Raw genomic sequence first — 72,089 nt, forward strand, 5'->3', positions numbered from 1 at the left:
ATAATTATACAATTAACAAATTGTCTTGCTTTAAATACTTGGAATTCCTCGTGGAACAATCAAACACACGTTTTTTCAGATTTTTCCGCTTTTACTGCTTTTAAGGTTATTTTACAGGGATATCAAAATTAAAGTCAAAGTCTCAACATTCATAACAATGAGATATTAATAATTTTAAGAACGGTACTTATTGTATTTTTCTATACACTTATTAATCGGTTCTGTTTGCGAAAAATATTACTTCTTCAGAATTATAACAGGAAAAGGTTAAACCCCACTTTTAAATACTTAAGTTACTAGTCTAGATAACTGTAATTATTCCCTTTTCGGTTATTTTCATTATTAAAATTAAATTAGTTATAATTGCTTTTAAAGTTAAGATTTTTTAATGAACACCATTTTAGGAGAAAGAAAGTCTTATACTTTTCTATATAAGTGTTCTTTTTAGCAAAGTAATCTGATGTATTGTAAGGTATTAATTAATAATCACGCTATAGAATTTATAATGTAGTTGAGTTCTTGATTAATATCAATATTGTATTTAATAACTAAAACCAAATGCAATTTTATTCTGTTATACTCAACAATTTCAAAATTACGAAAAGTCCACATTATTAAACCCAAACTCCTCGTAATTCGTATGGGGGAAAGTTCAGTCCCACTTCGACCACCACGAGGTACGGCACTGGTTCCAGCGTGTGTCCGTGTTTTGTTTTCCGTCCCGACCAAAGCCAGGTGTCCGGGCCACCCTCCCAGTTTAATTGTCCCCGACATAAAAGGGTCCACCTTATTAGAATCCGCCCTTAATGAATACAAGCTGCTCTTTGTTTTACTCGCCCCACTTCCTACTAACAGTAACCACAGGTAAGAGAATGGCCTCGTCACGGTCACGTCTTAGGGGGCGACTTCCGTGTCACGCCGTTCAAACAAGGATTGGTTATTCAAATTTTCCCTCGTCAAAGGTCGAGGACAGTTTTTGAATCCGACATGCCCTATTTCAAAACCAAACATATAAAGTTATATTTCTGTAATTTAATTTAAATATATAATTCGTATTCGATATTCTACTACATCTTGAAACTGTATTTGAGTAAACTGCCTTTCTAGAAAATGTGATCCAATTAATATTTAAACTAATATTCCTCAATAGGACTCAATTAGATTCCTCCTCTCTGGAAGACGAAAAATAGGGGTGCATAATTTTTTTTATACAGTTATCGGTATTGCTATTGCATATGATTTGGAGATGTGAGAAAGTTAGAAATTATATTTTATTTATAGCAATTAATAACCTGATTTTATTAGGTTTATCGTATTTTCGTTAGTTCTCCCAATTAGTGACGCATTTTGTATATTAACTAAATTAAGGTTTATAATAAAATAATAAATTACAAAATATCATATCAGTGAAATTACTAGTTAGTACTTTCAAGTAACAACTAACGGCATTATTGTTAATGTTATTTTACTCGTATTTTAATGGAATAACTATGTTTAACTAAAGTTTAACGGAGAAAAGAAATTGAATGAAGACAATAATGAAAGATGCAGGATTATTTGTGTTTTGTAATGAATTAATACGCTTGCTTTGTTCGCAACTCTTTTGGTGTATAGTTTGAGATGTATCAGTTACAATTTAAAAATATAACATATAAAATCTACTATGTAATATCCTGTAAATAATAAAAAGTAAGTATCTTAAATTTTAAACGCCCATTTTCGTTCGACGTTAACTTTTCCACTCGTATTCGGACGAATCCCACTGAAAAAAAACTGAACAATAAAGTTTTTTTGGTTTAAAGGATATAATCTATAGGATCAGATTGTCTTTGGCTGGTGTGTGTGTCTCAAACCAGTAGGTTTGAGACACACCTACTCAGTCTGGTAAACTGTTATAGGGCATATCCCTTGTTACTCTAATGGATTGCTTACTAAAATCGATACCATTTTCCCTTTTTTACTCATTTAGTTCTCCCATCCTGCTGAAGAAGGAATACCCATTGTCTGTCTGGAGAAGATTGACTCTTCTTTCCGGTTATTACACAGTATCACCGATAAGATATACTGATATGCCAAACAGGCTTTATGTTGTCCAAAATCTAATATGGATTTGAAGGAGTACAGAACAAGCAGATATGGTGACGTACAATCTCTTAGTTTTTAATCTGCTCAAAACTCTATTTCGCATCCTTCTAAATTATTTTCGTCCTTCTCATTATTTTGTGAGTATTTTGGTGTACTTTCAATCCTTTATACAACAACAGAATGCAAGACGTTTCAATGGCTTTGAAATAATTCACGAACACAGTGCAGACGGCGCTCTAGACAACAAACCAATAGGCCAATCATATTTGTACTGTCCAAAATCTAATATATAAAATTAGATCTGAGAAATAAGTGAACGAACAGCTGTGATAATATCTTTTAAATTTAATGGACTTAAAGTTCTATTACGCATCCTTTTCAATCATTTTCGTCCTTCTCACTGAAATCTTGTGTGCATTTTTATTTAGAAGTATTTTTGAACTTTCAATCCTTTACATAACAACTAAATGCAAGACAGTTGCACTGGCGTTGAAATAATTCACGATAGGATTTATCTCCAACAACGTAATATTAGTGAATCTTTTTCTTCACCTTACAGTTACTTCTATGGAATTTATTTTCGGTTCCGATCGTTATCTCCGGATTTTTCTGTTCCACAGTGCAGACGGCGCTCCAGACAACAAACCGGGGTAAAAAAGTAATCGGTACAAGGATGAACCTCTCAGGTATCCCGTGGTAGAACAGGCAGGACCCCCTCGGCGACCCGCAGCTCTATGATAGAGCGTGGTGTCCGGTGTCGGAAATGCCCGGCCTGGACCGGTCTGGTGGGGATCGCGGCACCGCTTTGCCGAGCAGTGAAGCAGACGGCCATCACGCCAAACTAGAGGCTATTAGCCGCAAGATAGCGGATAACCGCGAGGCGTTGAGCGAGAGTCGACTCCCTCGTCACGGAGCACCTTGGAGTTCCAGGATCATGGTTTGTTTGGTTGTGAAGATATCCGCCACAACGATGGTCGGATAATGGAGATAATCGAGGATGATGGCGTGACGGATAATGGAAGATCAAAGAATAATCTAATGCACGAAGGTCAACAAAAGATTATTAAGATTTACTGTTCTTGCAAATCATGTCAATAAACGTACTCTGTATACTTAAGATTATAGTGATTAAATTAAGATAATCGTCCACCAATCTTCTAATCCAGAATAGGATCGGCTGAAAATCAACAAATATTTGAAGATGCAATTTTGGCAGAATCAATGGACTCAACAATAACATTTAATAGAAAACCACATTAGAGAAATGATATATTACGGTTACCCTTGGAAGACGAAATGTGTAGGCCTACCATAGAAAGCTCTAGAACACTTTTTGATTGATTTTTTACATAATGTTGATATACATAATATCACTTAGTTCACGTAATACTCTAATACTTAAACTGAATAATTAGAGATTTAGTGGATTTCAACGTGTATACTTCTAGAAAACAAAGTATTATATTCAAATAACTTAATTTATTGGCCGAACATTTTGCTCCAAATAGCATATTGGCCAATCTTCCCAAAATACATAGAACTGATGTGGTATGGTTTTATTCACTATCAAAACAAACATAACTAATTTTAAAAGCACATTCAAGATCAATTATAATAATATCTTAATGTATAAACATCTTAAATACAATTTTCAACATATAAAACTCCAAAAATTTAATTTACATGCAATTTAATGCCAAATCTTTTTGGGGAAAATTTTACAAGAGGGTAAATCATAACATTTAAATTTTAGAATCATATTATGTATTTTTTTATAAGTTAATTCTTCTTCCTAAAACCTTTGAATTAAGAATGTTACTTCGGATAACCTTTGTCACTTCCAATGTGCTTACAGTTACTTAGCTTACATTTAGTATTTACTTTTTACGTTCGGTTTTGCAAATATATTATATTTATTACAAAAATATAATCTTCAAAATATTCTCAATTCAAAGGCAATTTCGAAAGTAACCATAATTAAACTGTCTCATATTATAATAACCCAGTTCTAACCGGTGAAGAAATTTGGATCGTGAAAGGCTCTTTTTTATAATAGCCCATATCGACTACCTTCGATTGCACTCGAAAAAATTAACATTTACTTCTGGAATCACTGAGACACTAATTAAAAATGTGTTTTCAGGGTACCCTGTTTCAAAACGTAAGAAAAGTGTGCAAAGCTTCGGTTTAGAGGTAACAATCGTTAGAATCATTTAGTGCTCCAGATCTGTGGATCTATATTCTATATTATTCCTACGATTTGTTGATTATGTCCATCATTTTACGCTTGGATAGTACGTGACACAGCAACAGGTATTAAGCACCCTTGCTAAGTACGAAGGGTACTTGTAAGTATGTTTAGGTATTGATAAGCTGAACTGATAAGCGGACATTCAAAACTCCTTTGCTAAGACAGTTGGCGATCTGTATCCAAGCCTCTTCCTCAAACATTATAGTGCAAGGCAGGAGTACGCCACACCACGTGAGCGTAACAAATGCGTTGAGGTTTCATACAAAATTTGAAGTTTATACCTCATTCCACCCTAAAATATACTAGGCAACAAGTTAACATGCTATTGAAACCTTTTATGTGACAGGCATGGCTAAAAATAAATTATACTTATAATTTAACACTTTAAAACTATTTTTCAGCCAGTTTTCTTACAGACTTACTACATCACTTGACAAAAAATACTAATGATAACAATATTAGTGATCCACTGATTAAAAATTAATGTTATTGTAGTCGTAGTACGTTGATAAAAATGTTCACTAAAATGAAATATTTTCATGAAATAACTACATGCAACCAACATTATATAATACCAAAAATAAGATAAGATAAAACTGTAATCATATAGGCTAAAGAATACATTTCTCACTTTTCTGCCAAATAACTAAAAATATTGTTCTCATGTCACTAATTTAACACACTTCTTAAGTTCTACTTTTATCTGATATATTGATGTATTTCTGTATAAATGGTTGTATTACTAAGAAAACATTGTCTTTTGCTCATGAATTTCTTCAGGTAGAAAATAAGTTCAAATTGCTTGGATTTTTCAATAATATTTGTGTTTCTATAGATTAATTTACAATCCTATCAAAATTGGTCAAAAATCTAGTAACAGAGCTTCTTCAAAAACCTTATACTAGTTCAGGATTTTAAACCATTATACATTTCGTAAATGTCTCAAATGCCAACTCAATTATTTACGTAATATTTCTATAGCAATTTTCTATAAATTTCAATAACGAATACTCCATATATGCAAGTACATTTTCAAACATATAATTATATAATTGTATGTAGTACGACCATTGAAAATTCATTTTATTAATGTAAAAACACTTACAGACTCGTCAATACACTAGTACAATTTCAACCGGTATTGTTCCAGCTTTCTATATGAATACTCCAGTGCTTTACTCAAAACACTTGAACAGCGTATGTTTTGGAGTCGCATCGCACCAAAACTAATTTTTATGATGGAACATATCAATGGAAAATCCAATCAGCGCGTTACCTGAAAAGTGCACTCCCTGATTACATACGAAAGTGATTCTATATTTCACTAATTAAAACACCACCGTTGAAAAGAGCGGGGATGTTTACTCGTCGGTGGCTCAACACAAGAAACCATAAACAAAATATGTTTACACGAAGCGCGGTTTGCCGGTGGAAATCGGAGGTTAAAACAAAAATGTGAAGTCAACCGGGAATTAAAACGAAATTCTTTTACCCAACCGGTCTCTTAACGTTTTGTTGAAACTCGTGACGAATATTTATTTATTTTTCAAAGCATCTGAACTTTTTCGTCTCAGCGGATTAAAAAACCCTTTTAATTTGTCAACTCTCGACGATCTATTATCGCGAGCTGAAACCGAACCGCTAGGGGCAATAACTCGAAAAGGTCAAAAATCACGCGCCACTCGCTCGGAGTTGATTTTCGATTGAATCTATTGACGGATAGCTAGCCTAGCGGCAATACAGGACTACCAGTTAACCATTGAAATCGTCGGATTAACCCGCTGAAAGCTTGAGCGCTGCAGTTCGTTAATTAAGGCCCGGTTTTGTTTCAGAACCTTTTCATCGCTCCGTATTCACTAGGGCTTGCCGGTGCATACTAATTACGCCGCATTGAAATATAATTTTGCAAAAAGCGTGGCTCCACCGCTACGGGCGGGGGGTGGATGGGGCGGCCATGTTGGTTGGTGACGAGTGCATTAAAGAAAGTCTCTCTATTGATTGCGTGCCTGCCGCCATCTTGGCTCAGCTGATTTCTTGTTTACCTGTCATTTTTGTCTCCACACATTTTTAAATAATCTAAAATTTTGGGGTATTTTGTTGGAGTTCAAGGAAGAAACTAAAATAAGTACATATATGACTTTTTTTATTTAAACTATAATTCAAATTTTGTTAGTTGCTCTATTAGAAAAGTAGGTATATTCTAATATCAAAAAGTTTTTAAAATCGTAGTTACGATCCTATGCTTGCATTTTGAAAATCAGTAAATGGACAGGCTGTATCGCCTTGTACACTAACCACTTGGTGTAGCATTTTACGGATGATATTTCAGGATACGATGAATTGATATTGGTATTCCTGAATTGGCCACTTTAACCCCTTAATTGGCAAGCCTGCCTTATAAAGATATTGAGATCATCACTGGCTTGCGAATGGAGGGAAATTTGAATTTAAAACTGGAGTACAGCTGCACCATCGAGGTTCATACTTCTTACCTTCATGTTTGAAACCGATATATTGTTCACATTTTCCACAACATACAGCTTCTAGTTTAAATTTTCGGGCAGGATATGTTGAATCAACAAACTTTAAAGAAATATAATTAATTATGGCAAGATCTAAATCATTTATCTAATATATGAACTCTATTATACACTCTATCGTGTTCAACCTGTATTTAAGTATATATATTGACACATTTACACATCATATTACACGCGATTCCTACGCTATGCAGGATCAGTGTTCAAAATGAACCATGTTTTTGGAACATATGTAGTACACTTACATATTTTATCTTAGGTGACAAAAGATTTTTCATTGCTTTAAACCCAGTATATTAAGATTTTTACGTATAAAATATTTTTTTCTAAATGTATAACAGAACCTAACATTATAAATTATTAAAAATTGTAAAATCCATACATGCAGAAAAATCAAATTTTAGAATGTCTAATTTTTTCATTCAAAAATGCAATGAAAGCCATGAAAAACCTAGGCGAACCAGACCCATTACAACTCTATGCTAGTGTAAAAACTGTGAAATACTTGTACAATGCATAGCATATTTTATAATATATAATTTGACATCTTGCATATGTATCACGTTCGTTGAACCACGGTAATATACAGGGCACGTCAAAGAGGTATTTACTACTTTTAAAGCGTGTAAACATTTATGTATACAGTTTAGAGAATTCTCTGAGTGTTATTAGCAAATTTTCTAGTCAGGGTCGTAGTACTGAATTTTTTTTTTCTAGTCACTAATGTCCCTTGTACGAGTACAGCATATTTTTTACCTTACTTACTGTGTTTAAGAAAAGAACCTCTACAACTTGTAACCATAGATCTATATGACCATAGAGGAAATTGGGTAAAACAAACTATATTGAAGAATTAAGAGAAGAATTTTGTTGAGACTATAACTCTGTTGGAATTGTGAACCCACCATGATGTTGCTCGTGCGTTTGTCGGATAAATGTAAGGAGGTCTTCTTAGTCAATATTTCATTTGAATTGTTTGGGTTTGGATCCTTAGTTACATGAATATGAACGAGAATTCCCTTTATATTAATAATAATAAGGACTTTATTTTGGAGCGGTTTTCAACAATAATTGCTGGTTTACAAAACGACTCATGTCTTATTATTGTTCTTAAAAAATTAAAAGCTTATTTTATAGTTATTAATAAATAAAACATAATATTAGACATACAGTTATATATGGCTATATCACCTTGTATTGTACATTAAATACTTGTATATATTTTCTTTGTATGTCGTTTCAGATACACCCTGGCCTGTTACGCTGGAGGACAGTTCATTATATAATTTGGGAGCAAAGTACGCAAATCGCTTTCTTTCAAATTCACGGCGAACGCGAGGCATCTCCAACACTTGATCCTGTCTAGTACTGCGAGATCGGACTTGAGACCTGCTTTTTAGTTTTTCTCTCAGATATCCCGGCCTGCCAGTGGTCAGGATTCTGTAAACCAGGCATGAGGAGCGCAGGGTACAAGTATCAGCTACAGTCAACAAACCCAGCGATCGTCGAGCCTCCGAAACATGGTCAAACCTTCTTAAACCACATACATACCTTACACACATATTTTAGACCCTCTATAATTTTTCTAAATCTCCTTTAGACACAATGTTGCCATAGACAGGGAGGCAATAATCGATCACAGAGAGCACAAGAGCCCGGACAAGGCGAAGCCTGGTCTCTCTAGGAAACATGTGCCTATGCTTGTATAGCATTCTCAGTCGACCAAGTGTTCGCCGACAAACAGCACTTACATGACCAGATAGTATGAGGCCACTATAAAGCATGAGGCCCAAGAGCTTTGAGGATTCACACTCCTTCAGTCTGACACTGCCAAGCAACACCTCACCCACTGTCTCCGAACCCACATTGGAAGGAATCGACAACACACTACACTTTTCCTTGCTCAGTTTAATCCCATGCCTCTCAGACCAATCATGGACAATGCTTAAGTCAGCATTCAAAATGGAAACTGCTGAGTCAGCTCTTCCGGCTTCATATGAAACACACAGTTGAGCATCATCGGCGTATGAATACAAGCGACTATGTTGCAAGTCTGAACCCATAGTGGCGGAAAACAGGGTGAATAGAATGGGCCCAAGGCAACTTCCCTGTGGAACACCAGCAACTCTACTTAAAGATGAGGAGAAATCCATCCCAATTTTTATATTTTTATATTACTAGCAAGAAACAGCAATCCCAAAACAATTTAGGGATTTTCTACATAATCATAATAGTAGGTACAATTCCTACTCGACACCTATAGATTTATTAACATTTATTTCAATATAAACAAATATTTAATCGGTTTAAATTATATTTTTCAATTATAGAATCATTGGAAAGGGTCTTAAAATGTGCTGTAATAAAAATAAATAGTTATAGGAATTTAATTTGTTTCGAAAACATAAAATAATCTTTACTATGTAATATGTTTCAAATTATATTTAAAATGCAAAGTAATACTGTAATTTCTATAAAAGTTATTCAATCAATATAAATACTAACAATATTGTTAACATAAATATATGTGTGTAAATAATAATAAATATTTAACGACTCGACAATTAAATCGGGAATTTTTCGGTCTATCCATCTTTGCAATAACTTTTTATAAGAAGGTTCTAGAGACTTTAAATTTGGCACATATGTTCCTCATGGCCCGAGGAAGAACAAGAATAAAGGGTAGCAAGGGTACCGGTAAGTCCGTAAAGAATTGCCGTGAAAAGTCAAGTTGAATATCCTATTTTTATAATCAATTTATAATCCTAAAATATCAAATCTACTACAGTGGCAATGCAGAATCACAAGCCTCATTTGAAGTATCGAGTAATTGATTTCCAATGATATGCCAATATCAGTCTTATCGAAACAAAACAACAATTATTGCAGTTTATGAAGTTTTTCTTAGAGAGTCACCTAGAGTGACACCTCTATAAATTTTACCAATACAAATTCAACCCATTTCGTGGATGCAATATCTTTTTCGCTCTACAAATTTAACTTTCAAACCGAACAATACTATCGAGGTCGGCTGATATCTATATATACCCAACATAGACCAAGAACCATTATAAACCCATACTAATGGACTAGACATCCATCCCTAATGCATGTGGCTGCAATGTATTAATATCTGACCTCAGGAGACGTAACCAATTAGTGGTATCCTATACGCTGATATCCAATCACAACTTAATCAGATGTACTATTGATAATCTACAGTCAAATCAATATCGTAAAGCTTATATTTTATGTAATCCTTTATGATATAATTGGATGAAGAAAGATGGTTTACGTCATTTCAAGCTATGACATCATAAGTCTAATAATATCATATTAAAAAATTAGGGTCATAGTTTTCCTGTAATTTCCCCATTAATGACTTTTACTTTATTTTAACCAATTAAGGACTCGACAGGATTTTCTTAAATGGTGCCATTGTCAGTCCGTCTGTCTGTCTACATGTCCGCTCGGCTGTACGATAACTCCTGATAGAAAGGTCCTAGAGACATGAAACTTGTTAAATTGGTTCCTTTTGGTCCGATGAACTTTATTGATTGGGAGCCTATGGTCAAAATTAAAGATCAAAATTATAGTTTTCCATTGGTCTCATGGGTGTCCATGCAAGTCTGTAAAGAGGCTGAGTTCAATCATATGACCCTTCGTCATGTGCCTCACGTGGTTCAGTTCCTTTCTTGGATTGGTTGGTAAAATTTTGGTTGCGTTATTCGATAATCCGGTGAGGTAGTAATATTAAAGATTGACTACAACGATGAATGAAATAGTTCAGATAAACGTTAAACAGAAATTATCTTAAATTAATTCTATCAAAAACGTCTGTAGCATTAGAACTTTTGAAAGAATTGGCATTTAAAAATAATCTAGAGGGCTTTTTGGAACATGACTCGTTTTCCTGTTTTCTTACGTTGGTAAAAACCTAAGAAGAGAAATAAGTTAGTGCCGTTGTTAACTATGATACGGATGGATGGACAGAACTAGGCTCGCAGCATTTATGGTACCTTATGAAGTTCATATGACCGCCTCGGAGATTACTAGTCGTAACTGCCACAAATAGCCGAGAAGTAACGCCCTAACTCAGCGCTCTACGACTAGTAGGTTCCGCACCAAGCGATCGGGTGTGACGAGATGGTGACATTAGTGACAATATTTTACTTTCGGAAGAGAACCACCTTCAATGAATAGTATTCCCGGCACTTTTCCACTATTATTGTGTTCGGCCACTCCATTTATCACTTACCACTTACATGTCAGATTATTACCACCTGTATATTAGTGACAGATTCGACTCCTGGAATCTGGAGCTATGTTTGCCTGAAGAGATCCAAAAGAATTCGGCAACGAAGAAGCTAAAAGTGAACTTTTGACACAGTTTCGACGTCAGAGACACCTGTACTACAAATTATCTACTACTACTACTGTGATCTAGGTGAAATCCTAAAAATCCAGGCAGACTCCAGACGCTGCACTGGGATGAAAGTGGACTGTAGCTAAACTCAACATTCATATTATTAAATGTTACAAAATCACCAACGTCTTCCAAAAATTGCGGATAAATTTCCATGCGAAACCTAATCGAGTGTGATATCTGGAACGTAAAGTTATGATGAGACATACAACTGACACAACTTAACCGATTTCTTACCGTACTATCTATTATTGAAGAAATAATTTTTATCCATCATTGAAGAAAACTTCTGCTGTGTTCATTGAGTTCAATAAGATCAAAAACGTTTTCTTGCTAAACTGTATCTGTCCAAAACGATCGCACAAAATTTGCAAAGAGTTTTCTCTTTGATAAAAGGCAATTCAAAAGGTAAGTAACAGAGTGTATTTCCCCTTATATTCATATTTTATAAATTTGTATGGAAGTGTTTTGTTACAATTACTCACGGAATTTCGTTTTACTTTCCATAAACATCTTTAAATTTAACAACATTTTATTATATAAAAAAAGGTTACTACACAATGTTTAGTGAGATTTTTACCATGTCAAACCATGAAATCATAATGAATAAGCTAATGACATTTATTTTAAGATTCAATTCAAACTGTGTTATTTTCTATTTTTTTAAATACAGTTTTTTGACTGATCCTATAGATTAAAATGAATAAATCAAATAAGAAAAACCAAATGATGCGATGTCTAGAAATGCTTATTTTTCATGGGTTTAAAAAAGGTTATGTTTATTTTAAGAACTGGTACAGCTCTAAAATAAAAAAAAACGTATTTCAGATCTTCAATTATAACATTTTTGTAATTAGGAGAGATTTTTATAACTTTTAAGAAGTAATTAATTGATTCTGTTTAAAAAGTTAACGATGTGTTGAAGGCTTTTACTAATCCACTATATGTTAAATATTCATTTTTCAATTCATTTCATTAATAAAAAGTGCAATTAATTCCTAAAATCAACGATGAAAAACTGAGATGTATACCAACTGACTTATTTCTATTAAATTTCAAGTTGTGTAGCTTTTAAATGAAAAATTTTCTGGATATCTAGTTGAGTCGTTTTATAAATTATTTTGTCCATCTTTCTGCTTTTTCTGCCTGGTATACAATAGATCGGCTGTTAAATGAGTAATTTTCTAAGGTAGCATACTCTTTAACTTCAAGAACATAGTCTAAAACAAATTCCAAATAGAATAAATATACTACCATTTTTTTATCATCCCTACCCATTTATTTCTCTTTAAAGAAAAAGGTTAAAATTTCCATTTAAAAAACTAGATTTATAATTATCAATAAATTTGTGCTAACAAACGCATCATTGATTATTGTATTTCATTGATACATTAGATTGTCGTCTTATAGAAGTAATACATTATTCACTGTATTGTTGGTTGTTGTATTAAAACCGAAAGACATTTGAAACAAATTACAGGGAGTAATGTCACTCCATAAAAACATATTTGTTTTTTAGGATGATTTAGAAGAGGGAAGAAATGAACTAAACCAATCACCAATTAATTAAACAAATGACGAAGAGGATACCTTTAGGATGTCTGTAAAAGGAAGAAATCTTCCTAGTATAAATTCAAATTGTCAATTAAATAGCAATTACACTAAAAAGCGTTAATGATAATAACCACATCATATCATATCATTAATGGTTATTTAATGATATTTCTTAATAATCTTGGCATTCATTTATTAAATAACGTAAACGTGCATATTTAAATAACGAACGTTCATTTAAAACATTAACTTAAAATTTATTGTTTATTATGGATAAATAAGTCCTTATAAATGAGTTGAAAAGAAAAAAGAGACAAACTATAGGAATACAAATTGTTAACAAATGTTTTCTGTTACACTCGTTTGGGCGTGGTATGTGAGTCTGGTTGCATTCTTACGAATAGAGATACATATGGAGATATGAAATATAAAATTCCAATTTAAATTTAAATCCACCTTGATTTCTTATTCAACTCGTTTTCGTAGATCAAGGATAAATATAAATTTCTCACTTTATTGCTATATATCGCAGGAATTACATACACTAACTGACAGAACTGGTTACATCATATGTCCTTGGAAATCAATTTAATATTGATTTTATGTTCTACATTCTTGGATATTTTTAATGGAAAATGTGTATGAGCTAGTTTTTAGTTGGGGTGCGAATTGCGAATTTCATAATGTTACCGGAAAATATCGAACTATATTTTAAATTATATTATTATTGATATTATTATATTGTATAACATTCCTGTTAATGGTAGTTTAATACATTTTCTTTATCCTATATATTTGCTACACAATCTTAAATATTCCATCTTCTTCCATTTCAACAATATTTTGCAAATAGGCTGAAATAATCATTCGTTCAAAAGTTTCTTTGTGTACCAAATAACACGCGTTCCGTTAATTCTTTTTTTTTATAGAATGTTATTCATACCATTTGTATTTTATTTTACAGTTCACACTGGATTAAAACTCATATGTACAATATACACTGGACCATTCATTTTGCACTATTTCACTATTACTCGTATTTTTTTGGTTTTTACAACCACGGATATAATAAGGTATTATGTTTATAGAGGGACATATATCCAACCTACGGGTCTATCCCTCCTGAAACCCTTCTCAAGCGACAATCTGTAATCTTTTGTTAGACTTTAAATCAGGATCATCCTGATCTAGTGGTTATTCAGCTCAACCAAGGCTATCGTAATCTCAGGGGTTAATGAACTTACCCCAGAGTACTCATGATTTAGTGTACTGATAGGCTAGCACACAGGTCGTCATGATATAAGTAATTATTGATCTTAAACCAATAATCTCTTGATTTAATTGAGTTTATAGGCCGTCATGATATCAGTAATTATTGATCTTAAACCAAGAAAAAACTCTTGATTTAATGAGTTTATAGATCGTCATGATATCAGTAATTATTGATCTTAAACCAAGAATCTCTTGATTTAATGAGTTTATAGGTCGTCATGATATCAGTAATTAAGTAATTATTGATCTTAAACCAAGAATCTCTTGATTTAGTAGCTATTGAGTTTATAGGCCGTCATGATATCAGTAATTATTGATCTTAAACCAAGAATCTCTTGATTTAGTAGCTATTGAGTTTATAGGTCGTCATGATATCAGTAATTATTGATCTTAAACCAAGAATCTCTTGATTTAATGAGTTTATAGGTCGTCATGATATCAGTAATTATTGATCTTAAACCAATAATCTCTTGATATTAATGAGTTTATAGGTCTTCATGATATCAGTAATTATTGATCTTAAACCAAGAATCTCTTTGATATAACAGCTAATGAGTTTATAGGTCGTCATGATATCAGTAATTATTGATCTTAAACCAAGAATCTCTTGATTTAATAGCTAATGAGTTTATAGGTCGTCATGATATCAGTAATTATTGATCTTAAACCAAGAATCTCTTGATTTAACAGCTAATGAGTTTATAGGTCGTCATGATATCAGTAATTATTGATCTTAACCAAGAATCTCTTGTTGTTGTGGCTATTGAGTTTAGAGGTAGACCTGATTTCAGTAATGATTGAGCTTAAACCAAACACATTTTCATTTACTGGCTGTTGAGTTTATGAGCTTAAACCCTAAAAATTCTCTTTTCTTAGTAAATATCGAGTTTACACAAAGGTGTTTGTGATCCCAATGATAGTTGGAATTACATAAATATGTTCTCATTATTTAGGTGTTATTAAATGTATACAAAGTCTTAGTGACCTTATTTATTTTGGAGCACAAACCAGGGTTTTCTAATCTTAGGTTTTTAAAGTTCAATAACCATTCTGGTTTTGTGGTTTTTGAGCACACAACTCGCAATATCCGGCCCACAGTCTCCTACTGCTCTCGACTCTCAAAACTCATTTTTCCTTAGTTACTTTTCTAAATAGTTGCTTCTCTGGGTTTTTAAGGAAATTTGATTTTTCCAAACATATGCCAACGTTTAGTGATACAATTAATCAGTAACGCTACGTTTCGAGATATGTAACCTGACCTCCTCCTCAGGTGGCAAACTAACTTCATACATACAACTACAGTCTAAGTTAAAACAAATGAATTAAACCTTGTATATCACTGAACGTTGAATATATGCAGAAAACCCAGTTCCTTTCGTAATCCTTCCATCGTAAAAGAACAAACTTTAAACAGAACAATCTGATTTATTTGTTAATTCTATAGAGTTACTACGGTTTTCATTTCACCAAAGTCTTTAACAAAAATCATTTGATACTGTACACTACAACATTATTATCTTTTTATTCAATATTAATAACGCGTCAGGTTCGTACCTTAACTACACCTTCAACATTCTGCATGATTGTTGCTGATTTTGCAACTATCCTTTACGAATCCCAAGTTAACCTTTCTGCATTTTTGCTCTAGATGCATAGTCATTATTAGCCATTAAAAGGTTTAATTTATTCCTTATAACCCGAAAAATGTCAGCATCCGCCAAATTGGCGGAAGCGATCTTCTTTGAATTATCTAAGAAAATCCTATCTAGAGGGTATTGAAAATGTACCAAAATTTGTAGTTACATAGCATTTTTTTTAATTTGAAAAAAACTGTTTGCTCGTAGAAGAAGATTCGTTTGAAAATTAAAAATATGTGAACTCTTACTGTAAGTGTCTTTTTACCATAACCAGTTCTCGAGATAAATTTGATAATTCCAAACTAACAAAACATATTTGCCTTATCAATTTAATGGAAATGCTTCTTATATTATTAAACAAATATATAATCATTAAGATTATAAGTGGTGCAATGAAAAGTGTTTTCACTCAACACACGCTTTCCTACTTAGCACTACAAATGGCGTGAGCTTCGAATTAACAATCGGTATTCATGAGCTCATGTACTAGGATATTTAGCTGCTGTAATGTCAAAGATTAATCACATAAATGTCACAGAGTTGTCATGGGCAGTCATGTTACTTATTACGTGCTCACTAAGTTACTAATTGTTCCTCGACTGTAATGTTGTAATTTTAAATTTAAATAAATAAAATCTTAGAGAACGCGAAACCCCACTTAGGATTTTCATAAAATTGATGTTCTCTCGGGGTTGCAGTTTGGAAATAAATGTGACTTCAGATTTTTTCAAGATCATTCTCATTTTAAATTCTCGTAAAATACAGAATCGGCCTCTGACTGAAGCATCTCTTTCCCCCAAATGGCCTTAAAAGCTTCAATAACCAACTGCTAAAATATTAGATATTAATCAACCACGTGGTATGGAACATTGCATTGTCATTATCGTTACGTCATAGATGGTCAAAGGAAATGTTTCCATCGCCGACTTCAGCAACTTTGCCCTTTAAACTCATGCCGTGACTCGGAAGTGGTTACGGAGAAGGGAGATCTAATGACCATCACTTATCTCAAGAATGCTTGGGGTGCCGCTTAAAAAGGGTCTCCTTACTGCCCTCTGTTTCACGGCGGGGAAATACCAGCTAAACCGCGGTTAACAGCTTGTAGCCGGATTGTTTAGGTACTCGCTCCAACGCTTCTTAACCAAAAATTCGTTTGAATCTTTAGCCTTATGAATCATCGGTAAAGTGCTCAGCCAAGGAAATAGGTGCGACTTAAGATTTCTTCAAGGTCTTTCTGATTTTAAATTCTCGTAATATACAGATTCGGCCTCTGACTGAAGCATCCCTCCCCCCGAAATGGCCTTAAAAGCTTCAACAACCAACTTCTAAAATATTAGGTATAAATCATCCGGGTGGTGTGGCATTGCCATTATCGTTACATCATAGATGGTCATAGGAAATGTTTCCATTGCCGACTTCAGCAACTTTGCCCTTTAAACTCTGCCGTGACTCGGAAGTGGTTCCGGAGAAGGGAGATCTAATGACCATCACTTATCTCAAGAATGCTTGGGGTGCCGCTTAAAAAGGGTCTCCTTACTGCCCTCTGTTTCACGGCGGGGAAATACCAGCTAAACCGCGGTTAACAGCTTGTAGCCGGATTGTTTAGGTACTCGCTCTAACGCTTCTTACCCAAAAAATTCGTTTGAACTTTTACCCTTATGAATCATCGTTAAAGTGTTCTTCCAAGCTTAAAAGCTGATTTAAAGGAATATTCAGTACAGTCAGACAAAATCAAGATTATAAACAATACCAAATCTTGGGTCAGAATCCAATATGTTCACAGTAGTTTGATATAAATAACACAATTAACATCCACGTAATTATTAATAGTTCTAGAGTTGAAACTGAGCATAATTTTTAACTAAAACATAATTTATAATATTTAATTGATATATAGTAATGTGCTCATTACACTATACTAAGTAGACTCTACTAATATACAACTGTTTAAGTTGTAAGTTTATATATCATTATATGTGTACGTATATTTAACTTCCTAAATTGATTTGTAAGTTTCTTTGGAACACCATTTTCTCCTTCCAACCAATAATTGAGTTCATGAATAAATAAAATTGGTTTTCGCACTGTTTATCAAATTGATTAAATTCTATACTCAGTAACGTTATAATAAAACATTTATATATACATACCATAATTTCCAAGGTGCTTGTTCAATTAATCGGCAAGAGGTAGATCATTTGCCATACTGTTGATGTGATGTACTCACATCTCGATCGTTGTTTGTCACATGTTAATATTTTAAGGACAGTTTGAAGCCTTAGTTAATTTATTATTATGTTACATCACATTTAACAAACACAGACATAACATTGGATCAAACCTCTGTATATTTAGAAACCAGTTTTATATATTAGAGAATAACTTACAGGTTTTCAAGTCATTGGCAGGTGAAACGAAATCTGTCATTAGAAATTTTAGCAAAATTAATGATATTGTGCTCCGAATCGGAATTAATTTTCAAATAAGATAGCAAAAAGTTTACCAATTAGTTTTGCCATTTTAAAATCAAACCTCTATTTTCCTCCAGAACTATTTAATCAGGTATGAAGTTTAAGTAATACACCTAAGGAACGAGAAATCGTAAATTTTCAAATTAATAGTGTTCATTTCTAAATATTTAATTGGAGTCTACAGAGTATTGTGTTTGAAGATCATTTTCCTTTCCAGAGAAGCATCTCACCAATTCGAGCATTCGAAATAGAACATGCTCGCTCACTCTTCAACACTACGGTCCTAATGTCTAGGAAGGCGATAGAAGCACCTAGCTAGTTTTCATGGTCAAATAATGAAAATTGAAATTAAAAGACTGTTAGTTATTGATTAGTTTGGGATTAGACGTAATATCCCGTTTGATGAAGTTCACCAAGAGTGGAACATTCACAACACCGACTAACCTGCGCTTAGCCAATGGCGCAGTGTAGCGGGTACAACGGTTACCGTAAGATAACCGGATCAAGCAAGGTCGAGCGTGGTTACTGCTTGGATGGGTGACCGCTGAGTGATTCTGCCCTTGCAAGCAGCCCGCCTGCCCGGCCATTTAAAAATAATAAATGTCCTAAAAGATTAAAAAAAAAAAAACATAAATTAAAAATAAATTTCAATTAAACATCCAATTCAATAATACAAAAATAGTTTTGCAAGTTGGCCATTGGTGGTGGTACGGAAGTTACCTGCCGTTGGTCCCCAGGATGAGTGTTAGAGAGGGCTTCTTAGCCATAACTTCGCCTGGTAAAATAATACTAGTTCACTTTAAGCTGGCAACAACCAGCTTTCGAGTGTCGACCTGTTTCACGATAGTGTAAAAACATTGAAGTGGACAGTGAAACGTCCAGTGGCTCCAACTCAACGCTTTCATGCAAAACTCTACACATCACATATTATCATTACCGATTGCTGTTAATTATTTTTTAATATTATTGTTTTTTGTGGTGTTATATTGTTATCGAATAATATATATATATATATATATATATATATATATATATATATATATATATATATATATATATATATATATTTATAACTTTTAATATTTAATTACACAAATATTAGTTTAATATTTGTTTATCGTAATCAGTTCCTATTGTTATATTGTACGGTCACTAGTCTTTTCAGCCACCTACATATCTAATTGATTATAATTTATTTTTAGGTTGAGTTGCTTGTTAGTCTACTTTTACAACCCTTCCTTGTATGTAAAATGAAGATGTATGTCCGTTGGAATTAAATATATAAATTTCTATCTGTGATTTCCAAAATTTCAAAGAATGGTAACACGAACCCACGAGTCCCTCTCCTCGACCCAGACCAGGTTTTCATTGTGAGGGACTCGAGAGCTGTCGTGGAGGCCGCGCGGTCGAGCTGCCGAGCCAGCGAGTCTGGTGAACAATCTGTCCCTCAGTAATTACGACATACATGCCCCTGTTGACTAATTGTGGTCACAAAAAGCTGCTCGGCGGCCCGGCGGCCTGTCGCATTTGCATCTGGCCCGCTCACTCCGCTCGCCTCTCCCTGGGTCGCTCGGCCTGCTCCAATTTAGTCCGTCGCTCTCCCTAATGACGACGACACTACGGAGACTCCACGTGGTCCGCCAATTACAAGGTAACAACCGAGTCCCGATTTACGACTTCCATTCGCCTCCTTTTCGGGAACCAGCAATTCCTTTCTGCTTGTCGATCGGTGTTGACGCCCTTTTCCTTTTTGCGTCTTTGAATATATATGTACTGCACGTACCAAGCATATTCATTTCCAAAATTTGCTTCATTCCTTTTGCTACTGTTTTATTTACATTTTCATACTTTTCGTGTCATTCTTTTCTACAAGTAGGCTAATACTCCTTTTTCTTCCGTGTTATTGTTAGTCTTTTTTCTGAGAATATTTCTTGTTTTACATTTTTGTAAAAATTATCTTTTTTTTACTGATGCACGTATTTAATTGAAATTTATTTTCCTAACCCCGATTAACGACTTCCATTCGCCTCCTTTTCGGAAACCAGCATTTTTTCTGTTTTCCCTTTTCCTTTTTGAGTCTGTGAACATATTGGACGTGCTAAGTATCTCATTTCCAAAATGTGTTCAATTTCTTTTGCTATTGTTTTATATAAATTGTTTATAGTTCTGTTCTTCATTCCTACAAGTATATAGTAATTTATATTCCTTTTAATTCCGTGTTTGTTGTTAGTGGTTTTACTGACAAGATAACTTATGGTTTTACAACTTGCAAAACTATTTTTGTATTATTGAATTGCATGTTTAATTGAAATTTATTTTTAATTTATGTTTTTTTTTAAATCTTTTAGGACATTTATTATTTTTAAATTGCAGCAAAGTCTTTGTTTCATCAACCTGTCATTTGTTCTCACCTAAATATACTCTTTTATTATCTGTTCACTATTATTTTATTTGTCCCAGTCAATGTTGGAGGTTATTGTAATTTTTAAACAGTGTTTAAATGTGATTCAGATGTGTTTTACAAGTACATTATTTTATTAAAGTTTGCTGCACAGTAATATATTTTGTTACTGAACTGTCACCACGTTGGAACTTGCCTTGGCATTTGTTCCGAAACTGTTATTGTGTTTAGTTTTTGAGATGCACCTAACTTCATGTTAAGAAAACTATTCATTTATTATAATAAAAGTACAATTTTATTATTAAGTCAGTTATATTGCTAATTACTGTATTAGATATACTAGTGTAAATTCATTTTGACTTATTTACGTAATTACGTGGTTGTTCCCTGCATTTTCCCTTATGATATAGTAATTTAATTGTTATTGATAGTAATTAAGAATCTGTATAATGCAATAGTTATTTGACCAAAAAATTTGCACATTGGAGTATTATATTACGAGTATTGTTCTGGTTTATGTATCTGGTACAGAAATTTGCTGAGTGAAATAGTAACTAATTTAATATAATAACAATGCTTAAATTTAAGGTTTCTTTGGGTGAATATCGGGTTACTATATTATAACGAATATATTCATCAGAATTAAATCATGTATTTTTTATACTGATTTCTAGATTTTTAACAGGAGGGATGCAGGATATGAAGCTTTGGCGTTTCTTGAGCTGAATACTTTACCATCTATACTATAAAATAGAGCAATTGGGTATCACGCTTTAAACATCTGTGAATAGTAGAATACCTTTCTTTCAAATAACTAGACTCTCCTTAATAAATTTTATTCCCTCTCTCGTAGTCTTTAACAAAACAACATTCCCAAAATATTGAAACTTTTTAAAATTTGTATTCTAATCTTGAGACAATTCTGTGGCTTAGAGATAAGAAGTTCAACTAATTATTCTACTCAGAGAATTAAATATGGAAGGAAAGGGGCAGATGAATAACCAAACGAAACAAAGCAGAGACCTTACATATTACGATCAAAGATTAATCAATTACATTCTTTCATTTAAATTTTAATGTAATTAATCGATACTACGTATAAAATCAAAGTGATATTGTGTATGATTTGTCAAAGAACCCACACAAAGCGTCAATAAACACAGGCATAGCCGCTCTTGAACGAATAGAAGTCCGAACAAACAAAACACTTGTTGAGGTCGAAGTGGGTGCCTGCGAGTTCTCCGATACGTTGGCAATTATTAAAAACAAATCTGAACCAGCCGTCTATACTTTATTGCCAACGTGCTTATACCCTGCGCCTACGTGTTCGCTTTTGTTCACAGCGCGTTCATTGTCAGTGGGGTTTTGTTCGTTCTGTTATTTAATTAATCCCTAGCAAATCACTGTTATCAACAGCGATTCGAGTGTGTGGCATGATTACGCTATTGAGGTGTCAAATAAATCCTTCCTCTTGGTTCGTCGAGGTCGCTACACAATATACGTTGTGTATCTTTAGTTTTTTTTATTATTTCCATCTGATTGTATTAAATAATTGGTGCGTTATACACAATACAAAGGTTTAATAATAAACTACGAGGCTCTTACTTTGTACAATTCAATTATTTTGTGTTTCAATTGTAATTGAATAACTGTGGTGTAATAGTGGCATACTCGCCGAGTTCGAGTCCGGTGGAGCAAGTACTTTTTTAATTCACACTTTATTGAAATTATATATGTAAAAAAAGAGAGACCGAACTCTTTTCAAGCCTTATTCTGCCTGTAATTATGAGCCACTGTCCTATGCGAGAATCTTATCAGACAGGAACAAGGGTGTGATTCGATAGAGAGAAAGGTTGATGGTACTGACCAAAAAGTACTGGTTAAGGTCCCAGACAGGGTTCCGACCTGCGCTATACGTCTTAGACCTCTCGGCTATCGGCGCTACCGATATTCACGTAACCTCAATGATTATTTCCTAAAAGTTATCAAATATGATTTACATTAATAACTTCAGTCGCACGAAACAGCTTGATGCCATGCTTCTCTAAATATGCAAGCAACCTTCAACTTTGCAACAATATCGTGCGACCATTTAACTTCGATGCTCATGCCTTATCGCTTTTTGAGTTGTGAATGATTATAACTTAAAGGTTGCCAAGTATCAATAACTTCAGTCGCACGAAATAGCTTGATACCATGCTCCTCTAAATATGCAAGTGAACTGCAGCTTTATAACAGCACCGTGCTACCATGTAACTTTGATGCGCCATGTCTTATCACCTTTTCAGTTGTGAATGATTATAAACTAATGGTAATCCAATGTTATTAACATCAGTAACTTCAGTTGTACGGAATAGCTTGATGTCATGCTCCTCTAAATGTGCAGGTGACCTGCAACTTTGCAACAGCACCGTGCTACCATGTAACTTTGATGCGCCATGTCTTATCACCTTTTCAGTTGTGAATGATTATAAACTGAAGGTAATCGAATGTTATTAACATCAGTAGCTTCAGTCACACGAAATAGCTTGATGCCATGCTCCTCTAAATATGCAAGTGAACTGCAACTTTATAACAGCACCGTGCTACCATGTAACTTTGATGCGCCATGTCTTATCACCATTTCAGTTGTGAATGATTATAAACTAAAGGTTATCTAATGTGGTTTACATCAATAACTTCTGTTGTACGGAATAGCTTGATGTCATGCTCCTCTAAATATGCATGTGACCTGCAACTTTGCAACAGCATCGTGCGACCATGTAACTTTGATGGGCCATGCCTTATCACCTTTTAAGTTGTGAATGATTATAAACTAAAGGTTATCTAATGTGGTTTACATCAATAACTTCTGTTGTACGGAATAGCTTGATGTCATGCTCCTCTAAATATGCATGTGACCTGCAACTTTGCAACAGCATCGTGCGACCATGTAACTCTGATGGGACATGTCTTATCACCTTTTCAGTTGTGAATGATTATAACATAAAGGTTATCTAATATTATTTACATCAATAACTTCTGTTGTACGGAATAGCTTGATGTCATGCTCATCGAAATATGCAGGTGACCTGCAACTTTGCAACAGCATCGTGCGACCATGTAACTCTGATGGGACATGCCTTATCACCTTTTGAATTGTGAATGATTATATCCTAAAGGGAATAAAATATGCTGTACAACAATAAATTAAGCCGTAATAGCTTGATGCCATGCCACTCCGACTGTGCAGGTGACATGCAATCTTGCAACAGTATCATGCGACCATGCAATCCAGGCCCGACATGCCTTATCACTTTCTACTTTGTCACTGATAACACACTGACAAATGACCAGGTCCGTTACGTTGTCCAACTCGTTTCTGGTTGAACGTAACGTACTATTTAAGAGCTTTAAGTGATATAAGCACCCAACTACACACTATTGCTCTTATAACTTTCTATATATAGTTATCAAGATGGTTATCAACAGTATAAAGTGCGTTTAGCTATCAAAAGAAATCAAATAATTAAATTAAGTAAAATTTTTAAAAATAGTGAAAATCTGTATTATTAATTAACAAGGTAAATGTTTTATTTGTATTACTGTAAAAACTATCTAGCATTTTAAGAATTCAAATCAAACTCAATCGACGCTTTATCCCTTTATTTTAGTACAGCGTACATCTATCGGGCGGCAACTTTCTTTGCCATTTGCGTCGTTATAAGACGTTTAACACTCATAAGTACTTATATGAAGTTCCTCAATTTATAACCAACAAAGTATTAATGCCAACATTTTTAATAATATTTGTTCCATGAATTTTATTTTAAATAATTTATTAGATTAAATTATTTTCTAAAAAATAGATCGGCAAAAAGACCTCTGTATTTTTCTTTCAATTATAATGCGTTGAATGCATGGTCTAAGACGTCGGAATCTGGGTCTAAGTTGAAGACAGCGCATGTCCCCAAATCATGTCTGTTACTATAGCATGTTTTATTTGACCATCAACCTTGTACTCTATTGACTCTCCCCTATTTTGTTTTTAAGAACATCTCACAATGCAGTGCCCCTGAAGAAGGACTGCAATGGCGCAGTGTAGCGGGTACAGAGGTTATCGCAAGATAACCGGATGAAGCAACATCGACCGTGGCTGCTGCTTGGATGGGCGACCGCTAAGCGATCCAGTCCTTGCAAGCAGCCCGTCTGCCCGGCCGTTGATGGTGGTTCGAAGTCACCGTTAAACCGCTGGTCCCCAGGTTAAGTGTTAGAGACGGTTTCTTAGCACTAACTTCGCCTGGAAAAATAAGACGTATTTACGTTTACCTTTAAGTTTACCTTTAATAAGGCTCAAAAGAGATCGGGGACCTTCTGTTTTCAAAAAAAAAAAAAACAAAACAAAAAAAACTGCTTCGACACATTTTAGTTGTTAAATAAACGGCTTCAGTAAATAGACTCTTAAAGCTATAAGGATTTTAAGAGAAAAGACGATAAATTGAGTGAGGAATATTTAACTTGAAGTGTTGTATTTAATAAATTTAAATAAAGGTTATATGCTCGAGAAAAAACTGTGGAAACGGAAGATATTCGAAATGTTCCGATTAACAAACTAATTCACAGAAAAAAAGGGACACACGCTCATTGTATTTATGGTGCTTGAGTTGTCTAAGTGCTTTGAGAGTATTCCACCCCTTGACAGCAGATATGACGAATTAATTCACACTAAAGCAGATCAGTGACTAGGTCTCTCGTGCATTCACGGTCAATACATTGATGATGTAGATATAATGTTCAGTGTCGTCTGGCTTGGTGAGACTGGGTCTCGCACCCCTGTGTTCAAACTGGTTTGGTCCAACCCCTAGACCTCCCAACAAACAACTGTTCTCTTTAGTGTTGCTTGCTCGGTTTCAAAATGCTTTGATCTTGATCTTCTTTTACATCATTTTCTATTTTTCCCGAAACATGAACAAAGTTTTATAGTAAATTAAACTCAAAACTAACTGAAAGTAAAATTAGTTTCACTTAGAGAATAGTTTTTTATATAGATTATTAATCGTAGACGTTTTTTTTTTTCATTGTTATTCTTTCGCATTTTCCTTATTATTTAGATTAAACACCCGTTCATTTTAGACGTAAAAATAAATTATACGCTTGACCTATCAAAAATACAGCCAGACAGACTACCTTTTTACGTATTGTTGAGTCTTTTTATGCCTATTTGAGAAGGTGACAACTTTAAATCATTATTTACACGAGTGTTGAGAACCACTCATTTGAAAAATCCGGATTTCCAGTTAGTATTATATTTAATTTCAAGGCTGGCAATAAAAACTTCAATTCAAACACTTGTCAAATTATATACCCCCTATTCAATTGTAGCGACCGACTGAAGCGGTTCTATAATTGAATTAGCCCCATAAAATTTTATTTTCAGAATAAAATTACACCCATTAATGACCATTAATTAGACATTAACGAGCCATAATGAGCACAATCAAGTTTTAAATCCCCACTTGACTTTTAATAGAGCATAGTTACAACAACTAACACAAGTGGATGGGAAGCCTCATTAGAAAATTATCACAAATAACTGCATCATCAATATGAATGTTTGTAGAGATGGGTTGAATCGCCGTTGCCGGAGATAAATACACCCGGAGGCCGCGCCCCGTTTTTGTGGCATCCCCGTTTCCCTCTTTTGTTGAAAATGAGTTTTATTAACTTGTTTGTCGATTTGGCCCTTTAAACGGACTCCCTTCGCCAGGGCTTTAATGAAGGGTTTAAATGGGTGACAAAAGGTTTTGTTTGATAGCTATTTACAAGTCTTTATAGTAGTTACTTTATTGTTTCAGTTATTAATTTAAAGATTTATTTCTTCGTACAAGTACGCGTATACTCGTTATGTTCTTGTAATTTATTATTTTATGCAAAAACAGTGTTATGGGAGGATACAATATTTGGGTCTAAATACTATGCTGATTCTTCCCGTACATGGTTGATTGTTTCCGCAACTATTAAAAACTTTAAATATATTTACGTTAGCCTATAATTTATAATAGGCCATCATCTGTTTACCAAAAACTAAATAAATACAACAACAGCCTGCAACGAAACTTGCATAACCTTAGAACATCTCTGGAAAGGTTTTAGCAGCTGTTAATACAGCTCACTTAATACAGTTTTGGCTGACAATTCCCTCTCTGGGAACACACCAGGCGACTGCACTACCATTATTCGGGAAAAAGTCAGCTTTAGTCAAGATTGTAATAGGGATTTGGGATTATATAATCTGCTAGGGCAATCTTGGTATTTATATAGTATTGTTATTAAGATACCCTTTACAAGCAACACTGCCGAGAGGTAGCATTGTAGACACACCGTCGGTTCAGGTAAGAGTCCGGATAAATTTGGCCTAAATAAAGTCTTATGATGTCTAAGAACATTATTCTAAGTATTAGAAAGAAACTTGTAAGTAAAATCAACACATTTTATGTTTATCATACGGTACCTTTGTTAGTTTACGAATAAACAGGTAATTAATTATAAAACTCTTAGACACTTAGGTTCTGCACACAATTGTACAACATGAATCTTAAACATACATACATACATATTAAATTATAGGAACTCCATTTTTAAAGGGGCAAGGGAGAACATATACAAAATATCATGTATTGCAGTACAAATTGAAGCGTTATATTCATATTTTTTTAACACACTCCTTACAATCTTCAGTTCAAGTTTAGAATATGGAATAAAGTTTTGAGAAACGTGATATAAAAATTAGTGAAACAGTATTCAGGTTTTTAAATTTTTCCTGGGATTTTCAAATTCTGCTTCGAATTTTAAACAATCGTAATAGATATTCAAGAAATATTTATCTTTTTCCTGTTCTCATAAATAGTATCTTTAATGGGCTGTGACTAATATTTACTTTAGAATTGCAACAAATCTAACTAAAAGCCGATTGCATCGCTTTAACACCTGTCTAATAGATAGCACTTAGTTATTATTCACAGAAGTGAATAGAACACGGGTAAAAACAAAAGAGTTAAAATTATAGATAAATGCCCATATAGCCAAACCCATAAATAGGCTGATAACATCTACTGTTCATCGCAGCTAAGTTCCCGTGTAGTCAAATTCACTAACCGGCTGATAACATTTACTGTTCATCGCAGCTAAGTTCTCGTATAGTAAAATTCACTAACCGGCTGATAACATTTACTGTTCATCGCAGCTAAGTTCTCGTATAGTCAAACTCATAAACCGGCTGATAACATCTACTGTTCATCGGAGGTAAGTTCCCGTGTAGTCAAATTCACAAACAGGCTGATAACATTTACTGTTCATCGCAGCTAAGTTCCCGTGTAGCCAAACTCACAAACAGGCAGGTAACATTTACTGTTCATCGCAGCTAAGTTCCCGTGCAGTCAAATTCACAAACAGGCTGATAACATTTACTGTTCATCGCAGCTAAGTTCCCGTGTAGCCAAACTCACAAACAGGCTGATAACATTTACTGTTCATCGCAGCTAAGTTCCCGTGTAGCCAAACTCACCAATCAGGCTGACAACATCTACTGTTCATCGGAGGTAAGTTCCCGTGTAGTCAATTTCACAAACAGGCTGATAACATTTACTGTTCATCATAGCTAAGTTCCCGTGTAGCCAAACTCACAAACAGGCTGATAACATTTACTGTTCATCGCAGCTAAGTTCCCGTGTAGCCAAACTCACAAACAGGCTGACAACATCTACTGTTCATCGGAGGTAAGTTCCCATGTAGTCAAATTTCACAAACAAGCTGATAACATTTACTGTTCATCGCAGCTAAGTTCCCGTGTAGCCAAATTAACAAACAGGCTGATAACATTTACTGTTCATCGCAGCTAAGTTCCCGTGTAGTCAAATTCACAAACAGGCTGATAACATTTACTGTTCATCGCAGCTAAGTTCCCGTGTAGTCAAATTCACAAACAGGCTGATAACATTTACTGTTCATCGCAGCTAAGTTCCCGTGTAGTCAAATTCACTAACCGGCTGATAACATTTACTGTTCATCGCAGCTAAGTTCCCGTGTAGTCAAATTCACAAACAGGCTGATAACATTTACTGTTCATCGCAGCTAAGTTCCCGTGTAGCCAAACTCACAAACAGGCTGATAACATTTACTGTTCATCGGAGGTAAGTTCCCGTGTAGTCAAATTCACAAACAGGCTGATAACATTTACTGTTCATCGCAGCTAAGTTCCCGTGTAGCCAAACTCACAAACAGGCTGATAACATTTTACTGTTCATCGCAGCTAAGTTCCCGTGTAGCCAAACTCACAAACAGGCTGATAACATTTACTGTTCATCGCAGCTAAGTTCTCGTGTAGTCAAACTCACAAACAGGATGATAACATTTTACTGTTCATAGCAGCTAAGTTCCCGTGTAGCCAAACTCACAAACAGGCTGATAACATACACCGTTTATCGCAGCTAGGTTCGCGTGTTGCCAAACTCACAAACTGATAAAATATACTTTTCATAGCAGCTAAGTTCCCGTGTAACCAAAACCTACAAACAGGCTGATAACATTTACTGTTCATCGCAGCTAAGTTCTCCCGTGTAGCCAAACTCACAAACTGATAACATATACCGTTTATCGCAGCTAAGTTCGCGTGTAGCCAAACTCACAAACTGATAAAATATACTTTTCATAGCAGCTAAGTTCCCGTGTAACCAAAACCCACAAACAGGCTGATAACATCTACTGTTTATCGCATTACAGAAGCCTTGTAACAAATTGGTTTAGAAAACAAGTGCTTCGCTCGTTGCCTACCCCTACTCTCTTCTTTACTCAACGAGTTTTCGGCAATTCGTTACGTGACAATGAGTGATATTTAAAACCAGCTATTAATAAGATCCAAGCTATCAAATAACGCCAAAATGTTTATGTTACTACACATGTTATACTTTTCCTTTTACTCTATTAATATTTATTGCTATTGTTTATTTTCATTTGTATGATAAACAAATTTAAATAGAGTGCAATTTATTTACTTTGCATTTGTAATAAAATGTTTTAGTAATAAATTTACTTTTATAGAGTAATGCATTAACCCCACAGTTTAACAAGCTAATTTCAAATGTACTATTTTATATGGCATTTCATATGCTTGTCTACAGTTAGATTTAAAGTTCTTGCGTAATTACAGTTAGGATGAACCACATGATTAGTTTGTGTTATTTGTGTTACTTATTTAAAAATCATACGTTAGTAAATGTTCGTGTGAATTCTAAAACAACTAGCTATAGTTTATTTTTTATAAAACTTTTTTATAACTATAACAAGAAAACTTTTTTAAGCACGGTAGTTTTGTTTTTGCTTTATTACGGACTATAATAATGTCACTGGTTTTTATCAGTTTTATTAAAATAAATTCTTGTATCATTCAAAGCCCGTCTTTACTTTCTATTAACCAAAATAAAGGAATCTCAGCATGAGTTCTAGGTCATCGGAATGCATTCAACAATATGGACAAATTTAGCAAAAACATGATGATGTCTGATGAAAAATATTTTTAACGTGATAAACAAGTAGGAAAATTGTTTATTGTGCCCAAATAAATGTATCCAAACTTTTCACAGCATCAATCTTAACACCTGCTACTGCTCACATTAAAGGTCTACGTAGTTTAAGGTCAAATAAGACATTGTTCCGCTTGCAGCCAACGTTAAAACAACATTCTTTAAACTAAGTTCAATGTTCAGAGTTTTTCATTTTGTTTAGTTTACTTTAAGTGGGACACCGGTTGTTCTCATTATACAAAATATCTTTGAACTTTACCTTGATCGAGACTTAATAACGAAATGTTCACACATAACATGATTGCTCAAAATTGGCCTGAGGCATTTATGTTTTGAGGTTACTTGTTAAATACTACCTTATACAGATTCTGAGGACAACGTGTTATACGTTTAATTATAATCTCAATTACGGGTTGCTGCTGAGGAGGCTTGTGCATGAAATAATTTTGTTCTTTATTTCAAAATTTCATAATGGTCGTTCAGGTCAGCATGCAAATTGTTGCAACTATTTCCTTCGTCAAGTCTCCATCTATACAATCATAAACAAATCTAATAGTATTTCTATGGATGTAAGTGTGTGTTTTACTCAATTATAAAAAATTACTGATCGTACTGAAATCTTACATAGGCATATTTAATTAATTGAAAGAGCATCCAAATAATAAAATTAAAAGTTTTAGTGAAGATATTTTTAACTGTAAATGTTTGCAAATGTTAAGTATGCAATGCTTGGTCAGTACTGTAATGCAGGTATACATACAAATTTACTATATAATATTTAATATAACTTAAAATACTTATAAAACCCATCTTATTTGTCTTTTGACAGAAGTAGGCTTCTCCGATTTGTGTATGTATACATATTTGGATACAAGGCAAACTCAACATTGGCGTCGGGAATATAATTCATTCAAAGCCTACGAATTGCGTGTGAAGCCGCGGGTATCTGCTAGTATTTTATATACAGTAAGTCTAAACATAGCGTCAACGGCCGAGTAATATCTTCGTAATAGACTAGAAGGCGCCGTGAGATTTGCAACGGTTGCTTATGAACGCTTACCTCATATACTTCTTTGACAGTTTTCCAAATCTAATGAATAAACAGCTAGGAACAAGAGTTTTAAAAGTGCTATAATAAATCTTTGTAGTGGTACATTATAAAGAAAAGCATTTTATTACATGAGACGTGGAGCATCGTACAATCAGTAAACTACATCCCGAATTGATGATCAGTAATGAACAAATCCAAAACTAGTAACAAAATAAATGTCTGAATTGGATTTCGATACTTTATGAATGTAAGGCCTATAATTTACACGATCTTAACGCCAATTACCAAAATTTAATTTTGTCTGAAGTCAGTGTTAAATATTACAAAAGCTGAGATACAATTAAATACATTAAAATTTGTAAATATATTTGCAGTTAAATTATTGTGACTGGAAATACCATTAAAACGTTTAGTAAAACCTATCAAAACACCAGTTGAAAAAGTTTGCAGACTTCATGCACAATAAATTATAAATGTAGTTAGTTATTTTTCTCTGGGATTTTTAACCATGTAATTTTCAATACATAATAACTTTCAAGGTTCTCCTCCACATTTTAATGTATTCCCCTTTTTCTTCTCCTGCGTTTAAAACTCCCTTTAATTTGACAACAAAAGGCTGAATCTTTCCAATTTTCACAGACAATTTACTCTTGTAACAAGGTGAAGATTTAAATACTCAGATAATTTGCAATCAGTTTTTAATATATTCCTCCTACTGATTGTATTTAGTAAATATTGCAATTGTGAAATGAGTTAGTTTAAATAATAATAGCAATAGAAAACATTTTTTTCACACTGCGATCACTACTATTAGTGTTGAAGTAAATATTAAGTACCCTTTCAATTAATATTGCGTAAGCAAGCGTCTATAAATAACTTATTTTTATTCATATTAAACATCATATTGAGTTGAGATTCCATTTGCTTCAAATTTATTAATGTCTTTAAATAAAAAGCTTTGATTATAAATTTACTGCAGATATAAAAAAATAAGCAAAATGTTTGGTACATGTTATTGTGAATTTAAAACGAAAGTAGAATTATGTTAATGAAAAAAGATTATTTAGCAAAATATTAACTTAACGCTACTTTTGGTAACTCTGTCACTATCAAACAGAGATTGTACAAGTATTAGTACAATCAAAAGTATTAGTACAAGAGGATTAATATTCGCTAAATTTGAATCTATATTAGTTTTCATCGTTATAAATAAACCTAAACTAAAGTGTTGTATGGGACACTATTTCAATTAAAATATGGTCACTTTGAAATGAAAAAGAATGTTAGCTTTCCTCAAAAAATAATTTATATCACTTGAAGAATCTGTTATGCCTACTAATTTAATGTAACAAGTCATATTAATTGGTAAGTACTGAATACCAATCTATACTATTACACTATAAACAATTAATGGTGTCTATGTGCTAGTGTGTGTGTGTTAAATAATCTCGTAAAAACTATCGGAACGATTGCACTGAAAATGTACATGCACATTCTTTGGGTTTCTGGTTAAAATAAAGGCCTATTCTTATTTCGAAAACTTTTACTATAAATTGATCTACTGTTATAAAATCATCTTAGTTGTCTTTTGACAGAAGTAGACTTTTCAGACCTGTGTATTTATCAAAAATCAAAATTAACTAAATATACAAAAAAAAATCAACTAAAGTAAAAAAAGTTCTAAGACCGGAGTAAATTACAAAGGCAATAAACATACACTTTGAGACACACTTTCTTGATAGTGACAAAAAAGCGTACTCCAATATTGGCGTCACATACAGTATGTCATTCACTTGAAGCAACATCACTTGTATCACACAAACCAACATGCCACCTGCAATATATGCCATAGTTATTTGGCCAAGTATAATATTGCTAAAAATGAAGTGTTTAGTTTAACGAATTGGTTATGAATTCCTGTTCAACATTATTAAATGGCACTATAGCTAAATACTGCAGAATATTATAGATTGCAAATAATAAAAAAATACTATTATCAGCCTTTTACAAAATATTAATTGTAAAATAATCATAAAAATTATAAAATCGTAAATGATGTATCTAACCTTCTTGTAGAGACGAAGGTCAAGGGAATTTATGATCGGTAGGCTACTTTCCCAACCTCAGATCACGTGCCAGATCGTCCAACGTGATCTAACGTCGGATCATCCTGTCTAAGGTCGGATATCCTCCTGGCGATCAGTATGGGCCTCGGTGGCGTCTTCGGCACTACCTTGCCTGTCAGGCGAAAGAAGTAGAACATTCTTCGAGATAGTATCTAAATTCAAGCTCAGATCACGTGAGCGCTCGTAAAGGTTAACTTTAACATTTTCTATTTATAATAGTTACGTATGTATTTATCTACTTATATCTCGTTACAACAAGTAGTAGGCAGGGACAGAGTGGCCTCTATATAATACCAATGTAGACATGCTTAGACTACGGAAGAGGGAGTAGCCACGACTCTCTCTAGCGACCACGTGAGTGATGATAGTGTTTAATCTGCACCTTCATCTTCTGAATTCTAATGTAAAGAAGAATAATCTGTGCACATTGCCTGGGATAACTCTCCAGCAATAACGAAGAAACTTGCTGTGTAATTGACACGTGTACCTGGCGCGTACGCAGGTGGCGAGACAGGTACTAATGGCGATCGGTCGGTAGCACGAAGTCCAACTGTATTCGACCATTAGTACGTTTCCCTTGGATTAACTCGTACCTTGCCATGGCCACATTTATCATTAGAATCGTACAGCCTGCACCACTGTGTCGACGCATGCGCCAATTATATCGGATAGAGACGTTGTAAATCAGGAGGCTGATCGTTTTGAAATAACAACTGAAGTAGAAGGTGCTGAGTGGGGAAGTAATTGGCCAGTTGCTAGTAGAGGAGTGCTCGGTTAGAAAATCTCATTGGCTGAGCGTCAGCGAAGCCTGTCACTCGTGGAGCTGAAACAATTAAATTTCTGTCTGTCTATCTGTCCACACAATATCTCAAAAACTAACTGACCTATAAGCTTCAAATTTTGCATGAAGCTTCATATCTGCATAGGCAACACTGAGTTCGATTATGTTTCTCACTTTGGCTGAGCGTTAGCGAATATTTTTACATTGATGTTATGGGTAACCGTGATGACAACCAGAGAATCGGAGACTCTGATCAGAATTAAATGAGCTATAAACTTGAAATTTTGCAAACAACTTCAGCTAAGCCTCTTGAGCTATACTTGATGGGGTGTACTTCTACCTTGTACTCTTATAAAATTGTAATCATCCTTAGTGTATTATCTTAAAATATACAATTTTTGATCTTACGAGGTTTCGAATAATTTGTTCATAGTATAGACTACGGTGTAAAATTTTGCCTTCCAAGTAACACAGCACCTAATATTTAGGTACCATTCCTTTCTTTCTATTCGTGTAAAAATGGAAAGGAATATATCAACAACACTCTATGACATGCAATGTTTGGTTCTCTAGCGATAAAATACATGTTACTGATATAATTTTCTGATTATTCCCGTACAATTTCGGAGGGGATGTAATTTCCTAGTAATTCAATTACTTGCTGTACATTAAATATAAATAAGTGGGGTTTGGAGCTAGCGAATATTTTTGCATTGATCAAACCATTGGTGATAGGGTAACCATAATGGCAACCAGAAAATCGGAGGATAAATGAATTTATACACAGTATCACATGTAGTATATTTATCACAATAAAATAAGATTTAAACTTTAAATTTACAGTCTCAGGGCAGCCTATTATACGATACATGATGTGACGTAGTCCTACCTCGTATACACATAGATTTTCATTTAATAATTATACTTTAGTATGCATCGTCTATTAAGACCAGATATTGTTATAATAATTAACTATGAATTTTCAATTTTCAAGAATTTTTTTCTCCTGTTCTAAGCGGAACAGCTCTGTAACAGGTGAAGACTTGATAGAAATGTAAAGAGTGTATTAAAATTATCTTTCCAATCACTAGGGTCCAATGTTTCTTTATTGGGGTAAATTTTTAAAAGAGAAAACAGAAACTGCTCCAATATACACTATTTTTAATGTATGATAATAGGATATAGATAAACTCAAATTTTAGGTTCACAAATAATGTTTTAACCAAAATAAGGCGTAATGTATATAAGTACCATTCATGCATTAATATGGCTTGATAATACTGGTGGTAGGCCTTTGTAGATATGATTTTCTTTTTATGAGGTAGTGTTGAAGCACTTAGCTACACTTATTTTCTAAAAACACACATGCACAAATTCAGTAACTAGACAAGACATAAGTAGGCCTACATTAGACTACATGACGCATAACAGGGCTCGCTACGTTTCAAGACCACGGATGTTTTCACGACGCCATCCTGTGGGACATGATTAATCCTTTTGTCCGAAAGGTTCGTCCTAACTACTGCCAAAAAGTATTAGCAGTAACGCAGTAATCATTAAAGGAGAACAGTTACTGTTTAAACCCTCAGCTGTTTGGAGGACATTGGTGTATCCTTGACAGCATTTTGGTCAGATGAGAAATACCCATGGGGAGACATTAAAAAACGAACTAGATCTTGCTTTTGCAAGGTGGAATGTTAAGAAAACATGTAAAGTCTGCAGCTTAATTTGCTATCGAAATACCCTCCTGAGTGATAGATAGCCTTCTCTAACGCTCAACCGAGTTCCATAAACAGATATCATCATCAAAACATATATAAAATTGAATTTGCCATGCCAAATTTTAAACTGCAGCTCAATTCGTACTCGAGATCCTTCGTACAGACGGAAGAGTAATTTGATGGCCTCTTGAGAGATAGGCTTAGGTAATAACCGCTACATGATTAATTTCAATTTCAGATAAGTGGAAAGTACTTTTATTAGTAAAATATTATTAGTATTTTCTTCAAGAACTTGAAGTTGGGAAGGGATGTGATCGATAAAACACCCTATAGTAACCGAGGACTCAGTAGTTCGCAGAGTTCTTTCTATTTGGAACATGGGTATAATTAAAATGCTCAAAGTTCTGCAGAAGCTCAGTCATCGAGGCCTTGCACTCTTACGGACCGAAGTCCGTTGTCAGGAGAGTCTTGCATATGTATGACTTCCACGTCTACAGGGGTAGCGACCTACCGAAGGGAAGAAGTCAATAATTGATTAATCGATGGCTGTTCGTGAGGGAGGAAAGAACCGCCATCTTTTTTCGCCCTCTACAATTTGTGCGGTGGGGGCGGTCAATAGGCCCCGCCCTACAATTGTGGGACTCAGCGGAGCGATGCGGGAATGGCGGTAGCGACACCCGCCAGCTGACTCGTTAGCGACTCGACTCTCGAGTGTAGAGCGCAGCGAACCCTCGTTAGAGTGCTGTACACTCGAGTAATGATACCGCTCCTCATTGAAAACTTCTCAAGACCTGTTATCTCCAGTTGAAGCATCACTTGGAGGCGACCCGGCTCTATTCGTTGATTTTAGTTCGGCCGCTGATACTGTTGTACGATTTCTGGCCTAATTATGGTCCTTGCATGGATGCTCATTTGTGTGCACCAGGCCAGGTAACAAATACGAACAAAATTCTGCAGAAACCTTTAACTAGCAGTGCAACTGTACTATAGTTATTTCGATTGGATCATTTCGTGCCTATTCAAATTTCAAAATATTGAGTTACCGTAGTTTATGTGCAAAAACTTACCTTTTAAATCAAGTATATCTTGGAATTTTTCATCTTCACTTGATATACAATTCACCAAATATACAGTCAGACAATTAGGTAAAGAGACTGAATGTTGTTACTTTCTTCCAAATAGTTAGCCTATAGAGAAATTACGATAATTTAACTTTTATTTCCGTGTCTAGTACCTGATTTTGAAAGTGTAATTAAAAACCTTCAATGAAAAAAAAACATTTGTAAATGCGGCCGAGGATCAATTTCATTATTTGGGAAACTCGTCTATCCATTTCAAGAAAAACCAGGTTATGTGCATACACATTGCAAGTTGGCTTTCGACTCTTGGACTATAAAGACCTGTCTTCCGGGCCTAACCCACAAAATTCACGCATAATTCAGCCAATAAATATACACCTTGTAAGTATTAGTACATTTAATTGTTCGCATACCATCTTCTTAAGAACACTTTTATTATCTACCAAATTACACTTGCGTACACAATTACTTAAAACGAATCAAATTTTCACAATAATCATTAAATGATAAGTAATAGTGAATTATTTTAGATTACTTGATTTGAAAAATTTTAAGAAACAACCTGTATTACGATTTTTGCGTATTCAAATAATTAAATATATCGATTTAAAATAAAATGTTTACGTACTTAATTTAATAAAGAAAATTTTAACCGCATCTTTAAAGAATGTTAATTTTGTATTTTAACATTTGAGCACATTTTAAAGCGTGAGTAGTGAGTTTCAATTAAAGCTATAAAAAATTTAAAAATAAAAAAGAATTATCTTAAGTGTTAGAAATTTTAATTTGTATATTAAAAAAGTATGCTTCATTTCATAATAAATAATCTTCATATATTGTACTCAAATGCACAGTGAAGCAGCAACTATATCTTCAATGGAATGTAAGGTGTTCAGTTTTACATAAAACGGACGCACTATACAAGCCCGTTTCCGGGTAATGTCTATGTGAGTTGCTGTTGCGTAAAACGGCAAATCCACTATTTCAATTACCAGCGGGTTTGTTGTGATTTGCAACCGAGGCCTGTGATATAACTGATGTGAACCGGCTACATATCGCGCTCGACCTTTACTCACAAGTTAACTGTCATGTCCAATAATGAGGGCGCTACAGGCTTCCATACTTATTCCAGACAGCTGCTATAATATTCCATATCCTGGCTTATAAAATTGAATAAAGCTTTTAGTGATATATGGTTGTATTCATAATCATCACTCACTGTCAATTATTAATAAGTATACAATTCATATCGTTCAGGAAGTTCTACAGACTGTTGTAAAATTTTATAAATGCGTTTTTTTGCCTCATGGAACAAATAAAACTCATGATAGAATTCGCTCACAGTAGCCTATCGAATTCAATTTTAAGAAGTAGTTATTTGTTTAATACAAAAATGTGTATATAAGGTTTTTTGTTCATTTTTTGGATTAATGTTTTATTAATCACATTGATAATTTTGAATGTCAAATGTAATTTTACTGCTATATAAGCTAATACTACTTTATATACTTTGTCATAATTCGACATTTATTAGACATTTCGTAAAATGATTGCTTTATTCTATGGATCATTCTTTTAATGTCCATACTTCATAACACAGTGAGCAAACCAACAGCTTTTTTAAATTTAAAATACTTCATAATGACTGTTATGTTTAAGAACTTAGTTCTCGAGAATCAAAGGTACGAGACAATTTAAAAATATAGAGCATGATTACTGAAGCATAGTACTGATTAACACTATATAGAACTATAATAGTTACAATTATATTTATAACACCACCGCGTCGCTGAGGTAGCATGGAAAGTAACTCTAGCTACAATTGATACATGTTAAAATTTTATAGAAGTTTTTGTATTAATTTGGTTTTACACTTATTTATTCTGTGATTTTAGTTTTTGCCATTTTATGATGGTTACTCAAAGACCATTGTAAAAATGTTAATTAAAGCTCAGCCAAATCTCATGGAATAATATGCACCATCATCGGATTTGTCTATATTGGTGACAGTGTTGTCGATATATCGTGTCGACAGCCGGACAGAAGTGGAAAATTCTCAGTCTTAAGAGTTATAGACTTAACTAAAGCTCAGCCAATAAAGATTAATTAAAAGTTTGGCAACTATCACAAATGAACATAACATGATTTTTTTCTGATAGTAACAACTTTGAATCTTATAGTTTCTAAGATCCCTTAAGTCGGCATACAATTTGCAACACACTGTAGGCTATACAAAAAATCAAAATAGAGTATTTTATATTACCATGGTATAACAATATCAATCGGTTTACAGTAAATTATCTTCAGTTTTAAAATTCAATGAAAATTGAGAAAAACAGGACCGACTGGTGACAGCCATTCATTCATTGCTCTTTGCGCGTTCCTTTGAGTTGTTGAAACCAAAATGTCTGAAACGCAAAAAAATTATTACCCTAAGTCAGGCAATAGCTGGTCGCATTCAAGTCCGGAGGGGCTATATTACAGTAAACCCGTTAGTTTCCACCTAGCTAGTTAAACTAAAAATATTCCTTTTGCCTAGGATGTGTAGTTTGAACTTCAAAAATCTCATAATTTAGTCTTTTTTGTATAATTGAAAAATTACATATAATCATTATTATATATAATAACTCATTGAGTTAAGACAGGTCAGTTTCGTGCGGCCGATAACGACAGAGAAGAGGTGGGACATCCTGCAGAGGACAGCACATTGTGCAAGAAGACAATCGTGATTAACACTATTACACCGGTAGTACAGCGTGACCGCGGCCACGGTAGAAAACCCTTTAATGGGTGAATTGGGCAGGAGATTGTTACAGTAGCCGCCCTTCTTGTAATTACGAACAATTCTAGCAGTGTTGGTTTGACAGCTAGTAATAACTCTAGATGTGTTACACGGTTCGCCGATTATGTGACAGTTATCTGGAATACCGAGCTTCATATGTGTAACAAAATGAGTTATGCAGGAAAAAATCTTTTTTATGGTCTGGGTGTTTCCTGTACTGTTTAATGTGAGAATGGAGTGACAACTTCCTGGTATTTCACCTCGCCGCACTGGGCAGACTTTTTCTAGAGTTCTGCATGGTCGCTATTTATCAGGTGGAAATACTGGTCTAAGAGTTCCAGAGTTTGATCTTTCATTGTAATAGTTACACAGGAGAAAAATCTTTCGTTTCCGGAGGATTTTTTCAGTTAGTTCTGAAGTCTGACGCTAGAGCTGTGCCACGTAACTTTGATTGTTACCGTTCCAATATTTGCAACCTGACTTTTTACCCCACAGATGGCAGTCCGAGCGTCCTTTTTTCTGAGCCTTAATTTATAGCATTGTCTAATGTAACTGATACAGTCAAAGGTGAAATCTTATGCAAGATCAAATTTTTTGTTCTTGAGTGCGCAACCAGATAGTTAGATCTATTAGCATCGCAAATATTATTTAGTCATTTATATATTTTAAATAGGGCTTTTGTAACTCTTAACGGATCATGACGGCCTAGAAGCCAAGAGGCATTTGGATTGCATAAGCACACAACCTAGTTTTTTTGGGAAATCGAACCATCGTCAACAGCGACACTTTTGGTGAGGGTTGAAGTAGAAGGGTGGTATGAAAAGGGTTAAACATTTTTAACGATAATTTCTACTCAGATTACTTTTTTCTTACTTTGCTTCGCGGAGATAAAATATTTTTTAACTGTGTGGCTAATTCTGGAACTCAGATGTTTAATATGGCCTCATTTTTCTTAAACGTTGCAAAGTTACTAGATCTCAAATTTTATTTATTTATTGGGTCCGTATGTGACGTGTACAGAAATAAATAGTGTCATTGTTTTTTCGCTCTTACATTACGACTATAAGACAATCTTTATCAGTTGTCAAAGGTTTTAGAGTTGAAATAGCAGAATAAAAAAATGATACTAACAATCTACAAACAGTTTAACTTTTAAAACACTAAACAATGTGAGTATTTATGTGTGGTGACTGATGAACCCATTTTAGGTCCATGATAGCTTTAAACAATATTATAACTATACCATAATGAAAAATAACTGAATTCAAAAGTACTCGTTGTTATATTTTTACTAACAAGCTGCATTGTTTCTGTTCCAGGTGGTGCATTGCTGCAGCAATCGTGTGAAACCTACAAACAAACACGATGTGATGTATCTCGTCATCTTACAACTCCCAAAAATATTTAAAAATAAATATCATAATTACTTGGTTTCCTAGTCTGAACTAGATTTTCACTAGACACTTCATCTGTATAGTCTTGATGAGTCGTTGTTTAAACCCGCCACTTTCGTTCAAATGCATTAAAAATAAGAAACAGTAGTGTTTCCAGTAAAAAACTGTTTAGTTTTGAACAGTTATATAATTCGGATACGAGTAATGAAATATAAAATTTATGAACCAGTTAAATGGTATTTGTGAATTTGTATACGATAATTTGAGATTTACAGAGCCGTGACTTATCATCGTGAGGGAGTATGAGGCACCAGCTAGCTGAAGGCCTTATCAGTAGTAAAAGTAGGCAGAGATTTGGGGTTGTGGTAGAGATTCGACGAAATGAGGTCCTCGTTGATACTAGAATCTGGTGAAAAGATAATTTATTTTCTCATATGTGAATTCCATTGGGTCTGCAACATCGATATGATAGTGAAAAGAAAAACGATTCCAAGTGTGATAATACCTTGCGGTTATGATCCAAACGAAGCGCTTACAGGTAAATTCGAAGTTAGATCGGTTTGACTGGGATCAAGGAGTTAATCGAAAGCAGGGTGATGAAGGAAAACGGCTGGTGCGATCGAACATTAAGGCATTGCATCTCACCCCCAAAGTGATCGTGAGATAGAGGGTGTTTTTGAGATTTGGGGGATCCTGGAGTACTGGTCCCTTTCCCCCTTGAATACAGATAAAAATGGTGTAGTCTAAAAGAGAAGACAGTACATTTATACGTTACGAACAGGCTTTCAAAATTGTTTCTCTGAAGTATGTGTAACGTTAGGAATGAATTGGAAAATAGATTCCAACGTTAAACTCATGAAAACTCCGTCATGTAAATTTCGCTGTTTACGCGGAAAATTGATACTGTTGTGGATCCGTGCGAAATGGAATCTGCAGTGCCACGATCATAGCACGGATGTGCTTCACAGCCTCGTATAGTCATTCCTTTTCATAACCTCTTAGTTTCTTTCGGGTTTGAGTAAGCTTTCATAAGAAGAGTTCAATTGGCCCCAAGGACCAATTTTGTGCTTGTGAATGTCTGCATCAACATATAACTGAGAATCGTCGTTGATGGGGGAGGTAGGTGGGCCTGGGGCCAGGCACGAGTAAAGGTCTCATTGCTGAGGTCGAAGGCTTGGAGAGCTATGAAATCAAAGATTCAGGAATATTTCATCTTAGGACCCTCAAGCACATACGTAATGTGACGGTGATAAAATTTTAGGATGCTGATTTCACTGCTTCAGGTAATATAATCTGACAGTATGTCCTAGAACTTCTCAAAGTACTGGTCGTTGTTCTGAAAAAGTGAAGATACATGTAGAGCAAAAAGGCCATTCTAAAAAACGTTCCCTAGTAATCATTGACAAGTTTGTATGACATTGCGGTCACCAGTAGTCACATGGTTGAATATGATTTTGCTCACATTTCACAGGCTTGTCGCATTTCTATGGTTTCTGAAGACTGTCTGAAAATGTGAAGGGCAGAAATTCGAGTGCCTGTGATCCCGTATGGATCTCAATATCTGTTAGTGGAGAGTGAAATCACAGGGTGTGGCTAGAAAAGGCGATGATACCATTTACAAACCGCATATTCTTGATATATGGAAATAACAGGCTGCGATCAGAAAATATTGGTTCCCATATTCGGATAGTATGTCAAGGAGGCGGAAGATAAATTCTCCTTTCATGCCTACATTGAAGGTAGCCTAAGGGATTCGATCGCACTTTTATTAACAATCAGGACATGTTTAGATAGGTAGCGCTGCTCCCAAAGAAGTCAATATAAGGCGACGAAGACAAAAGACTGGGACAAAGAGTTGATGAAGTCAGATTGATTTACAAGTGACGGCTGTTGACGTTTGGTAACATTACAAGTTGAGATACACTTCTTTGCATCTAACGGAAAGTAGTAAAGATAACGCTTTGGCAATGGACTCACGTACTTCTACTTCTCGTAAGTCCAGTCTCGTTGGTAAGACTGAATGCTGTGCTACTGTGTAAGGCGAATAACTTTTCTAATCTTGCAACTATCGTAATCTCTTACTGGGCATTGTTATAACCCATTCATTACAGACTCAGCCATCATTGACTTGAAGCTGAAAATTACTTCGAAAACTCTGTTAAGATGTGCGTCCATTGCGTCGTTGCGTCGCAGGAAGAGTTCCTTGGGTGACAATCGCAGTCTGGGCTTGAATCTTGTTACTTTAAAGCACGTGCAGCATGGACTTCCCATTCTGAAAACATTATATAAGCAAAGTGATGCGTCGTTTACCTAGCGAGTGCCTTGTACAGTAATACATATCAGTCTGAGCAGTAAAGTGGTTGTCATACCTCAAGGAGGCGTGACAACCACTTACGATGGAGTATGAAGCAACTTCATACCCTTCATAAGGGTTGAGATAGTGATTGGTTGTTTAGTTCTTATACATCATCAGGGGGAGATGAAGTTAGATTAGTGTGCTTATAATTGGGGTTGGATATCCTCCTTCCAATCATCGCGTGTTTGGGCTTTCCAGAGTATCTGCAGCTCTCGTTATATTCCTCAATCCTTGAGAACTTCTAGAGTGGTTTCATACTGTAGTGGGGGAGGCTCTGACTATGGAGAAACTGGTATCGTGGTTTGTATGGGAGAAGACACTCTGTTGCATCCCTTATTCACGAATAAGCATATTATATATTATAATAGAAATCTGGAATGTAGGGCAGAAACCTTTGGCGGCTAACTTAGACTGAAAGTATTTTTGATAAAACTGACATTTGGGCGATCGTTGGTGCAATCAGGAGACATGCCATTTACGGTCTAATCTGTAAATGGATTATCACCTGGTTTGTTGGAGCAACGAGCAATGCAACAATAACCAACACAATTATACATCCTTCGGTCAGAGTAGTATACGTTCTTCTCTCTTTTGGAATCAGATTTTTCATTATGTAAAATGCTTCGTCTATAAAGTGATGCTTTCGCATAAGATTTTGCACACCTTATTGTCAATTATGTGATTTTTAGGTATAATACCACGTACATCAGCTGATCTTGGTATTTTGGAGTGTAAACTTGGGAGCTTTCGTTACTTTTTGGTAGAAGGCTCTGCCGTTAATGTGAGGCCTGAAAAGAGGTACCTGTGCTTTGTCAAGGAGAGAAAATAGGAGCACATCTGGATAGGACTGTCAACACGGACAAACGTTTTTTGGTACAGTGCTGAAATGTTTAGTAATGCCAAATTTATGGTCGAAAATGGAGATTGAGGTTTTTGTAGTAGTGAGTAGTTGGTCTTATGGACACCATTTGAGCTTTCTCAGAAGCTTCAGCCTTTGAATGATTTTTTAGCCTTCCCACCACAAATCCGAGCTATCGACAGGAGGATTTTGTGTCATAAAGAGCAGTGGTATAGCTCTAGCTGCAGCAGTTGACGACGATCGAGGGATATGATGTTTTGCATATAATCTGTAATAATATACTTTAAAAAGTATCTTTTGAAAAATTTCTTAGTATGGTGATCCTTCCCATGGAGATTCGAACACCTTGACGTCAATCACCATGTAAATAAATAATGATTAAAAATCTTTTATACTGTATCACGCATAATATCCAAACGCTTTGTGCAAAAATAATCATTAGTCTACATACAGTTTTTTATCAACCCTGTGTTCATAAGTAAAAGAACTTGAACAGTTCTAAACAGAGATTCTGAAGAAGCTATCAAAGTAAAATTCCTAATTGCAATGGATTTGGGAAATAAATTCATACAAAAATGCATCTAGCAAGTTCCCTGCAGGGCAAACTCGCTTGGCAATAATCTAACAGTTATCCATAACCTAGATTATACGTTCAAGCTTAATACATCCTTTTTCCAATAAATTTGCTACAATTATTGGCATCTCCCATAAAGTTTATAACCAAATGAAAATGTTCTTTTTCCGAGATAGTATGGCCGAATGTTTCTTCAGGAATTGGCAATCCTAAATGAAATCCAGTTGGATCCACCTCATTGACGATTAACAAACTGCTGCTGAACTTCATTCTGAATCTGAAAATTGCAATTTTTAATTAGTTTTGAGTTTAAAACTTTTAATCTTGGACCTGCTTAAGCCTTAAAACATTATTTTCTGTATAAAATACTTTGAACTTTCGTGTCCTTTTCATACTGCAAGAAAAACTTTTTCACCATGACAGTATCTTTCGATTTAATGCATGTTCTAAAAATAATATTTTTACATTCAGTATGTGCAATATAATAATGTTATTGTGTTAATGTGTTTAAACAAATAGAATGTTGGATTCCATTTTATACAAACACCTTCAGGCAACCTGCTGTTAATATTTGCAAATTGATAGTAGGTATTAAGAAAACGGTAAACGGTTTAAGGTTTGTCTCAATCCTCAAAACTCAAAAGTGTTTTTATATACTTGTAAGTGTGTATATATGTATGTATACATTATGTAAATATCATTAATTCCATCCAAAACAGGATACAGAATTACATATTGGATTGGGTAAACATAGAGTTTTATAATCTTTTAGTAATCTTGATGTGAAAAGACCACAGTTATTAGACAAATAACTGTTTTAAATGCCTGAAGAATGTATGTTAAATTTAATTTTATTTCCGTATTAATGTCCAAATGTTGAGTTTCAAATAACACATACAACGCAAGACCAGGCTTCGATAAGCTTCGAAATTATTGGCGATATCCAGGTGGGATATGGTTCATCCTAATGTCCGGAAATATGCCTTGACATTACAACCACCAAAAAAAACTACGATTTACTTGTAATCAACCAAGAGGGCTCCGCCCTCCCCCTCCGGACTAACCTCCATAGATAGTTGAAGGATATAGGTGTACCCTTGACTACATCCTGACCACTGAAGGACATCAATCTTGCCTATGTACAAATTATATCCAAACCTCAAGCTAACTATATTTAATTCCTTATCGATAAATTCCTGGCAGTAATAGACAAAACCCATGAAATGACATGCACCATTTCGAACTCGATCTTCCCTATTTATAATTGAAGATTCACTCAAATTTCAAACCTAAAGCCCAATTCAATTATCATATATCTCCCTAAGTAACAGAATCCATGGAAGTGTATACAACATTACCGAACCCGATTTTGCCTATGGAGAATTTACGTCTCATCCAGGGGCGGCGCATCCATTAGGCAAATAGGGGGAAATACAAAGTTTAGTATAAACTACTGTAGTTTTACAAAAAAAAAATCTGAGATAAAATTGGCTCGTGGTACTTTGAAATTCGGCTTCAATAATTATAAAAATGTTACCTGATGTTGGAATGTTATATCCGCTTAAACGCTGGAGGGAAACATGTCAACTTACTAAAATAAACTACTCTCTATGTGACAATGGCAACAGTGAGTAGCGTCATCTTTCTCAAAATCAAACTACAAAACATTAACTGATAATCTATTTAATCTTCAAAAAATTCTTTCTATTTAATTGCAATAGGGTCTTTTTTTGTATTTAGGAAGTTACTATTTGAAAACCATAAACTATCCTTTAGTATTGATAATTACAGCCTTTTTTAAAAACATGCATGGATGAATTTCGATTGTATTGTTACTGTGCTGGACGGGAGGATTTTACTTTTGCATTGGGGTCCGGAATAGCATGAGCCGCCGGCACTTCATCCAAATTCCAAGCCTACCAGGTAGACATCAAGATATTCCTGTAAGTAAAAATAATGCTTCACTAAAGCTCACCCAATCACATATGAGGACGAATATGTCATCGAACTCAACCATGGCTGTGCTAAAGTGAATTCATTAGGAAAATTCTCAAATCCATTGCTATAGTCAGAAAAGAATATTTTTAATTACTACTAATCAGTTCAAAAAATTACCTTTAAGGGTAGAATGTCATATACTTTGCTTATAAGTTTGATTTTGAAAACTAATACTGTAATGTTACCCTTTTTGCTGGAAATATATTCAGTTCTTTCCGATGTTTTTATTATTTTTGCTTACCTCTCTTTTACACCTCTTATATCTTCCATAGCTGTAAACTCATTTTTATATAAACTAAAGCTATGGAAAGCAAATAGACGAGTATTCCGTATAAGTTGCAGACGTTTATAAATCCAACTTAAAGATAAGTAAAATTGCTGCTCTTTATTTACATGTTGAATCGTTTAGAAAGAAATTACATAGAGAAAAAACTATACCAAGTCATTATTTATTGGCATTCGCCACTGTAATACAGTTGAAACATATCCTCGCACGCCAACCACGGGTGTCTCCAGTGACGTGGGGAGCAGATGCAAGAAAAGATCTACATCGTCCATAGCTTGTCCCGGACGTGTACAAGGTAGCCTGGCAGGTACAGGTGCTGATACAGTACGACTACCACACTCCAAGACCGGTGGGCGCTGAGGTAACATGTACTGTACTGGCAGCAGCTACCAACAAGGTCTACTAGTACTGTACATAATTGGTTTACACTCATTGATGCCAATCTGCTCTTATTGGCACTGTGGCGTGCCCATTTGCTCTCTTTACTGCTTGTTTTAGGCTGCCTTGGTACCATGGATTTGTGTGATAAACACGCGCCAAATCGTACTTTAACTGTTACAAACCTTAAGCTCAATGGTTAGTTCGAGAAAATGTTACATGATGAAAGGAGGTCACAAATTGTGCAAACTATTTGTGAGAACAGGCGATATTATATGGAAAAGAATATTTGTTAGGGTAACTAAAAAATACCTCTACTAGCATTCTTTTTTTGAAAATGTCAAGAGTTTATCTAATTGTGTTAATCTAATGTTGAAAACTGATATAGTTGGGTATTTTTAAGTCTAAGACATACCTAACACAGTCCAACTTTTATTGGACTACTTGAATAACAAAATTATGGTGTGGTAGGTTGCAAAATATATAATTTGATTAACATAGTCATATCCACCAATTCTTGCCAATCATAAACATAAATTCACTCCAATTACTCAACATCAATTTGAAAAGTCCACTATGAAAATTCCAAAAAAGTGTGGGATAATATTTCAGTTCGCACATTTTTATTTACAACGTTGGAGTTTTTTATACCCAGTCATTTGCCCACTAAAATACACAAATTCATAAAGTCAGCATGAAAGCATTATTACACCGTTATATGTCTATTATGTTACCTTTATTAGGCGCTTGAACATTATTGTGCATGATCATATCACATATTTTCTTACATGGTAACTATAATATTTTAACCAACTAAAGTCTGGTTTCAATCCAGGTCATGGCAAGGTAAAAATCTTTAATTCGCGTAGTAACGCAAATAATACCATCAGTATATTGTATTCGAAAAACGATTAATTATAGAAAGTAACCTTTTTGTTATTATTTTACTTTACAAAAGCATTTTGTTGTGTTATCAAAATTTGGATAAACTTCGTAATTTCTGACAATCTGAAGGTAAATGGCTCCGCTCATATCTAAGTAATATAACGTAATACGTAATTCATAAAGATAGTAGACCACAATCGGATTCAGTCGTAAGTTGGTTACCCCAGGGAATATTACTTGGTCCATTAATGTTTTCCATATCATTATCATAGAACGGTATTATTTGACTTTAAAAAGCATTTTGTTTTGTTAATCATCAAAATTTGGATAACCTTTGTAATTTCGAACAATCTGAAGGTGTTTTACAATGGCTTTGCTCAAATCTAAGTAATGGAACGTGATACGTAATCCATAAAGTTAGTAGACCACAGCCGGATTCAGTCATAAGTAGGGTACCCCAGGGACTTAGCCCATTACCGTTTTCCATTATGACTATCATAGAACGGCAAATGACCAGCTAGCTCGACATTGTGAACCTTAATGAAAGTCGGTCATAATGTTAATGCACAAAGTGATGTGAAACAAACTTATGTACATTTGTAGAGTTTTTAGCGGTGGTTGTGGTCGTTGCGCTCGATTTGACTCATCACTAATAAATATTATAGCCCAAGAACTAAGATTGATATTATTATATATTAAAAAATGGATTAAAATAGAACATGTTTTTATTTTGCAAAAAAGTAAAAGTTTGAATTATTCAAAAAAGAGGCACATTAAACTTTATTTGCGTTTCAAGTTCAATATTAGTATTATTATTATATAACTATTGTTGTAAAAAGATAGCATCAGTACAAGATAGCCTAAGTAGTTTAGAATAAAATTAGAAATTGTACACTATTTTCAAAATTCTTTTAAACATACCATAATCTATTCAGTATGTTAAATTTTGATAGTATTTATTGTACTGTTTTTGTACTGTATGTTATAGATAAAGGGCTTAAAAGCGGTTTTACGTTATTTATCATTTCTTTTAATAATTGAATGGTTCCTTATACAGAAATTAAGGAGTTGCAGTCACCCTATAGTTATATTTGAGCCCTGGAGGGCAAGATTTTTAAAATTTCTCTGGAATATGATGAAATATGGTTAATCAAATGGGCAATACAATTTTTTAAGCTCGTGTGTATGTGGGATTTAGTGGTTTGTTTTAGCTACATTCTTGCCCAATGTTCTTCACAATCAGCACACATTTTTCTCTCTGGACTATAAATGAATGGGTGATATGGTTTTAAACGAACGAATATTTTACGATGAAACACTGACCGTTAGAGCGATTGTAATATATTGCAAAATGATTGTACTGGAGGTTATTTAGACCTTGGACTGGAATACGTTGGATTCCGTCGCGGGGACGTATCGCAGAAAAAGAACTCCATGAAATGAATGTTATACGGCTGAGCAACAAAGCAAAAGGAACTTCAAGACCGAGAGATATTCGTAATTGGCACAAGAGTCCGAGATGTGACAGCGTCGCAGATTCCAGGAGAATCGTTAGCCAACACGAGTTACAGTTATGGAGCTGGAGCTTCCAGACGTCGAGACAGCTGCGGGCTTATCTGGGCTGGAGTCTTTAGTCTGGCTGGAGAACGGTTGTTTCTCGTTATTTCCAAAAATACCAAATATTTCTTCGTCTCTAAAGGCCGAAAATAGAATTCCCGAGACAACATTTAGTATATTTTAAATATAATTAGTTACTTAGTTGATGTTTAAAAGAATTGACTACCTCGTGTGTTCATCGCATTCTAGTATAATTTTAGTACTAATATAATGTATGAAAATATGTTTATACTCAACTGTAAGTTGCTTACTGTACATCATGTTTACTTAAACAACTTCTACTTATACGTGCAGTGTTTGGTGGTATGTTAGTGGCGGATTTACCAGTAGGCAAGGCCGCAGTCGCAAAGGGACACGACTGCAAAGTAGACCTAATCATATTTAATGACTAGTTTTAACGAAAATTCTGTCTGGCAACTTTGACAGTATTATTGTGAAAACTAAAATAGTAATGTGTTATATCATTTATCTTGCTACACTGTAATGATTTTCTCGGTTAGTTTTTCCGAAAATAATATGTTTTATTCTGAAGTACTCAAAGTTCAATAAATAGTTTTAATAATAATGAAGACCTTTATGTTTTTTTTTTTAACGTTTTGAAAACATAACAAAGGGAAAGTAAAAATATTTTTTGTCCTCGGGGCCAAAGACCGCGAATTCACCAATGGGTAATGTGGTAATTACTCTCCGAGTTCACGAGATTTTTTTTAAATTTATCTTTTCAGATAGTTTATTCAAAAACTGAATATGAAAAATAATTCAATATGTATATTAAAACTACAGTTTCATAAAACAGTATAAAAGATTTTCTATTTTTAAAATTTTACTTTATTTTGGGATCCATAAGGTAACTTTTTTTACTTTTTTTAGATTATTTTTGGCACGGTTGTGCTGAGTCGAATAGAAATCAAAACTATGTGCTATCCTTAGACCTTCAAAAACCACCACAGGCACTCATATTGGATATTCTCATATGGATTTGTAGTCATTTATGGACTTTCATTGATTATAAATAGATTAATTCTTCCCTGCAGCATCGACTTCATAATATTCAAGTTTTGATTCTAGTACATGGATTCGTAGGTAAAGAACATTAATAGGTTTTTAGAAGTTATACTAATCCAAAGTTATATTTAGCCATTTGTGTGGGAAAAAGTACTACTTTTTAATTTTCAAAAATGTCATATTTCTACATTTGTAATTTTTGGTACATTATCTATTAAACGCTTTAATTTAATTAAATTATAACCAAATGAGTAACCAACCGTGTGTAAGTTTACACATTCGAAGTTATTTTTTTTATAATTATGTCAAATATGTATATCTGTTTCAATAAAAAATTTGAGTATTAGTAATATTTTCTCCCCCATAATTTTAAACTCTGATCCTATACGAATCTGTAAGAATTTATTTACATATAGTTCTCCAAATTAACCATATTCTATATGATTTTGAATAATACTTCATTTACGTTTTTTCTATGGACTTATGCACTTTGAAACTAAAGTCAAATCAATGAAAGACTGTTATACTAGGTTATTATTACTTATTTTCAATTATTAATATATTAACTTATACGATATTGAACTTACCAAATGCAGCCACACAAAAGTTAATGCTGAAATTTTTATTCCATTGACATTTTTTGACCTATGCCTATCAAGTTCTTTCATTAATTTTTCTGAGTAGGCTTCGAGAACCATTAAACGATATTATACGTTCTACAAATTAGTTAAGTAAAGTAGGAAATCGCTGATCTTGTATCGCAATCTGTATAACCGCACTAATCTGCATAACTTTGTATTTACACTACAGTGGTACAATCATGTTAATGCCTGTTCCAGTTAAGGAGAGGTTTATATTAACGTTACAGGAAAATTAAAAATTGTAAGTACAGTATGTTTTTACTTTTTACCTTTCATGGATAAAAATTTTAAAATGTTATAAAGACATTTTTTCGTATTTTTTGCCTCCATTAATTAAAATTGTAAACTTACTTATATCATAAGACCTGTTCCTGGGATCTCATATAATAAATGTTTCCAAGGATATTCGAAATTAGTTTAATTGGTAATTTAATTACATAATATAATGTAATGACACTTCGATGTCCATGCCACTACACCTTACACTAAATGGGATTTCGATAAGTGACAAACCTTTCCTGTAACTTCAGGCATTAAATCCCTAAAAACTAATGGTACCTCCTCCAGAGAAGAGGATAAGAAAAGTAGTATAATATCTACACCAATCCGAAAGCTCTAAATATTTGCGAAAAGGACAAATGGGTTGGAACAACTTTACAGATAACGTTTTAATCCGTTTTCTTTAAGTTACCATATCATACCCTTAAATAAGATTAACTTGTAACCGCCTCCTAAATGAAAAATGTGTAAGGATTTCCAATTTTAAAAATTATAGTTTTTCTTTATTCTTGCCTTATTTTTCAAGTTATCTAAAAAGAGGAAAACGTTAAAAAATCAAGCGTATAGGCTAAGCACTGTTTTATATATGAAATTTTTTTTAATGCAAATAAACTGCTTAAACAATAGTGATTTCTGTATATTTTAAATATTTGAACGTGAAAATGTGATGTTATGCAGTGCCGCATGTGAATCCTAAAACGCGCATGTTTGTATGTAACATTAATAGTAATTTATACTCCCTCTGCCCCAAATTGAACCTTTGTCATTTCTCAATCAGTCAAGTTTTGGAACAGCGTCAAATTTTAGATGTTGCAATAAACGGAAAGTGAAATGGAGCTGAATTCAATATTTGCATTGAACTCTTCCCACAAAAGCTACGATATGTGTATAAGATATCTTTACCTTTTTACCTTTTCACTATGAGATCTTCCAGCCTGTAGGAGAAAATCCTCTGGGAGATTCCAGTCTATAGAACCTTCCTGACTGGAATTTCTGGCCTGAGGAAGTTACTAGCCCTCAATCTCTGTAATTTCTTTTCTCGGCTCTCGGGAGCTAATTGTTCCTGACATATGGGAGATTCCTAGCTCTAGTTAACACAAGCATCTGGGAACTCCAGCCAATTTTGATTCTGAGAGTTTGTGGCAGTTAAAAGCATCCGTCTACTAAAGCATACATAACACTAAAAGGTCATGTCTTTTGGGAGACTAGCATCTCTCAGAGATTGAGAAATCTGGATGTCCTAAAAATCTAAGTATTTTAAATTTATTTATATTTTGAAAGCTACTGGCCTCTAAGAGCGAAGAAACTTAAAGTACTAGTCCTTAGAGCTAATTCTAGTTTTCCACCTGTAGAAGCTGCCGCCATCTAGGAGGATCCGGTCTCTTAAGAGTTTCCAGAGGAGAAGAGTTCCCAGAAGCGATTTTACGTTAAATTTATAAGTTATAGATTATGGTAAATTTTCACCCGTTAGGTCAAGTTTTGTCCTTAAGTCAATATTTAGCCAATCAAAATTTCTGTTTAAATCAATAGAGGATTATAGGTTAGTTAAAAGTATTGGTTCTAGCCCAGAGCATTGAAACCTCAAATTTACTTACGCCTCGGTTAACCTTTATTGCACTTAATGTCAATATTTCTTAAATTCATATCAATGCTTTTATAAACAATGCAAAATTGGAAAGTTGTATTGAAACTTTTTATAGTCATGAAGTATCTTTCCCTTAGTTCAAATGCCAATTATTTACTATTCTGGTTCAATAGATATAGCCTATTGAACTATTTCCAAGGTTAGGTATCTGCACCCTATCGAATCGCAAGGTACTCATGAACTAACTAGTTTATGATTCGTCCCATCGAACGTTAATAACAATTTTTGTTATAACAAATCTAATAAAGTATATATAGTAGTTAGCTGAGAATTACCGAAGCCTATCACACGTGGAGCTTAGAAAAATTGTATATCTGTGTGTCTGACTGTCTGTCCATCGGAAGGTAGCTCGAAAACTAATTGACCGGTAAGCTAGAAATTTGGATGAAGCTTCATTTATATATTCGCAACCTTCAGTTCGATTATGTTGCATGTCATTTATGGGACTTTGCTGAGCGTTAGCGAATATTAAGCAACTATGAAAAGCAGAATAAATAAATTTGTAAGCAAACTGAAACCATTCATTTGACATTTCAACATCTGACATTTTATCCATACAGTAAAAGTAAAAAGAGTGGATAGCCAATGTTAAAACTCGGTGGCAAAATTTGAACACTGCTTTTAAACCTAATTTAATGAACAAAACTGGGAATTCAGTGTGTGGCAAGACATCTTGAGAAAGATTTCATCTGCTGACTTTAAATCTTGTGTGAAACTGAATTTCTACTTAGAATAGTTTCTATGATGGTGCATACCTACCATGTAACTCGGCTGAGCGTGATTGAAGGCTATAATGACTCAGTAGGCTGACAGTTTCTCTTTTACCTGTTGGAGAATATGTGAACATTCTTTTACGATTGGCTTTCTATCTGTCAGCAGGACATCTCAAGGATGAAACGATCTATAGATTACAAAGTTTGCATGCAACTTCAGCGTAGCCTGCTACGTGACACATGATGTGACGTACTCCTACGTAGGCCTACTCCTTGTTATAATAAAAAGGTTATAACTCTGGGACACCCTTTGCCATTCAACTAATTCCTATAACGGTCAGAAACTTATATTAAACTTTTAGAATATTGAAATAAGGTTATGGAAGATCCACTGAAATTCAGATTACAAGTTTACTTAAAAACGGCATCATTAGTTATTTTAGAATGTTAATTTCAATAAACAGAAATAGGCTTATCATTTTCATTAACTTTATCCTTTCAAATTAACATTTCTGATACATACACACTATCTTTTTAATTTAAAATATACTAAAAGTTCAAACGCTATATTAGCACAGAAAGGATAGAGCATATAAATCTCACCGAAAACTGTCCACAATGCAACTCCACAACAGTCAAATCCAAGAACTACCATTGGCTGAACATAAATCATCTTTACCGAATTCTGCTGACCGGATCCAATCTTAGTGACACGTCTGTGTTTAGTTTGTCTATAGTTCTTAACTTCGTGGCTAAGGTTTAAAAATACATTTCTTGCTGTAGATGGAGCTTATATTGGTCACTGTTAAATTACATTAAAAACATAAAACCAATATTTAATACATTTTATTGTTTTGTGAGGCCTTTCAATATCCAAGATATCTTCTTCAGACTCTTTTGTGATGTGTCTGAAGAAGATATCTTGGATATCGAAAGGCCTCACAAAACAAAAAAATGTATTAAATATTGGTTTTATGTTTTTAATGTAATTTAAGACATTTCTTGTCTTAATATAAAATAGTTTATCAGTATTAGTACCAATAACAAATGCATGTGTTAGAACAATCTAGTTTATAACAAATGTACTCTGACACAAATGAGAAGGCTCTTCAAAATACAAAAAAATGCTGTCCGAACAGTTTAAGGAATGGAGAAGAGTTAATGGTGGTATAAGTCTTTAAATTCCTTTCTCTTGAAACCTTATGTTTTGGAAACGATTTTATTCTCTGCTCCCAGTGACTTCACTCACATTACGATTATACATGATCACGAAAACGATGACATAAGACATGCTTAGGGCCTTACACATAGAATGTTTTACATGCACTGTTACAAAATCTAGGTGCAGTCCGGTTTAAAATTGGATCTGATGAAGAAGTTATTCTTAATGATACTGCATGCACCGTATTATAGCGTGTTCATATGCTTTGTATGGAACCTTGATATAACTTACTGGAACCTTCTTACTGCTAAAAGAATCCTTGTTAGTTACAGCGTATAACTAATAGTGCAAATATATCTAAATATATACTATAATTGGAATTCCTTTGCTCAGACTGATTGGTAGGCCAGTTAATCAAATCAGTTTAATATGAATCGTATTTTATTGATTTAGTCCAAAATATATGGCGTTATGACAAAGTTTAGGTAACGGATTCATCCAATCGTGTACCATTAAAACAGGCAAACTGGCTGCAAGGTAAAGTTCATTAATAATTAATCCCTTGTAAGCCATGACTAAGGGACTATAAGAAGTTGCGCAATGTACACAACCGGTAACAAGTACATAAATTGTAACGCTAAGGTCGGACTTGAGCTCTTAATGGCCAGACTGTGAACATTACTCATAACTTGTAATGTGTTGTGAGCTCCATACAAAGTCATGTCCATAACCATAACGCCTGATATCCTAAACGTTTGCTTTCTGTTAGAGGTTATGAACACGGATTTTGTATTGGTTTAAGCTAAGCTGTAATACGTGCAAGAAAATACATTCAAAGTCGCTTTAATTGCTTTCTACTAACAATTCTATTCCAGCCTACCTGACTTCTATTAAACGCTTTATCTAGCTATCCTGAGTCAGTAGAAAAAATGTTTACATCCTCCCGGCAGACAAAAATATTGCATCAGGCAATTAATAAAGTGGTTCAATGACCTTCAGCCAAATTTTATGTTAAGGCATGCACCACCATAGAATTCATTCTTATGTATGTAGAAAGCTTCATTCAAAATGTAAAGCCGGCAGATGGTTTTTATCGGTATATCTTGCCAAATGATGAATGAAGTGTTTAAATAATAATAATCACTGTGAATAAGAAGGAGACTACAACGCAAGATAGAAATTAACTTTTTGTCACCGTCTTTCAAGTCTGTTACATTATTTCTATCTATGCATAAAAATATCAAATGTTAATTTCTCACATGGTTGTATTCATACGACCAATGTAAACTTGTTTATTAACGCACTATCCTCGAACTCAATGTTTTTAATATATAAATCAAGCTTTTATGCAAAATTTCAAGTCTATGGGTCAGCTCGTTTTTTGAGATATCGGACGGACAAGCAGAAGCGAAATTGATCCAGCCCCACGACAGATAGCCTTCGCTAAAGCTCAGCCAATAATTTAAATGTTACTCAAATCTTGGAGTTATTATATCAAATATATTGGAATTTTGCATAGAAATTCGAGTTATTTCAATGATACTTAAATTAGCTGATTCACTCAGATTCCGAGCCTTTAAACACGATACTTTAATGATTAATGTCAAATTTATCAGAAGTAGATTAGTAAATTGTAATACTTTTTTTATGTTTATAGTTAATATATCCAAATTCAATATCTTATAAAAACAAAAAGAACTTGCTCCCCCGGGAATCGAACCAGGATCTGTCACTTGCTGGACGAGTATGCTACCACTACATCACAGAGCACTTACTTTTTACGATTTTGTATATGAGCGTTTCTGTCACAAATGATTTTGAATACCCATACTAACATATTATTGAAAGACCAAATACCTATCAAATTACTTTCAACATTCATTAAATCTCTATAAATATTAATCACAATTGAAAAAAAAAACTAAAAACTAGTTAAGATCTACAACAGAAATCTACCTAAATCTTATGGCCAGTGAGCGGAAACTTGTTTTATCCGCATCTTTTTCGAAAGAACCGACTTAGTTTGATAATGTATTTTTAATGAAATAAGACCACTTCATTGTGAGGATTGAATACTTTATGTATAAGTCAGTGCAGTATTTAGGAAGTGGAACATATAAGAAGAACCTCGTAGAAAATCCGTACAAAGTAGATTGCAAGAGGTGGGTTTCTCCAAATTACCACCACTTAACTTAAGTAACAACATGACACATTTCACGCTTGACATCGTGAACTTCGGAATGACGACTCTTTTGGAGATAATGTAGAATCCTCTTGGAGACAACTCTCTACTAGGACAGATGGCAGAGGTAGGAATTTTTCAACAGAAGTTATCTATGTAACTTTAGAAAATTTCCCTCTTTAGGTCAGAGATCCAGATGGCTCTTCTCTAAGTGGCCTTTGAGGCACTAACGATAATGACGAGATTAATATTGTAGTTAATGTTTTGTACTTTTTCAAATATAAACTATACGAATTGCTCAACTAATTTTTCAGTCTCTTTATCTCTATGGCTAATGCTGGTGTATGTATTATTCAGGTATAATGGTTGATACAAATTAATATTTGGAATCATTTGGATTTGAAACCTTTTAATGCCCTCTCATTTGACCTCCACAAAAACTAGCGCTGATGATAATAAAAAAATAAACTGTGTCCTTGTGTAATGGAAATTGGCTTTCAGCTGCCGAACTAATAGCAATCAAATGATAGCGTCAACTCTTGTAACTGTAACCCCGCCACCGTCGTGAGATTCCCGCTGGCCGATGGACGTGAGAAAGTGCGCTCATGTGCTCCAAGACTGCTCTACTGCTGGAGCAAAGTTCACAGGTACAGTGTAATTCCTCATGTCGTAGACCACAACTGCGCCAGCACCGAGCTATGAAATATTACAGAGATAACGGTAAACGTCGTGTGCAAGAATGGCGGGTAACCTTTTCAGTTATTCCACGAGAATCTGAGAAAGTAGTTTATGCCAGGGAATGCTGGCTGTTTACCTCACACCAGTTCTCCACTAGGATTCTAATGGAGCATGTATACGATATCGTATGCTGTCCGCTCTGTATATACTAGTGTTGTTGTACATGTTATAGTAGTTGAGTGCTTAATATACATCGTATGCCGTGTACAATGATTGTAATACTAAGCTTGTGTAGATTCAAACTGAAAGGATAACAGGTTATCAGACATATCCTATCGTCATGTTGTAAAAATACATTAGTACATGTTAAGGATTGAAATCCATCCTCTTCTTCTGGAGAAAAATGAAATTTATTTTTTTTTATCCAGCACATACAGAATATCTTCCTCCTTTCATGCATTCTCTTTTTGGATGTGTTAGTAGTAATGGATAGGGACTCCCATAAGACTACATGGAATAAAACACATAATAAGTTTCAATATCGAAAGTTTCAATCGAATCATAAAAACGTTTTAAGAAAGAGTGTCTCTTTGATCGTGCTCAGAGTTGAATCAGGTCTCACACAAAATGATAATCTCAGTCAGTCATATGTAAAAGTTATATGAAACATCCTGTCAGTTTTTTGAAAAACTTAACTCATTTTTTAGGGCCTTTGTAATTAATATCAAGATTTTGCACTCCAAAAGTTGATTTTGTAAGAGTTTCTTAATTGTTACGTCTAGTTTTGTAAACAAATTTGAAAAAAGTTCAATTCATTTTAAATTGACTTATATTGTTTTCTTAGGACAAGTATCCGAGAAACTACACTTAGTGCTAACACGACCTATTGTGCTGCTTCCGGAGTGACGTGATAGTCTGGAGGGGTAAGGTTGGGAGTAGGAGTCGCCTTCTGTCGAGATCTATTCAGTAGGATTTTGGACTTTAATGTCTCCTTCCATAACCACTTCCACCCAACTCTGTAGCAGTCTCTGCACGCCCTTATGTCTAGGATAGCAAAAGACGTTATCACTTAGGGAGCCACACTAACTTCAACTGTCATCTCCTGCAGTAGATTAACCCTATCGATAAACCATTGCATCCCTAATATTTCGACTCTTGCGGTTATTGGTAAGGATGTCCAGATTTAAGTAACACAACGGGTTTAGTTGTACCCAGTGTAGGTTCAACTAGAAGCTAAAAAACTAGCAAGAAGTGAACCCTCCTGGGGATATCTGAGTTTAAATTTACTAAAAGATTTAATTCTACATACGAAATAAGTTTCGGTTAAAACTGACTCATTCTCATACGAAATAAGGTATGCACTAATCGGCACTAAATTTAATGTACTCCCTGAACTCTGTATTCCTAATTGCAGAATACAGGAATTTAAATATAAAACATTAGGCTTAACAAAGTAAAACATTATACTAAAAATTACCAAAATATGAAACTATTTTTCAAATAAAAATTATTTAAAAAATACCAACTTAAAAATTATAAAGTATACAAAGCTATTAAAAGTACAAATTTAAATAATAATTTATAAATCTGTACTTTATAATTTTCGCTGCGTGATGAGCTTCAGCCTTTTTAATGCTCAGCAAATCTCATTTACAGATATAGACAAAACTTCAAATGTACTCGTTTATCATATTTCGTTGTTAGTCCGGTAAAATAAGGATGCAACCTCGGAATGAAAGATAATAAGCTAAAAAATTTGCATACGTCTTTTTTTGACGGTATAAAACTTACCTTAAAAGTTTCATATAATCACGTGTACGCGTCTTTATATATTTAAGGTCAAAGTTCATGAAATTCAGTTTTTTGCAAATCTCACGTCTAACATAGAGTACATGCCTTTAGTAAATAACAATTTTTGGGTGGCAACTGGTGATGACTTTGATCGCAATGAGTCGTATCATTCAATATTTTGTTATACTTATTACTATTTTTATTTATAGAAACGGGACCTAATATTCGTTCTTAGAATATATCCTCTTAACACATTCACTTAGCCAAATTATTTCCATAGTTTTTACGAAGTCGGCATAAACGTCTCCCGCAATCAAGGAGAGGAGTAGGAGAAGGCTATTGTCTTTGCTATTAGGAAAATAGCATGGATGATTACAAGAGGAAATGCACGACTATTTGCATGCTCCATTCCCATCCCTCTCAGAAACAAGCCAGGATACACTCGCACCGCGACATTCCGAGTTCGTTAGGTAGATGTCGCGTCCTTAGTCCTTAATTGTTTGTTTGCCCGCGGTCTACACATACTCACTTGCACATATTTCACGCTCAACCAGGGCGCGGAATGCACGTTATGCAGCGGCTAACAACGATACGACTGATTCACTGAAATCCCAATCCAAACACACACATACACACTTAAAAGGTTATCGCCTTTTCCGGCTAAACAAATGTTAAGTTGCAGAACTTATGGTGACATATATATGTAAATGGTTACATGTGGTATTCTAAAAAAGATAATTTAATATTAATTGTTGACTTTAGACCACCATTTTAAAATTATATAGTTTATAAACAAACGTTATAAACAAATCTCCCCATCACAGTCGACATAAAAAAGTTCTATTCCTATAATAGATCTAAGTCAATCAGTTGCTAAATATCATCCAACCCTTTCCTCTACATTTTGTGTGATTGAGTGTCACATACAAACCTCTTCACTTTCGTATTTATAATATCAATATGAGTTACAAAATAGACTTTATGTTATGTTATGCTGAGTCTGAAAAGGACTTTTACGCTAATTTCAGAATGACCGGATATTCAGGATGTATTAAGTTGTAGATGGGGGTTTAGCCTAATCCTGTCGATATTCCACTTTACATCCGACACGAGGAGGGATAATGGGCACTATTTGAGCCATGAACCGTTGAAGAAGGGGATGCTAGGTCTGTTCCAGACTCTTCCATTTATAAAGCGGGCATGGAAAATCATCTTCCGTATTGAATGAAGATATTTGTGTATTTAAAGGAGAGGTTGGTTCCGTTAAAGGATTGTTACGCTTCACAAAGCGTTTTAGATTTAGAGGACCTCACCCTCTACAACAGTCATCATCCGTAGTAAACTAGACATAATGACCTGCCATTTTACCATGATATTTCGTCACTTGCGGTTATTTATGTGGTATTTCTGAAGCTTCATCGATTTGCCCAGATTTAATCGATCGGTTTGGCTGTACCCAGTGTAAGTTTTACTGTCAGGTATAAACAACCCAGAAGTAAATCCTCCCATTCTTCACTTACAAACTATTATTTCTTCTATGTGAAAACATAATTCATCAATAAAACAGATATGAGTAGGGAACAAAACTAAATAATTTTCCTTGTAGAGGGCACAAGTTACTGCCTGTGTGAGAAAAATATACCACAATGCCTTGAACCTTCCAATATATAATCCATTTTGATCTATAATTTTCAAAACTGCAGTTGAAAGTACCAAAAATCCAACCACTCATGAAGCTCCTACTAAAGTACAGAGCGTATCCAGTCCAAGCAATGTACTTAGTAATTAGCTGATCAAACGTCACTTCTAAAGATAGAGAGAGGGTGTTCAATACTGAGCTTTGATGCATTGTGGTTCTGTTTGCCTATCAGTCTAATGGCTCTTTTGTTTAATATTTCTGATAATAATATATGAATCTAGATGTCATAGTAAAATGAACTGTCAAAGAATGTACACATACAAAAACATGCTAGTCAAAGGTTCTTACCGTTCTTGTAATTAGCTTTTTTCTCAGGAGCTTTGATTGATAGGAATTCACAGAATACCAATCCAAGCCACCAGCAGCCGTCCGTAGCTGGCCGTGTCAAGCCACCGGCCGAGAGACTGCTCCTTATTTGTACATTATGATCTCGTTATTGCATTTCAATTAGTGGACAAAACAAACGGCGGTTGTTCGCCCGTAATGGCAGTCCCCATGGAAATGAAGACTTGATCTGTTGCTCACGACAAACATTGGTACTTTACAGTCCAGCGTCGGCCTGAATAGTATTTGTATTGGAAATTTGTATGAATTACTACGAAGTTCAATTCAGGGATTTTGCAATGCTAAAACAATTCCAGAGATAATGAGTCTACACGTGATAAAAAGGTATTAGCATTGGAACTCAGCGTATATGGTAAACTTAGCTGTGTGTCTATCTTAATTCATAAAACATAACAATGCTATATTCTCATGCAGCCCTCTTAATTTTGATACCACTTGGGCTCCAATGGCCTTTGATTATTGATCAAACGTATCTGTACCATCTCCAGCTTCCTGGTTATAAGAACTTCTAGAAAAATTCAGTTCTTTGAGCCATCTTGTTTTCAAAGAGCCTCAGACCTCTATTCAATTGGATTTAAAAAGGTTCTAGTCATTTGGAGGTTTTTCTTCTTCAATGTACACCTCCCTACTTCTCCCCCACAACGAAGCCCTCTTAGGATCTTCAAACCTACAGCCACTAGGACCAGTGAAAATATCTGGAAGCTTTCAGTGTGAGCATCCTTTAAACTAATTTTCTCTGAATCAGCTCGGTCTTGTGCACCCAGCCTCCAAATTTAGTAGGCTTTTAATACGTGTCATAAAATTTTGGTTTCTAACAAACCATGCGCCAGCATTCAAGCATATAAGCATTCAACCTCTGAGACCAATCCGTAGTATCTAATGAAATAATATTTCTAGGGATTGAATACGAGTAGTAAGAACTCAATTCAGTATCTAGTTTAAGCCCATGATCAAGGTAATTTGCTCACATCTCCTAATAAGTAAAAGATGCAAAGTGTGAGTTTAGTCCTCGAGTCTTAAGTGCGTATGAGTATACATTTCTAGATGTAAAAAGGAAAAATACTATTTGAACGATCTTTAAAAGAGAAGTCGTTCTCCTTGACTAAGAATATCTAGATGTGTATATTTGAATACAAGGTAGGAGTGCGACACACCCCGTGTCACGTAACAGGCCAATCACCGAGATTCGATCCAAAATTTCAAGTCTATACCTCATTTTATTTTTAAACCAAGTTTTAAGGAAAATTTAAAGACTACAGATGAAATCTTTCTTAAGATAACTTGTCACATCATGTATTCACATTTTTTTTTTCATTAAATTGGGTCTCATATCGGTGTTAAAATAATAAATATGTACCTATACCTATAAATATGTATGTTTTATTTGCACCTTGTTGTTTACAAATCTAGTTATTCTTCTATTTTATCTTATTCTTTTTATCCAGTATTCCTTATATAGAAATTAAGTTTTACGTACAATTTTAAGTCTATAGGCCTATTCGTTTTCGAGATATCACGTGGTCAAACAGATCATGCTGTCAGATAGACAGAAATGGAACTTTCCCGGTCCCTCAAGTGCTAGTCTTCGCTGACGCTCAGCCAATTATGGCTTACAAACTGTGACTGTATGATATATCGACTTTTATTTCTTACAAAGACTAATAAAGCAGATGAATTGTGGTTTCATATTTAGTCCAATACAGGATTTTAAAAGATCACAATGTTTTACATTAAAGAAACAACTTACCGAGCCAATTTTTTTAGATAGTTTGAGATAGAGAGTAAGTTGGAAATTGGCCCGTACGAATTTTGACGGCCCGCATACTCACTTGACGCCGAGTCCCTGAACCAGTTCACAATGAGTCCGCCAGCCCAGCGGGTAGATGAGTTATCACAGCAATGTCGGACACGCGATGCTATGCCACAGTTGGGAACTTGGCCAGCGTCCATCACAACAGACACGCCGGGTGCGGGTGCGGTAGACCGTGTTTCCGACTGTACCTGTACTGCGAGCTGGCAAGATTATCTTTATCAAGCAATCAATTATGATCTAGATGATGAGAAATAGTCATGCTGGGTACTAACGGCTTAAAGGTGACTTCCGAACCACCACCAACGGCCGTGCAGGCGAGCTGCGTGCAAGGACAGGATTCGCTCAGCGGTCACCCATCCAAGCAGAACCCGCTACACTGTGCCATTGGCAAAGGGTAATGTACTAGAGAATTAGGAAAATCGAATACACTTAAAGTCTATGATTACTCCAACAGAAGAATAAACAATTTTGTATCATCGAAACTTTACAGAAAGGTGGAGTATTTAAATCTATATATATATATATATATATATATATATATATATATATATATATATATATATATATATATATATTATATACCTACAATTTTTTAACAATTTTAATTTAATTCATCCATACATTTTTAGCACCACCTCTGTTTTGATGTCAGTACACTTGTATTGCTACATATTTTATAAGATATATTCTATACAACATGATGTTACTTCATAACACCTTTATGACGGAACAAATTGGCTATTATATAACAAAAATGAAATTAAGAACTGTGGTGATTTCAAATGTATATTCCTATAAAGCTGTAATTGTAACGGTTGACCCTACCACTAAACTTAGAACATTTTAATGAAACCCCAAATAAATTCAGCACAATTTTTGTAATTCTTAAATTAATTACTACTTTATTTCTAGATGCCAGCCGTTCAGAGGTTTGACAAAGTATACAATTATAGCATATCACTAAATACAGTGCAAGTTACCATGGAAATTGTGCGAGATTCTTAAAAGTTTTCCAGGCAAGGACACTTTTCATCCTTTTTAAAGCGGTATGTTACTGTCTAGTAATAACATACTTAATATGAATTAGTAGGCTAATGTTAATTTAATGTACCAGAACTTGTTCTGGCATTAAGTCCGCGCTTGAGTAAAAGTGAAACTTCAATATTTCAGGTTACAGACCAACATGACATCTACCTCTTCCGACCATTCTTCAACCTGTACAGGAAGAGGTACTTTGCAATCGAACTCAATTATTTTTGAATTTAATCTTATTGCGTTTTAGTAATTATACTGAACTTTAAACAAAGACATTAATTTAGCTCAAAAACAAGAATACCTGCCAAATTTTTGTTTTCATTTAAAAAACATTTTAAAGATTACCTTCGCCGAAGAAATTATAAAAGTTTAGTTTCATGTGGACCTCTATCCATCCACTATCTACCGGGTGGTTTTAGCAATGTCACAATTCTCATTATCATTCTCAGTAGTTGGTTTATCACTTATTCTCGTGATCTTCAAACCGTTTCAGCCTCCATAGCTTATTAGGCCCTTATCAGACTAATTAAATCCTTGACTAAATCGATCAATTTCAATTTTAAAGGAGTGATACGATCAAAAGTAAATTTCCCAGCTATAAGTAATAAGATCGCTATAAAAACACACGTAGAAGATCTATCAAATTTTTCAAGAGGTACAAAACCACCCGCAAAAGATGACTTGCTTTTATATTGCCGGACAAAAAACATGAAGCAATTACAGCAAACGTTTCCAAAATGCCAACACTTAATGTTGTACACCGTCGTTCCACTTTTCGATCGTTATATAGTGTAGTCGGCGATGTAAGCTGACATTGAAGATATTCTGGACACTCATTTGTCAATGAAATTGGATATTCCAAGCTGAGCGGCCCATAAACAGCAATCTTCGTTTGGTATTCGATGCCAGAGATAGCGACACGATACATTTATGTCCAATGACAGCATAGATACGCCTGATTTATGTGTTTGTCATATGATCGGTCAATAAAACAGTTAACGGTTAGGAAGAAGGTTTTTGGATGTTTCCCACGATCTCAGCAGAAGCCCATGTCCGTATCTTTGGTTATACACATTCCTCTTGTCTTTTCCGCTGCCTAGATGGAATAAAGCTGATTGGTGGAGCCTATACAAAAAAAAACATGAAAACAATATAGAATGTATGCTCCCTACTGTAAGTTAGTTTGCTCGCTCCACAGGACGCTTCTAGCTAATGGCAAGGTCTGTATTTTAGAGGATTCAGGAAGACTTACGTCCTTGGGTGGAGTCAGGAATGCATTTTAGAAATTTTGTTGTTGAAACCTCGGTTTTTGACTGAGAATACGGTGAACTAATTCAAAGTTTGTACCCCATACTCAGCTGTCATAAGGCTTAATCTCTTTGTATAAAACCCTCCTGATTATTTCTCCAATACAGCAAAATATGACCTTCCTTATCTAAATCAGCACGTCCGAAATCTAATAAACTATATCAGAAAAAACAAATGTAAACAGTCCTTCTTGTAAGACTGGATCTCCCTTAAAAGAGCCTGACTTTACTATACTGAGAAAAATTTAATAGTCTAAATGTTGTCTGCCAGAAAATTATTTTCCAAATTTGTTTTTTTTTCTTTGATTAAGCATTCAAAGCCTAAAACCTGAGAGGATTCTCATTCATTTAAACAGCGTGCTCTCGAATGGCTCTTTGCCAAACGATTTTAAAATACCTGATGTAATTGCTGATTTAAAGCCCATCAATCTGTCAAGCTGTATCGTAAAATTAAATATGGCGATGGTCGTTTAACTTATGTATGGAAAACGTTTTTACCATGTTTGGATGAAGTTTATTAGTTATTTTAATTGAAAAATAACAAATCATTAAGAAATAACACGCATTTAACTTGGGACTCTCGTAAAATATCCCCTTTCAGTGCCCCATATTTACAAATTATGTCAGTTCACATTTCTAAGGGTGTTGAAAGTGGTTCAGCATGTTTTCATCAGTTTATAAACGTTCAAGTGCAAAATGTTGAAAGTTTAAATTTTTAATTTAAACAAGTATCATCTGGTGGAGTATTTTATAGAATTCTAAATTTACAAGCTTTAAAGTTAGCTGTATGAATATAATTATAGTATAGTATTCTTACATTATTTATATACACCTGTATTAATTATATTAGGCTGATAAGTTGTTCACTTTTCTTGGGACACGGTTTATTGTCCGGAATTTTTAAAATTAGGAACTTGTTTCATACAAAAAAGTCATATTTTTAAAAATGATTTTTTAAATCATTTCGCTGTTAAACGTAAGAAACTGAAAATTGATTGTCAATGCTGATTCATTCCCAAAATATAAACTTTCATTTACACTATTATTTTTTATTGTTTTTAAATTTAAAAAATGATTTTTTTAAATCATTTCGCTGTTAAACGTAAGAAACTGAAAATTGATTGTCAATGCTGATTCATTCCCAAAATATAAACTTTCATTTACACTATTATTTTTTATTGTTTTTAAAAGTCCAGTTTAATATTCAGAATAACTATTTAGGATAAGAGAAACTATAATTTTTTTACTACTTTTTGTAATATAAGTAACGAAGTCATAGGTTGCTTGTCTTATTACCAGTTAAAATCCGAATGTCATAAATGTATCAGTAAATTTAAAGAATGTATTCATTATTTTATTATTGATAATTGATGTTTCCCTCTCACAAAATAAACCTTACTCAAAACAAATTAATGAAATCAATCATCTGACCCATTCGACCTCGCATTTGGTAATACTGACCAACTATACAAAAACAGTTAATAGCCTGAGATATGGTACCATATCTTGTGTGTATCTGCAGCAAGTGAGCAGAGGTCAGGTGCCTGGGTCAAGGGTCATCCTACCTCATTATCATTCCTGTACATGTTGTCTGTGCCGCGATCAGCAGTGTTACCAACTGCCCATAGAGAAATAACATATGTCACTTCTTTCACTCAAAACTGACTTGTTATTGATAAGAATAAATTTTGATTCTTAAATGCTGTTTCTCTTTCAAGATAATCCATTGCTACCTACACCATAATTTCGGGACATTTGCCTATTAAGAGTTTATCCAATACACAAAAGCTTAAGTTAGTTTTGGATTTTACATTTTCATTAATCAATTGAACAATTCTATCATGAATCAAGAATTTTACTGGCAAAAATGCACAGTCTTGGGTCCCAGCAAATTACAAATAACTTACGGTTAGATTCCCATCCTTACTCAAAACATCTTCTTAATACAAATACGTTCTAAGTAAGTAATATAAAAACGTAGAACGAGCTTTTGTAGTCGGTACTTGTAATTATTAAAAAATGGAAGTACAAACTTGCTACAGATAAAACAATTAGAAAACAATATATATGAATTACAGTCTTGTATAATATATACGATCAACATATGCAATACCCACAGCAATCTATTGCAGCATATTAACAAATGTACATACAACATGCGTGCGCGCATACGTACATTTTACATACGTACATCACAATATCAATAATAAGATAAAACGCTATAAGGAAACTAAAATTTAAAACATAACTAAAAGATAATTTATCAAATATAAACTATTTTTCTAAACTTATAATTTCATGTTTATTAATCATTATTTTCCCTTTTCAAGTAGCCAATTAAGTATGTAAGGCTTAGCATTGGAAATTTTTGTTAATTTTAGCAATCCTTTAAGAATCTGATGAAATATTTTTGGAATAATGTAACAAAACGAATTTTTCCCACGAGCGTAATCTTGGCAGTTGATTGTTTTATACATTTCTAAATATATAGCACGTTTTAGACTTTGCTGTTTTAAAATATTCAGATAAATAGCATTTTTTAATGATTTTTAGTTTAGAAAGCCGTTTGGAATTTAAGATTTTGTATCGATACAGCACGATTTGGAAATTTAATTGTAATTGAGATATACCTGGCATTTGAGACAGAGTTTTTCTTTGCAAAATAACCACGGTTTAGGATCGATTTGGAAGCTGTGCTCTGTACTTTACCCCGTACTGCACCAAGGGTTCCAACCTTTGACTTGTAAATTAGCTTCAGTGCTGAACAGGGAAGGGTATTTCTTAAGTAATAATGTTTCCTACTTAGAGCTATTCAACTTTTAGCCGGATTTGTTATACGTAATTTGCATTTTAATTTGTTATCTTTAGTGATATCCTAATGATTTATATCCGTGGCCAATTTTAGACTTTAACACGAACAACTACTTTCGTTGTGGTTAAATAAACAAACACAGGCATGGTTCTTTACTACTGTAGGTCAAACAGGAGTATTATGAGAGGTATTAAAGGTTATTAAGAGGGGTTTTTATAGTTACAAGTGTATTACTAGTTTTCTGTTGTATCCCTATCTATGATGTTATAGACAGAATAAATAAGAGATTCTGTCAGAAAAAGATCCTTGTCGTCTATCACGAATGTTGTGTCATCCACGTACATAAAAAATACTATGGAAATTTCTTTTTGAAAGACTTTTAATATTAATTAAAATAATTAGGCACTCTCTGATCCCTACAACTGCAGGAACTATATTCTTTGGTCATTGTAACAGAAAATGGTCTTTTTTTCAGGTTACTTGCAAATCAGTTTAAAAGGTACGCTTCAATCCCAGTATTTTTTAATTTATCGAGCAGTATTTCATAGTCAAGAGTTCAAATTCTTTAAAGTAATCGACAAAAATGGCCAACACGTGCTTTTTGGAGTTTGAATGATAGTGTATAAAGTGTGTCAACAATGTATGATACGTATTTCTCAAATATTTTATCTATAGCCGATAAAGTTGCTACTGCACGATAGTTTGACGTCAAGCTTTTAGATCCAGACTTAAAAATTTGTCTTAATCACAACTTGAAGATTGGAAATATTAATGATTTAAGCAATAAACTGTATAATATTACATATTACTTGAAATATCCTGCGTTATATGAATTATCGTTATCTTTACTCCATCAATTTCCAGAAATTGTTTATTGTTTGATAATTGGATATTTTTACAGATAAAGCCTTGTTGGAAAAATGTTGAACACGTGTAACAGACCTATCTAAATATATTACCTTTGAAGACCAAATATAATACAGATTTTTTAATACTTTTTCAAAACAAAAAAAGAAAGGAAATTTGGTTTGGTATACAATTCGAAGTGTCAACTTTCAAGAACGCCCAAGCAAGCAATCGTCTAGGTTTTTACTGTTTGTACTTCCAAGCATATCATTTAAACAATTCCATTGCATATTTCATATTATTTCGAACGTTGTAACTCACTGAAAACGTAATCTCTTTTCAAAATAAAATTAAATCTATTAATCATGTTGCGAAAATCTACTTAGTCGCTACGATATTTCAAATTGCTTGGAGAATGCTTCTATGTTCTAAACATCATATCTCGTTCCTTTATTTCTTGAAATGGAAGTAAATCATCCAAGGTTTATAAATCCAGAAACTAGATAATTTTAAACATTCTGCTTTTTCTACAATTTTTTGACTCATATCATAGATATTTTTGAATATTTTTAAAACATCTTCATAATGTGTTTTGATTAAATCTGAATGTAAATTTTGAGTTCCCTGAGTTAAAATTCAATTAAATATTACTCAGAACAGTTGTTTTGAAGCAGTATAATTTCTCGAACCCTGATTATTTACTATAGCGCATCATATACGATAATGGTCAGCTGGTTTATAGGTAAAAATAGCCGGAAACATGTATCACGGATCAGATCCAATGTAAATATGGATGATTCACGACGTGAACAAAATGCTATTTAGAATTTCTTTTCTTGTTTTAATATCAATGTAATTTACGAGCCGATTAGAGGTTAATATTTAATCATATTAAACTATTCGAGATAATGCAGCATGTATTGAATTAATAATAATGTCACCGACAAAGCCTTTCTTCGCTGTCACTTTGACTCAAAAGTAAATCTATCTCATAAAAAATAAAATTTTATTGGTTATTTGCATCTGAAGATCTGTAAAATTTGTATAAATTGGCTTTTAAAATGTCTATATTTAACGCCGCGAACTCACATGCCGTCATCCTAATATCAGAGAAAACTTGAGAAACAGGCGGTTATTTATGAATTTACACAGCCAGACCACCTCTCCTTCTCGCTCTACATCTAAACCAACAGTTATAATCCGGTAAGACATTCGGAAGACATTAGTTAGCGATGAATCGATGTCTGTTTCTGAAATCAATAAAACATCAAAGTTACAGCCACGTAAGAAAACATTTAGGTCGTCAAATTACTTCCTCAAAGACTGCAAATGTAAGTATAAAATTAGTCGAGAATCAATAAGTACTTTATTAGTTGATAAGAAAGAATCAATATCAGAGTAATTACGGCATCCATCTATGTTTACATCAGGGAGTTCGTCGTCAGTAAGTATGAGCCGTCTGTCATGCGATTTAGTAATCTAACGACCAGTGACCTAATCGTGACTCTGGCCTGCCTCTGGTGCTTCTAAGTTAAACAATACATCGTATATAAAATATTTTAACATTAAACCTTTCAATTACATTGCTAACTAATATACACTTTCTTGTTGTTATTTGGACAGTTTAATATATCAATACCATAAACACAGTAGCAGTATCCGTCTTAATTTCGTAATAATTTGAGCAATAAAGGAGATTAATGTGTAAATAATGATTAGGCAATAATTTATAGCATCTTACCATTGTAATTACAGCCCTATTGAGAAAGGCAAAACATGATTTGTTAGCTACATTAATACTAAGATGATACATAACTGAGTAACACCTTACATTCAAGCTATTTACAGAAATTCCGCGTAAGCCAATTGTACATATATAAAACAAATAAATACACCAAGTACACAGTGCTCAAAATGAATAAATATTTCTAACAATTTACAATTTTCCAGGTCTTTTTTTGTATTTATTGTTAATAACTGAAGCATGTTAATTCTTTTTCACGATTTTCGCAAAGATTTATATCCCCTGTCTTTTGCCTGGTAAGTCTGGTCTCT

At 34.1% G+C, this 72,089-nt stretch overlaps 1 long non-coding RNA gene across 1 annotated transcript; it reads left to right on the top strand.

The window, feature by feature from the left end:
• Positions 1–19,639: 19,639 nt before the first annotated feature.
• Positions 19,640–47,134, top strand: LOC124353784. The gene is made up of 2 exons (XR_006921632.1): positions 19,640–19,887; positions 41,054–47,134. It is a non-coding gene; the product is annotated as an uncharacterized LOC124353784 (long non-coding RNA).
• Positions 47,135–72,089: the final 24,955 nt, after the last annotated feature.

The sequence above is a fragment of the Homalodisca vitripennis genome, chromosome 2, assembly GCF_021130785.1.
Source record: "Homalodisca vitripennis isolate AUS2020 chromosome 2, UT_GWSS_2.1, whole genome shotgun sequence".
Taxonomy (NCBI): Eukaryota; Metazoa; Arthropoda; class Insecta; order Hemiptera; family Cicadellidae; genus Homalodisca; species Homalodisca vitripennis.